The sequence below is a fragment of the Mesoplodon bidens genome (assembly GCF_964165515.1).
Source record: "Mesoplodon bidens genome assembly, chromosome: 1".
Taxonomy (NCBI): Eukaryota; Metazoa; Chordata; class Mammalia; order Artiodactyla; family Ziphiidae; genus Mesoplodon; species Mesoplodon bidens.
The window spans coordinates 124,902,995-124,975,083 of NC_138176.1; the positions used below are offsets into that span (position 1 = coordinate 124,902,995).

General features: G+C 36.3%; 2 protein-coding genes across 5 annotated transcripts in view; one reads left to right on the top strand and one right to left on the bottom strand.

The window, feature by feature from the left end:
- Nucleotides 1-3,902, top strand: part of LOC308627349 (UDP-glucuronosyltransferase 2B4-like) — a gene marked incomplete at its 3' end in the record, with an annotated part of 4,997 nt that extends 1,095 nt beyond the window's left edge. The window contains exons 2-3 of the mRNA XM_081253393.1: nt 387-535; nt 3,618-3,902. Coding sequence (XP_081109519.1) covers nt 387-535; nt 3,618-3,902 — 434 coding nt within the window. The remainder of the gene's footprint in view (nt 1-386; nt 536-3,617) is intronic.
- Nucleotides 3,903-16,531: 12,629 nt separating this feature from the next.
- On the bottom strand, nt 16,532-51,388 carry YTHDC1 (YTH N6-methyladenosine RNA binding protein C1). 4 transcript variants are annotated; one of them, XM_081241295.1, is made up of 17 exons: nt 50,983-51,388; nt 41,084-41,185; nt 40,388-40,716; nt 39,839-40,268; nt 35,392-35,481; nt 34,871-34,924; nt 34,207-34,301; nt 32,572-32,680; nt 32,373-32,490; nt 26,311-26,395; nt 25,162-25,328; nt 22,561-22,643; nt 21,284-21,320; nt 21,148-21,187; nt 20,977-21,039; nt 19,324-19,458; nt 16,532-17,530 (listed from the first exon to the last, which is right to left on the bottom strand). In XM_081241295.1, the coding sequence occupies exons 1-17, from the start codon at nt 51,008-51,010 to the stop codon at nt 17,306-17,308; spliced, it is 2,190 nt and encodes a 729-aa protein (XP_081097421.1). In that variant the 5' UTR covers nt 51,011-51,388; the 3' UTR covers nt 16,532-17,305. The 4 variants fall into 4 exon arrangements, with proteins under 4 accessions (XP_081097421.1, XP_081097420.1, XP_081097423.1 ...); XM_081241294.1 differs by having other exon boundaries at nt 21,148-21,211; XM_081241297.1 differs by lacking the exon at nt 34,871-34,924.
- Nucleotides 51,389-72,089: the final 20,701 nt, after the last annotated feature.

Sequence of the window (72,089 nt, forward strand, 5' to 3'; positions counted from 1 at the left end):
TCTTCTCCAAGCAATTATATATCCATATTACTAACTTCTTTTTTTAACTTAAAAACAATCTCTAGAAACCTCATTAGATGCCTTGATAAATGAAGACAGGTAGATTGAAGAGTTACACACATATTTGTAGCACAAGTATCTAGGCAGAATTTAGAAATTGTTTCTACTTGTGTAGCTCGGTTTCTGTATTATATGATATGATATGATATAATATGATACAATATGATGTACACTATACACATACATATATATTTGCGTTATTAGAGAACACTTTCACACATCTTTGGCTATATCATTCCAAGCTCCTTTCCAAAAACTACCTACTATATTCACATGGCAATACTATCATTTGATCTAACTCTTTTTGTTTTGGTTTATCCTTCCAGGAAGACCGACTACATTATTAAAGACAATGGGGAAAGCTGAAATGTGGCTCATTCGAACATACTGGGATTTTGAATTTCCTCTCCCACTGCTACCAAATTTTGAATTTGTTGGAGGCCTCCACTGCAAACCAGCCAACCCCCTGCCTAAGGTTACCTATTCCTATTTATTTTGTTTTGCTTACTTTGCATTTTCAATAGGAATAATCCTGTGTTCTTTATTTAGAATATTTAATTACAGTGAGAGAGATGTGGGATGCTAGATAAAGTGACTTGCCAATTAGAAACTCATGTATTTATTTCTATACCAATGCAAGTATCAGAATTTCATTATCAATGCCAATGCAGGGGACATGGGTTCAAGCCCCGGTCTGGGAAGATCCCACATGCCACGGAGCAGCTAAGCCCATGTGCCACAACTACTGAGTTTGTGCTCTAGAGCCTGTGAGCCACAAGTACTGAAGCCCACATGCCCAGAGCCCATGCTCCACAACAAGAGAAGCCACTGCAATGAGAAGTGCGCATGCTGCAAAGAGTAGCCCCTGCTCACCACAACTAGAGAAAGCCCATGCACAGCAAGGAAGAACCAATGCAGCCAAAAATAAATAAAAGAAGATGTGGTACATATATACAATGGAATATTACTCAGCCATAAAAAGAGAACAAAATAATGCCATTTGCACCAACAAAGGCTAAGATAAGTGAAAGTTCTATGCTATCTAACCCTAGTTTTTGAAAGATTTCACCGTTCTCATTGCAGGAAAGTGATAGTGTTAGTAAGAAGGGAGGTTAAGAGGAGAGAAATAAGGACAAAGAAAAGATGAATAGTAGGATAATGATAATAATTAGTAACAGTAGCTGTTGCTATTAAGTTGCAAAACAAGATTTAAATACGTCAATGATTGTGAAGATTTCATTATATAAAGAAACTATTCCTTCAAGCTACTAAATTTTCCATTCATTATTAGGTTCTCAGAAAATTTCTGTAATTTTTAAAGAATTAAGACATTTGTCAAAATGCTTCAAGAATCTTAAAAATGCTATAGCCTTTGACTTCATAATATACTCCTAAGAAACCATGCAGAGAAAATTAATCAAGATGTGCAAAAACAATATTTTGGGCAGTAATTCATAAAAGACAACACTGGAAGTAATGTAAATATTCAAAATTAAGCAATAATTAAATAAATTATCATGTGCACATCACACCATTACAATTGTTTTCTCAAATAATTTTTTTGTTACACTAAATCAACTATAGTATGAGGTTTAGTTGGAAAATAATAGCTATAATAAGATCACAATTTTCTTGTAGGATAAAAAAATATAAATTAGAATTACAATTTTCAAAATATATGTCACAATGTATATTTAGTTATAGGAGTAAATAAGATTGGAATGAAAGCACGAATTTTAGCATAATGCCATCAAAGTCCATTCATGTTGTCAAACAATGGCAAGATGTCCTTCTTTCTCATAGATGAATAACATTCAGTTCTGTGTGTGTGTGCATGTGTGTGTGTGTATTATATATATCACATCTTTATTATGTTGAAGTATGTTCCTTCTACACCCAATATGTTGAGGGTTTTTATCAGGAAAGGATGTTCTATCTTGCCAAATGTTATTCTACATTTATTGAGATGATCAAGTTATTTTAAATTTCATTCTATTAATGCAATGTATTACACTTACTGATTTGGGTACTTTGAACCATCCTTGCATCCCAGGGATAAATCCCATTTGGTCATGGTATATAATCCTTTTAATATGTTCTTGAATTTGACTTGCTGATATTTGGATGAGAATTTTTGCATCTATATTCATCCTGGATAATGACTTATATTCAAGGTAATACTGGCCTTGTAGAATGAGTTTGGAAGTGTTCCCTCTCTCCTCTTTAATTTTTTTGGAAGAGTTTTTGAAGAACTGGCATTAATTATTATTTAAATATTTCATAGAATATGTCAGTGAAGCCATCTGGTCCTAGGGTTTTCTGTTGAGAGGTTTTTGAAACTCATTCAATACCTTTACTTATTATAACTGTCCAGATTTTCTAATTCTTCCTGATTCAGTCTTGATAGATTGCGTGTTTCTAGGAATCTATTCATTCTTCTTGGTAATGTAATTTTTGGCATATAATTCTACACAGTAGTCTCTTACGAGCCTATGTATTTCTGTAGCATCAGTTATAATGTCTCCACTTTCATTTTTAATTTTATTTATGTCTTCTTCCTTCCTTAGTTAATCTAGCTAAAGATTGTCATTTTGTTATTTTTTTAAAAGACAGAGAAAGACAAATACTAGATAATATCCATTTTATGTGGAATATAAAAAAGTTAAACTTGTAAAAACAGAGAGTAATATGGTGATTACCAGGAGCTGAGGGGTAGGAGAATAGGAGAGATGTCTTTTAAGGGTACAGATCGGCATCTCATAGAAAAATAAGTCCTAGAGATCTGAGGTACAGTACAGTGAATATGGACAACCATATTATATTATAATCATCAAACTTGCTAAGAGACTACATCTTAATTATTCCAACCACAAAAAGAAATGATAATTATGTGACATGATAGAGGTGTGAACTACCATGGAAAATGACAATCCTATTACAATATACTGAATATAAATGTATCAAATCAATACATTATACAACTTAAATTACATAATGTTTTATGTCAAATATATTTCATCTTCAAAATGTACATATCTCAATTTAAAAACACCTTATTGGCAATAAATACTAATCATCTTGAGCCTTCAGTGAATCATAATCTTTTTGCAATAGTAACATCAAAGATCACTGATCAGAGGAAGATCAAATGGTGGTGGAGCAAGATGATTTGGAGCTCACCTCCCCCCACAAACACATCAAAAATACATCTGCATGTGGAACAATTCTCATGGAAAACTAACTGGAAAGTGGCAGAACTCCTACAAACCGAGGCTGTAAGTAAGATACACACATAATTGAGTAGGACAGGAAAAAAAGAACCGGTTTGGGACCAATACCCCTGGGAGGGTACTAAGAGGAAAAGAGAGATTGCACAGATGGATACTCACCCTGGGAAGTGAGTGGGTCAAGTCACAGACTGGGCATCCCAGTTCTAGGGTCCTACAGGAAGGAGACAAGTTCCCTTGGCTGCTTGGAGAGCTGCTGGGACAGATAGAAAGTCTGGAGAAGCCTAGACTCCACTTGTGTGGAATGCAAGGGTGCTGGCTTGCCAACAGACAGGGTGGAGAGAGGTCAGCCCTAGTGGCTGCTGCCTCACTGGGCTCCCCAGTCCAAGCCAAGCAAACACTCCTACCCCACCCACTCCACACCACAGCTTGGCCCTGGATCTAGGGAGATTCCCCACCAACTGGGAAAAGATTCAATCTTGGGATGCAGAGGTGACCTGTGGCCTGGGGTGTTTGCAGGTGGGATGGCGGAGGCCGTTGTTGGTGCTTACTAAGACAGCACCCCATAAGCAGCCCAGACTTCTGATGGCAGCACAGCTGCCTGAACTCCTGTGACCACAAGTACACAATCCCAGATGAGCAAATGCTCCAGCCTTGCCCACTTGATGCCACAACCTAGCACTAGATCTGGAGTGACCACAACAGGGGAAGAGATGTGAATGTGAGCTGTGTCTGAGGTAGCCACAGATGCCTACACAAGCAGTGCATCAGACCACTGTAAGAACAGGAGCCCCACTTGCTTCAGTACTCCCCTGCTTTGGGGAAAAGACCCCAGTGCAGGGAGGAGGAAAAACACACACTTAAATGGAACACACAACCAGCTCGAGCCAGATTCTCAACATTCTGCTCCAGCACCTTGGGAGCAGACTCCACCTGTGAAAGGGTAGAGATGGCCACTGAACAGAGTGGAAGTTCCACCTCACACCCTGCACAGGCTCAGGCTTCTCCATCACCAGCCACAACCCCTACACCAAGGTGATAGCTACCATACCGGCACACCCTAAGGAAATGTGTGACTGGAATCCACATCAAACACAGCCCTCCCACCAAAGGCACACAAGGTCTACATAAGGATGCTTCCACATAAGAACACCACTTCAGGACCACAAGAGGTAACTGTTTCACCTATATTCACAGAGACAGGGCAAGTAAAATGAAAAGGCAGAGAACTACTCTCAATTGAAAGAGCAAGACAAAGGCCCTGAAAAAAAAATAATGAACAGAGATAATCAGTCTACTAGACAATGAATTCAAACTGTTGATAATAAAAATGCTAACTGAATTAGGAAAGAGAATTCATCTAAGCACAGATCATTTTAACAGGGAACTAGAAAATATAAAGAAGACACAAACAAAAATAGATGATTCAATATCTGAGATAAAAAGCACTTTAGAAGCAATGAATAAAATACTAAATGATACAGAAGAATGCATAAGTAATTTAGAAAATAGAATGAAAATCACCCAATCAGAACATCAGAACAAAAGACAAATAAATAAAAATAAAGTAACATATGAGGTCTTTGGGATAACATAAAACATGCCAACATTTGCATTTTAGGGGTTCCAGAAGACGAAAGAGAGAGAAAAGTTATCGAGATGTATTTGAAGAAATTATGGCTGAAAAATTCCCAAATCTAAAGAAGGAAACAGACATCCAGGTATAGAAAGCACAGAGGATCTGAAACAACATGAACTCAGACAGACCCAGAATAAGACATATCATAATTAATGACAAGAGTTAAAAATAAAGAGAGAATTCTAAAGGCAGCAAGAGAAAGACAAAGAGTCATATACAAAAGAATCACTATAAGGTTATTATCTGAGTTCTCTGCAGAAACTTTCAGGCCAGAAGGGGGGCAGCATGATCTATTCAAATTCCTGAAAGGGAAAAATTTGCAACCTAGGATACTCTACCCAGCAAGACTGTCATTTAAAATAGGAGAGATAAAGAACTTCTCAAACAAGCAATAACTAAAAAAATTTGGCAATAATAAACCTACCCAAAAAGAAATGTTGATGGGTCTTCTGTAAATGAAAAAGAAGTAAGAATCTATAGGAAAGGGATAATCACAGTAGAAATGGCAAATATAAAGTAAGGATTGAAGATCACTTTTTTTCCTGAAGAGCACTTAAATAAGCCAGTACATAGATTAAAAGACAAAAAAATATTGCAAAAGCAACTATAACTACCATAAACAGTAAAGGGATAAACATGAAGATGTAAAATATAATATCAAAAATACAAAATATGAGGGAGAGGAATAAAAAATTAATCTCTTAGAATGTGTTTAAACTTAAATGACTATTAGTTTAAAGAAAGTAGATATAATTATGGGTTAACATATATGAACCCCACGATAACCACAAATCAAAAATGTACAATAGATACACAAAAATCAAAAAGATGGATCCCAAGCATACTATGAAATAAGATCGTCAAACCACAACAGAAAAATTAAAAGAAGAAATGAACAGAAACTACAAAACAACTGGAAAACAGTTTTAGAATGGCAATGTCATTAATAACTATCAAAAATTCCTTTACATGTCAATGGACTAAATGCTCCAACCAAAAGATATAGGGCAGCTGACTAGATAACAAAGAACAAGAGGGCTTCCCCAGTGGTGCAGTGGTTGAGAGTTCACCTGCCGATGCAAGGGACATGGGTTTGTGCCCTGGTCTGGGAAGATCCCACATGCCGCGGAGCGGCTGGGCCCATGAGCCATGGCCACTGAGCCTGTGAATCCGGAGCCTGTGCTCCACAACAGGAGAGGCCACAACAGTGAGAGGTCCGTGTACCACCAAAAAAAAAAAAAAAAAAAAAAAGAACAAGAGCCTTCAGTATGGTGCCTTACAAGAGACTCACTTCAGGGCAAAACACATACACAGACTGAAATTGAGGAGATAGGAAAAGATATTTTATGTAAATGAAAACAACAAGAAAGCAGAGGTAGCAATACTCATAACAGACAAAATAAACTTTGAAAGGCCATAATGAAAGACAAAGGAGGGCATTATAGAATAATAAAGGGAAAACAAAAAGAGGATATTACACTTGTTAACATATACACACCCAATACAGGAGCACCTAAATATATATATAGCAAATACTAACAGACACAAAACGAGGACTTGACAATAGTACTATAATAGCAGGAGATTTTAAACCCCCTCTGACATCAATGGGCCAATCATCCAGACAAATATCAATAAAGCAACAGCGGCCTTAAATGGCACAATAGACCAGTCGAATTTACTTGGTATCTACAGGACATTACTTCCAAAAAAAATAAGAAATACACATTCTTTTCCAGTGCACATGGAATGCTCTCCAATATAGATCACATACTAGGTCGCAAAACAAGCAGCAACAAACTTATGAGGATAGAAACTATACCAAGCAGTTTTCTGACCACAGTAGCATGAAACTAGAAATCAGCTAAAGAAAGAAAATCTGGAAAAGAACAAACATATGGAGATTAAACCGCATGTTACTACCAAAAATGTGGGTCAACAATGAAATCAAAGAGGAAAAAGGAAAACACCTCAAGACAAATAAAAATGGAAGCACAGCTTTCCAAAATCTAGGGGTTGCAACAAAAAGCAGTTCTAAGAGGGAAGTTCATAGTGATGCAGGCCTTCCTCAAGAAATAAGAAAAATCTCAAGCAACCTAATCTATCAACTAAAGGAATTAGAAGAAGAAAAAAGAAAGCTGAAAGTTGGAAGAAGGAAGGAAGTAGTAATGATCAGAAACAAATGAAATAGACATCAAAAAACAATAGAAAAATCAAACCAAGAACTGGTTTTTTGAAAAGATAAACAAAATTGATTAATCTTTAGCCAAGCCCACTAAGAAGAAAGAGAGGACCCGAAAAAACAAAAGAAGAAATAAAAGAGGAGAAATAACAACCAATTCCACAGAAATTCAAAAAATCATAAGAGAATACTATGAACAATTATATGCCAACAAATTGGACAACCTAGAAGAAATGGACAAGTTTCTAGGAGCATATAGCCTGCCAAGACTGAGTCAAAAAGAAACAGACAATTTGAACAGACTGATCACTAGAAGTGAAATTGAATTTGAAATTTAAAAAGATTCCCAGGAAACAGAAGTCCAGGACCAGATGGCTTCACTGGGGAATTCTACCAAACATATAAAAAAGAATTTATACTTATCCTTCTCAAACTATTTCAAAAAAGTGAAGAGAAGGGAACACTCCCAAATTCATTCTACAAGACCACAATTGCCCTGATACCAAAACCAGTCAAAGACAAAAAAAGAAAATTATAGGTGGATATCATTAATGAATATAGATGCAAAAATCCTTAAAAAATATTAGCTAATGAAAAATATTAGCAAACTGAATCCAACAATACATAAAAAGAATCACACACCATGATCAAATTGGATTCATTCCAGGGTCACAAGGATGATTCAACATATGCAAATCAATCAATGTGATATACCACATTAACAAAAGGAAAGATAAAAATCACATGAATATCTCAATAGATGCACAAAAACCAACTGATAAAATTCATCCATTCATGATAAAAACTTTCATCAAAGTGGGTATAGAGGGAACATATTTCAACATAATAAAGGCCATTTATGACAAACTCACAACAAATATATTACTCAACAGTGATCAGCTGAAAACCTTATCTCTAAATTCAGGAACAAGACAAGGATGCCACTCTCACTGCCTCTATTTAACATAGTATTTGAAGTCCTAACCACAGCAATCAGATACAAAAAGGAAACAAAAAGTATCCAAATTGGAAGGGAAGAGATAAAACTGTCACTATTTGCAGATGACATGATAGTCTATATAGAGAACACTAAAGTCTCCACACAAAAACTATTAGAATTAATAAATAATTTCAGCAAGGATGCAGGATACAAGATCAATACAAAGAAATCTGTTGCATTTCTATAAACTAATAATGAAATGTCAGAACAAGAAAGTAAGATAAAAATCCTGTTTAAAATCACATAAAAAATAATAAAATACCTAGGAATAGACTTAATCAAGGAGGGGAAAGACCTACAGGCTGAAAACTCTAAAACACTGATGAAAGTAATTGAAGATGATTCAAAGAAATGGAAAGATATCCTGTGCTCTTGGGTTGGAAGAATTAGTATTATTAAAACTCCCTTAGGACCCAAAGCTATCTACAGATTTAGTGCAGTTCTGATCAAAATACCCAGGACATTTTTCACAGAACTAGAACAAATAATACTAAAATTTATATGGAACCCCAAAAGACCCCAAATTGCCATAGCAGTACTGAGGATAAAGAACAAAGCTGGAGGTATAGTTCTTCCAGACTTCAGACTACATATACGACAAAGCTACAGTAATGAAAACAGTGTGGTATTGGCACAAAAACAAACACATAGATCAATGGAACAGAATAGAGAGCCTGGAAATAATCCCACACACCTATGGTCAATCAATCTCTGAGAAAGTCAGCAAGAATATGTAACAGAGAAAAGAGTCTCTTCAACAGGTGGTGCTGGGAAAACTGGACAGCCACATTAAAAACAATGAGATTAGACCATTCCTGTATGACATTATACAAAAATGAACTCAAAATGGTTTAAAGATTTAAATATAAGACCTGAAACTATAAAACTCCTAGAAGGGAACAAAGGCAGAACACTCTTTGACATAAATCACAGCAATATTTTCTTGGATCAGTCTCCTAAGGCAAAAGAAATAAAAGCAGCAATAAACAAATGACACCTAATTAACGTAAAACCTTTTGCACAGGAAAGGAAACCATCGGCAGAACAAAAATACAATCTACAGAATGGGAGAAAGTATTTGTAAATTATCTGACTAACAAGCGGTTAATATCCAAAACACACAAACAGCTCATACAATTCATTATCAAAGAAAACAAATAATACAATCAAAGAATGGGCACAAGTCTCAAATAGACATTTTTTCTAAAGAAGATGTACAGATGGCTAACAGGCATTCAAAAATATACTCAACATTGCTAACTATTAGATAAATGCAAATCAAAACTACAGTGAGGTATCACGTCACATCTGCCAGAATGGCTAGCATCAAAAAGTCTATGAATAACAAATGTTGGTGAGGATGTGGAGAAAAGGGAACACTTGTACATTGTTGGTGGGAATGTAAATTGGTGCAGCCACTATGGAAAACAGTATGGAGGTTCCTCAAAAAAACAAAAATATGATCCAGCAATTCCTCTCCTGGGTATATACCTGAAAAAAATAAGAACAGGCTTCCCTGGTGGTGCAGTGGTTGAGAGTCCGCCTGCTGATGCAGGGGACACGGGTTCGTGCCCCGGTCTGGGAGGATCCCACATGCCGCGGAGCGGCTGGGCCCGTGAGCCATGGCCGCTGAGCCTGCGTGTCCGGAGCCTGTGCTCTGCAACGGGAGAGGCCACAACAGTGAGAGGCCCGCATACCGCAAAAAAAAAAAAAAAAAAAAAAAAAACAAGTAAGACTACAAGCAACGTTGTTTTATTGCACTGCCCTTTAATGTGCTTTACTGATACTGCATGTTTTTTTTACAAATTGAAGGTTTGTGGCAACCTTGCATTGCTAGATGATGGTTACCATTTTTTAGCAATAAAGTGTTTTTTACCTAAGGTACATACATTTTTTTTAGATGTATTACTATTGCACACTTAATAGACTATAATATAGTGTAAACATAACTTAAATGCACCGGAAAACCAAAATATTCATGTGACTAGTTTTACTGAGATATTTGCTTTATTACAGTGGTCTGGAATTGAACCTGCAATTATCTCCATAGTATGCCTGTACATCAAACTAAAAAGCCTCTGCACAGCAAAGGAAATCATCAACAAAATGAAAAGGCAGCCTACAGAATGGGAGAAAATATTTGCAAATCATATATTTGATAAGGTGTTAATATCCAAAATATATTTAAAAACTCATACAACTCAATAGCAAAAAACACAAAACCCCAAAAAAAATCCAATTAAAAAATGGTAGATCTGAATAGCTATTTTCCAAAGAAGAGAAACAGATGGCCAACAGGTTCATGAAAAAGTGCTCACGATCACTAAAGCATCAGGAAAATGCAAATCAAAATATCACCTCACACCTGTTAGATTGGCTATTATCAAAAAGACAAGAAATAACAAGTGTTGGTGAGGATATGAAGAAAAGGGAACCCTCCTGTACCGTTGGTGAGATTGTAAACTGGTGCAACCACTATGAACAGTATGTAGGTTCCTCAAAAAACTAAAAAATAGAACTACCATACAATCCAGCAATTTCACTTCTGGGTACTTACCCAAAGAAAACGAAAGCACTAATTCAAGAAGATATATGCACGTCCATGTTCATTGCAAATTTACAATAGCCAAGATGCAGACATAACCTGAGTGTCCATTAATGTCTGAATAAAGAAAGTGTAGCATACATACTATGGAATATTATTCAGCCATTAAAAAAGAATGAAATCTTGCTATTTCTGACAACACAGATGGATCTTGAGGGCATTATGCCAAGTGAAACAAGTCAAAGATAAATACTGTACAATCTCACTTAAATGTGGATGGAATCTAAAAGAAAAATCTTTAAAATAAAAATTTTATAAAGCTCAAAAATTTTATACAGAAAATAGGTTGGTGGTTACCAAAGGTGGCGGGTGATGGAGGTGGGCAAAATGGCTGAAAGGGGTAAAAAGGTACAAACATCCCGTTATAAAATAAGCAAGTCATGGAGAGGTAATTTTAACAGCATGGTGACTATAGCTAACATCATATTGCATATGCAAAAACTGATGAGAGTAAATATTAAAAGTCCTCATCACAAGAAAAAAAATTACACGTGGTGATGGATGTTAACTAAATTTACTGTGGTGATAATTTCACAATATATAAATACCAAATCATGTTGTACACCTCAAACTAATATAATGTTACATTTCAATTATGCTTCAATTAAAGCACAAATTAAAATGAATTTAAAATTTTTAAATGTTTAAAAAAATATTTTGATATTTTTTTTCTTCATTCCAAATCAACATCATACCTCGACTCTTTTGCCAGATTGCACCAGGAAACACATCCCCAAACAGAGGAGAAATAAGCTCTTCCTTCCTCCTCTCAGAAGATTGTGGGCTACTGAGTTAAAACAATGTGGCTCAAAGCCTGACTTTATTGCATACTAGCAATAAAGTCTGAAGTGCCTACCAGAGAGAGATGATGTAAAAATTAAATGTAACATCATTAAATTTCTCCCTTTTCTCCCTTTACCAGATTTTTACTATAAACTCCAATGTGCTTTGAGCACCTTTTCCCCACATCAGCACTTGGGTCAGATGAGTTGAAGTGCAAAGCATAACCCTGTGTCACTTTTTTTTTTTTTTTTTTGCGGTACGTGGGCCTCTCACTGTTGTGACCTCTCCCACTGCGGAGCACAGGCTCCGGACGCACAGGCTTAGTGGCCATGGCTCACGGGCCCAGCCGCTCCGCGGCATGCAGGATCCTCCCAGACCGGGGCACGAACCCATGTCCCCTGCATCGGCAGGCGGATTCCCAACCACTGCACCACCAGGGAAGCCCCGTCTCACTTTTTCATGAGCTGAAATGTACTTTGTTTTACCAAGATGTTTGTCCATATTGATCCTGCACCCTCACTCACCCTCTGCTTTACTCAGATCTATGACCTCTTCCCAATGATTTTTCCTTATTTCTGTAAATCCTTGACTGTACTTACAGCATCTTTGGTTCAAGGCCTAGTGAAGTAGAAAAGTTCCTCAAAAATTACAGAAATTTCTACCCTATTCTATGATGCAAGACAGAATGGGTTGTCCTATTGTTTGTTGGATTTATCCTTAAACCAGTTCCCTGAAGGTGGTAAAATAGTTAAAACATTTCCACACTTCACATTCACATAATTTAGTCCCAGGAGGTGAAATAGTATCTATTTCAGTGACTCTCCGAAGAGCAGGCAAACCTTTCCCAGAAATTCTCAGAAAACCTCCCATGGCATTTAATTGGTCTAAGTATGGTAAACTGCCTAATTTTAAGCCAAGTCCTGGCAAAAGGAATGCCATGCCCTGATTCATGAGTTCCTAAAGGAATGGGATAACCCTGGCCAATCAAGTCCACTCTCTAAGGATGGGGCCAACTAATCCTGAATCACATGGGTTCTAGCAGGGTGGGATACTTGAGTGTAATTGAAGAACTGTTAGGATGGATAAAACAATGAATGAAGGCTATAAAAGAAATCAGTAACATTCACTATAACTATTATTTATAATTTATTAGAGTCAATGGATCTGTTCTCAAATTCTCTCTCAAGCTATATGACCTCACTGCAGTGATGAAAAACAGCTGCTATAGTACAGATAATGTACGTTTCTAAAGAGGTCTGCTTACAAAGCAGTTCTTGTACAAGTTTTTCTACAACAGAATGATTTTGAAACAAGAAATGACACAATTGGAGATTTAACCTTATCCAAAATCCTAAAAGTTTATATATAGTAACTATTTTATGTGCATTTAGTTTTGAAAACAATTTAAAAATTGAGTATTTTGAGCTTAAAATTAATCCCAATAGTATTCTATCTCCATAGACGTCAGTTAAAAACTCTCAGAAGGGGCTTCCCTGGTGGCGCAGTGGTTGAGAGTCCGCCTGCCAATGCAGGGGACGCGGGTTCATGCTCCGGTCCGGGAAGATCCCACAAGCTACAGAGCAGCTGGACCCGTGAGCCATGGCCGCTGAGCCTGCATGTCCAGAGCCTGTGCTCCACAACGGGAGAAGCCACAACAATGAGAGGCCCGCGACCGGAAGAAAAAAAAAAAAAAAAAACTCTCAGAAGTTAGAGGAAAAATACGATTACCCCCATGGTAAAAGAAACACCTTTAATCTAAATAGTATGTTCCCATAAAAACCACTTACATTTCCTAATTTTGTATCAAAATTCTCATCCACTTCTGAAAACCACTACAGATGAAGTGGGTAGTCGGAATTTTGCATTCTTATAAGTCAGTTGTTTGCCCATTGATATTCTGAATATTTCCAACCAAAAGTACTGAGCTCACATTCCAAAATCATTGAGTCCTTTGAAAACTATTTGAGGCTAACTGCAGCCTCCTGTCTTTTGCCACGTAATCTAAAAACAAAGTTCCTTTGCGTGAGTTCAGTGGATGCCAAGATCTGGAACAGTTTTCTGACCTGTTATACCCTGAATATCATTTGTAGGATTGAATAGTCTTTCAGATGTCACAGACAAGTTTAGGACATAAAGAAACTGAAAGGGAAACACAAAGACTTAAAAGCATGAAAAGGAGAAAAAACTTAGATGACCCATAATACAGAGGATAGAATACTATGAATTGTTTAAGTTCTAAGATACCTATTCCTACTACAAGGAACTTTAAGTCTAAAGGTTTGGATGAATAGTGTCACGTGCCTCAATGTTTAATATGTACATCAAATTACGTTTGGAATGTTTTCTATCCAAATCAAACAAAATCTTAAAAGTTGAGATAAAATGACCCATGTGTGAACAGTCACCCTTACCTTGCGGTCAGGGAACTCTAGCATAGTCAGTGAAATGCTGGCAACAACTCGTATTTCCTCATTATTACATACATCGATGCCTTAAGATCATAATTTTAGTGATATGACAAAGCAGGATCTATGTCCTTCAGGTGAGTGACCGAGGCATTCTACAGCAGGATGAAAAGAGACATCCAGGAACAGAAGGAAGCTATGCCTACGATGACAAAATATTCTGAGTGAAAAATCAGACATAGCGATGTTAGTTCTGTGAGAGAAAACGCATTTAACAGCTATCTACTTGTCCATGTCATTTGGCAACTGTCCTTCCTGATGTAATTCCAGTGGCACTGACATAATATGCCCAGCTTCTCTTGCCTCCAATGCTGGCTAGTCAAAGAACACCATTTCCCTGGACACACACATTGGATCAGAGCTGGCTCCATGAAACCAGCATGGCTATTCAGAGTTCTTTTGTGGAATTGATATGGAAACTTGTTGGAAAAATGGTCTCTCTCCTTCTGACACTGAGAACTATATGGATAACAGAAGCCTGGAGATGGTAATGGCCATTTTTGGAATACTTAAGACTATGCCGGAGAATAAAGTCATTACAGAGGAAAGCAAAGCCAAAAGAGAAGTGACATACCTGAATTACATTCCCCTCCCTTGAATTCTTACTCCACCTAATAAAAACCCTGTATTTCTAAACTCTGAATAGGGAATTCCCTGGTGTCCAGTGGTTAAGATTTGGTGCTTTCACTGCGGTGGCCAGGTTCAATCCCTGGTCAGAGAGCTAAGATCCCATGCTGCCAAAACAAACAAACAAGAAAACAAAAAGAAAACCACTCTGAATAACTGAATTTTGTTTCACTTGAACATGTTGCTGATGTATAGATTTTTACAGTCAATATTGTAGAATACATGGAAGAAACTATGCTTCTCACAATAAGGAAGGCTGTCATAAATGTCTTCAAATAGCTAATCAAAATTTCCATTTTACACTTCTATTATTTTGATTTCTTTGCACAGGAAAAAAATTATCATTCAATCTTTCACACCACGTTCCTCTGTCAGTTTTTTCATTCAAAAAACTCAGGAGAAAAAACAGTTATTGTGAGGAGTAAATCAGCTAACATTAAGTATACAGAATAATACGTGATAACATAGTAAGAAATCAATAAATGTTAGCTTTTTAGATTAACTGGATACTAAGCATCTTAACACCTAAAATACAAAGCACACGTTAACATGTGATTGGATACTTCTTTTAATAAGGAAGCTTGAAATATGTTTAACATCCTTAGTAGAACCCAGCACTATCATTTAAAATATTTATTATTTTTCTACTTTTTCCAAATGATGAGATGGCTTCTTCAAAAACACCAAACTGGATGAAATATATGGGTGGAATCTTGGCTCCATCAATTGCCACCTTTAAAATCTTGAGCAAATTATTAACCTCTTTGGGCCTGTCTCTCCATGTATAAAAATAGAGATGCTATATGAAGATGAAGTCAGTACATGAAAGCACAAAGTGACTTTAAATACAAAGTGCTCAACATGATGTATATTTATTACTATGATTATTTCAGAAAGATGACTTTAATATTACCTACTTATCTCATAAAGTAACATTTTTGGTGATTCCTCTACATTTTAGAAATTCTTCAGAGTTTAAGAACTTGAAAAGAAAACCTTAGATATCAACTTGTAAAACATACTGATGAATACAAACAAAATGTCAGTGAAATGACTTACCATATATTACCAACTGGTTTAATCAAAGGCAATGCTGAAACTAGAACCCAGGTTTCCTAATACAGTTAATACAGTTCTTTTCTTCTCTACCACACTGCACAGATTTAAAATAAATCCTTATGCTTTATTTTTGAAATAGGTAAATATACCTACTAATTGTAAGTGAATGGAAAAATATTCTAAATATCAGTGAGCATATGAAAGCAGTAAACAGACAGTTTTAAATATCCTTCAACAGTGAAGTTCCTGTGTTCTTAAGACTAATATAAAGTAAATATAAAACTGTAATCATAATCTGGTACAGAACACAATTATGACAATGTATGAAAACAAAAAAAATGTGGTCAAATATTCAAATATCCCAAATATTTAATATTCAAAGGCCAAAACTATAGGTATAACTCAAAATAAAGTATAAAAAAAATCTCTCATAAACTGTATTTTATACAGCTTGTTACTACTGAGAGGGATTGATGATTAACTTAACTTAAAATAAGTAACTATAAGAGGGTTAAAATTTAAAAGTGTATTCTAAAAGTAAAATAGAAAATACCTAAAGTAGCTAACTTATCAAAGTTACACACAAACCAACACAAAACCTGAAAAAAGAAAACAATCCTATAACCAGAGTAGATCCAAAAATGTCAGCAGATGAACACTTAACCAAAATACTAAGGAAACTCCATTGTGTACCATTAGTTCTTATATTAGAAATAGAAGTAAGCTTTTAATATAATTGACCTAAGTTAATCATTTCTGATAAAACATGCAAAAAAAGACAAATGGGGTTCCCACAATTCCTGAACACAAAGCATTCTTTTATGTCCACTAATATGTAAGGAAACAAACTTGCATCCAGACAAGAAAGAAATACAAGACATAAGTGTCAATCTTTACCAATTTATTTTATACAAAACAGTAGCAATGTAGAATATGGGAATTATCTTCTGCTGCCACACACGCAAAGTTGTGAACATTCCAAGCCAATGTATACAGTTTGGAGGGGAAGGCTAAACAATAGCATCAACCATGCTACTGAACATAGGAATTTTTTATCTAAAAAGACTAAAAATTAGATAGCAATGCCTTCTTAATATTGCTCTCATCATTGAAGATGGAAGAAACATAAAAAGTGACTTTTTTTTTAAGATTAAAAAAAAGGAAAAACCAAGAGGCTGCTACAACACTGCCATACAGTCAAACCATCTTATTTCAATATTTGCATAATTGATAGCAGCATTATTTTTACTGAACCGTGTGCACCTACATTTAGAAATACATCAAAGCAAAATATTGTGGCAGTCATCCATCAAGATCCAAAAGAAAGAAAACAAACAAAAAATAACTCTAGGATGAACATACTATATGTAGATGAACATGTATGGAGACTGAATCAATATCTACATTCTTGGACTGTTCCATTCTGCCCCAAATAAAAGTCTCAACTCAAATTGTCAACGGTGCATTTTTTGGAGGATTTGAGTTTTTCCAGTTCTTATTATACTGCATGCTTGGAACAAAGAAGGTCATAATAAATCCTTCTACACAATGAACTTTAAGTAGACAGTTGAAAATAAATTTACTACTTGTAAACACACACAAAAAGAAAAATACAAGATTCTTTTTATTTTTAAACAATCAGTGCTTCCAAAAGCACATTATCTTCTGTATCGACCTCTCTCCCCTCGGTCTCTGTCCCGATCACATAATCGCTCTCTTTCTCTTTCTCTATCACGTCCTCTATCTCGTTCTCTGTCTCTTCTGTTATCTCTAGGGCGGTCTCGCTCTCGCTCCCGATCTCTTTCACGAGGTCTACTTCTCCGACCACTGACAACAGCTTGTGTTCGACGAAGGAAATCATCCACCCTCATATCATAATCATGCTAGAAAAGGTAAGAAATGGGTACGGTATGTCAAAAATCAAACAGAATTTATGTGTCCCTTCATTGTAGAGAAAGAATCTAAATAAATGCCCTATTCATTAATTCACAGAATGTAATCCTGGCATTGTTTAGAAAAAGGATTTTGATGTCTTACTAATTAGACACCTACAACAGACGACTATTCAAATGTCATTAAAAAATCACTTCATGCAGTTTTCTATTTAACTTTAATGATTTCTCCATCCAATCCCTTTAGTAAGATTTATGCCAGGGCTTCCCTGGTGGCGTGGTGGTTGAGAGTCTGCCTGCCGATGCAGGGGACACGGGTTCGTGCCCCGGTCCGGGAAGATCCCACACGCCGCGGAGCGGCTGGGCCCGTGAGCCAGGGCCGCTGGGCCTGCGCATCCGAAACCTGTGCTCCGCGTGACCTCTCCGGGAGAGGCCACAACAGTGAGAGGCTCGCATACCACAGAAAAAAAAAAAAAAGATTTATGCCAAAATAATCACCTAATGATGACCATCAACCACATGATCAATACATGATCAATACATCAATACATGCTGTCAACTACGCTAAGTGTCATCAATGTTTTTCTGCAACTGGTGAGCTCTACTTATTTTTCCTCCTTTGAGTCCACAAACTAAACCAAACCAACTCTGCCCTCTAAAGGTGAAATTAAGAATTCTTCCATTCCTGATTTTTTTTCAAACTAAATCACTGTTAATGACAATTTATGGAATTTGACAGAATTTTAAGAAAATATGTACTGCAGTAAGATTGTAGTCTATTCCACACAGAGCTAATAATACACAAAAGGTTGAGGAGGACGCGAAGGGTAAGATATGCAACTGAGGTGCAAGGTTGTTACCGTGGATATTTCTAAACTTGACCCCTGCTCTAGATTTCTACTCTTAGTTCTCAATTCTTCTTTACTTACTGAACTTGGTCTCTTCAAGAGTCAGCTTAAATATATAGAATATAAGGTTCAAAAACAATTCCACACTACCTTTCACATATAATAAATATGTGAATATTACCTAATTATGAAATATATACATAAATACTAACAAAAAATCTACAATAGAAATGTAACTTGTTTAAAAGTACATTTTGATAAAAGAATCTCAGAAAAACTTCCTTTTTTGAAAATGTGATCATTTACAAAAGGCATTTTTAAAAACACAACCCAGCTAGTCAACTAAGATTTCATCATACATAGGCTGTATATTTCTTCTTCTGTGACTGAAAAACCAAACAAAAAAAACCACTACTAAATTAAAGTCTATTAGTCAATTAGTCTTCTCAAATTGTTTAACCGAACATTAAAGATCCTAGTATGACTTTATTTTGAAGGATTAGTATCTTTGAGGATAAGGAAATAAATGACAAATGAAAGTATCTCAAAGGTAGGCTAGGAAACCACTGCTCTGACTAGTCCTCTCAGATATGCATGCTCTTTATCATGTGGGAAGATAAAAGGATGTTTATGTGGCCCAGCACAGAGAGAGAGAGAGAGAGAGAGTGTGTGAGTGTGTGTGTGTGTAACATTTAATAAACTCAGCCCAACTACTATACTGAAGACCCAGAAATCTCAAACTCAAATATAGTCTGCTTAAATAATCAAAGGGGCTAGCCATTTTTAATAAAAACAAGTTGTGAATTACTTCAAAAACAGCCTTCAATAAGAATATGAAACCGTCTACCACTCAACATAGTCTGGTATCCCTCACATTCAAATTATCTACAGAATTCTAAGCAGTTCCCTCATACTTCTGCCTTCTCATTCACTTACTACTCGTTTATCTCTGTATCTTGCTTCATGTGGTACTGGGTGATGTCCTGAGTACGGGGGATGAGCTTGAGGAGGTGGAGCATGGTGCTGATAGTAAGGATGGTGTGGAGGTTGTTCCATTCCAGGATAAGGAGTCTAAAAAAAGAAAACCACTTCCATAAGCATCTACCAAACAATCTTGTAAACAAACCATTCTTAGAATTCCCCTATCCAAACCACCAATCCCAAACAAGTAATTTACTCTGTACAAGCCATTTACTTTGATGGCATTAGGATTCTTCAAAATACCCTCTTTATTTGCTTGTTGAAAATGTGTGTAATAAACTCTCTAATTACATATCTTCCAAAATTTAACATTTATACTTTTATACATACAATTTACCTACTAATAAAAACAGCGAGCCCTCACTACACAGTGATTACTATGGACCAGGCACTGTCCTAAGCACTTTACATGGCTCATTTAATTCTCACAGCAACCCTACAGATAGGTACTATTTCATAATCCTAGTTTACAAAAGGGAAACTGAGGCACCAAATGGTTAAGTAACCTGCTTAAGATCACACTGCTAGTAAAGGGGTGGAAGTTAGACACAGTATCAGGCATTCTGGCTCTAGAATCAATCATCTTAACCACTATGCACAACTGTATTCTTAAAAAAAAAACAAAAACTCAGGGGCTAATGAACTTTTATATGCCATTATAAAATAATGGAAAATCAAAGGTACTTCTCCCCCTAATTAGTGCCAAGATAATATTATTAAATATTTTAATTTCATAGAATCTAAAGGAAAGAAACCTCATAATTCATCTATCTGTACAGAGTAACTAAGTGAAACAAAAGTCAGATGGAAATGCCACATTACAGGCAGCATTTAAGATAAAAAAGGTAAGAAACAATCAGAACTACTTAAACTTCCAAGTTTTTTATTTTTTAGGGATTAATGCTTCAGTTATCCTCAATACCTTAAGATATATTCTAAGAAGAATATCCAGTTTTCTTAAAGAAAGGAAAAAACATTAAAGTTCAGGAACAGGGTTTAATTAACCTTATTTAATATAGAGAATTTACTGAATATTAGGGTCAGGCACTATGCTAAACTTAACTTGTATTTTGTATATTTAGCTTCTTGACAATCCTGAGGTTGACATTAAATGACATTAATGACTACTCCATTAAATTTTAAGCCTTTAAAGGATAGACATAATGTTCAATTTATTCACCAACATACACCCAGGGCAAGCACAGTGCCTGCAACGAGTAGGTACTAAGTATTAGTTTGATGAGCCAAAGAATGAATGGATGCTTATCGAGTTTCACAGATAAGGAAAACTATAAGGAAAAAATACATTATGAAACGTGTCCAAGGTCAGAGTTGAGAAGGGAAGGTATTTGAACCCCGAAGAGTTTGCACTACTAGCCACTACAATAATAAATCATAATACTCATCAATTAAGCGGGTACTATTAATATAAATCAAATCATTCATTAGCCTTTAGTTTTAAAAACAGCATGCAAGTATATATCACCAAAGATACGTATTTTAAGTCTCCTAATGGGTAACTGTAACAATCATATTCCAAGTAAGTACTCAAAATGTATGGAACTGCAAATGAAGTTAAATAACTTGCAAAAACAGAATAATACAAACCATTCCTTGCCAAGGTGGTGGTGGTCCCATGTTATGAAATTCCCTCACATAATCATTGTAGGACTAAAATGAAAGATGATAATGTTAATAAATAAATAAAAAGCCCAGAAGTTACAAAATAAAACAGATACAGATTTTATGTACATTAAATTTAAAAAGTGAGATGCTTACCCCATTTAAAAACACATCTCGGCGAACTCCTGAAAACCGTCTGTTGGGAATAAGATTTGTGAAACTAAATTCAGGTAATTCATAAACTAGTTCCAAGAATGTAATTCAAAACTAAGCAAGAGTGAACCCAACTTACCTATCTACTTCCTGGTATCGTGGATCCTTTAAATACCCTGTTTAAACATCAAGCATTTTAGTATATCAAATATATGTTTTTTATTATGGCATTATAATTAAACCTTCCTTACCACTCAATTCAATTCTTCCCATGAAATAATAATGATGCTATTATTGTATTATTCCACTTTCAGATTTTCTTCTCAGATTACATGATAGAAGTAACTAAATAACTTACTGATATCACAGAATTATAAACTGCTAGAGAGATTTTCATATGGATCTTCTAAATTCACACCCCAATTCTTGCTAGACAGAAACTTCTTCATGCTGCACCGTAAGGAAGGTAATGGCAGAGGAATTATCTTGAGGACACCGTAATAGGTCTTCCTTAAAACAAATGTTTACCTCTACCTTGAGTATACACAAGCCTTGCTAAGTCAACCATAGTTTTAAAAAATGCAAACGTACAGGGAGAAAAGCAAAATTAACAAAAGTTGCAAAAATGAAGATATATACATTTTATCAATAAGTGAAAGAACCATGGTAATAAGAGAAATATTCTACCTCCTTCTTTTCATAAGTACCCAGTAAATTAAAAATGTAAAAAAATCTGAGTGGCCAAGTTACTGGGGAAAAATTTTATTTTATTCTCTGGAATATCCCATTTTGGAGAAGAATGAGGCTTATCAAGCCACTTGTCACATACAGTGCTTTAATGCTAACACCAACTTCCAAATTGCCTAATTTTTATACGTGTATCACTGACTGTTTTAAATATCTTCTCTTAAATACACTTTGCCTTTTTCAGTTCCAGTAAGGGAAAGACTAACTGAAAAGCAGCTGCTTTTAGATTAAACCAAGCATTCCCCATTCCTCTCTAAAAAAATGATGTCAAAGGTATTTTTATTTAGAAAATATAGCATAATTTCCGTTTCCATTTAAAGCTGTATACACATGAAATACTAAGTATCAAAGGGAATCAAAAGCTTAATAGAGTGTAAGATCACTGCTTTCCCTAACTACATTTAATCTTAAAAGCACAAGTGCAGTTTCCATTTGTGCAATGATAATTAGTAATTTCAGATAATTAACATTATGATAATGAGTCACACTAGAATAAACAACCTGAACAAAGTAGAGGAATTACTACGTGATTAATAATTTCCTAAGGTTTAAGTAGTCACATCCTAAAATTTTCTCACTTTTAAAACTATAGGGTCATGATAGAAGTTTGTGTTGTTGTTGTTTTTAATAATTTCAAGTCAAATATCTGCAGGATTATAAAATATTAACCTGGTCTCTGATGAAACTCAGGGGCATAGTCAATCCTTGGTTTCTTTCTGCTGTTATGAATATCATAATCTTCTGGTCGACGCCTACACAAATTAGACACATTAGAAATTAAACCAAAAACTGCTGGGAGAACAAACAGCAAAGCAAGTGTTTCTGACAGAAATAAGCATACAAAAAAGCTCATTATTTCCTTTAAAATAACACCCTCATTTTTGGTGAGCAAATATCTTAAAATTTCTAAATTCTAACTCCTCAAAGTAATTACTATACACCAATCCTTAGATGAAGCGCTGGAATAGATATTCTGTGTAATCCTCATGCTATGACGAGGCACTTGCAAAGAGTAATCTGCTCAAAATACGTAAATCACATTTTAGTAATCTAAACAAAAGTAAGTGAGCTGCCCTCAAACTAATATAAATATCCAGTTTAACAATTAAAACACTTTCCCAAATAAAGTCTCCATTCAGGTAAAAGAAAGGGGGGAAAAAAACTATCATCATTACATAACAGGTAACTCTAAAATCTATATATTTATACGTATTAATGTCATTTTAGGCTAAGTCTAAAGAAAATTAAGAATTTCTTAAATATTTTTCTTCTGCTTTGCACAAAATTACACTTTTCACATGATCATACAGAAAATTTGATACTTATTAAACGTGACTTTACAGAAAAGGTTTGAAAATCTTAATACTTTGAAAAACCAATTTCTAAAGTTAATAACATTTAGGAATTATGGGAATGTTTTCCAGAGACAATGCCTTAAAATAAAACTGGCACGTAATGGGGCAGAGTTTTAACAGAGTTCATAAAACGAGTTCAAAGTGTATTCTTTAGAAGGTGACAACTTTACTATCTGAAGAGGGCTGCTCTTCACTATCTTCCATAAATCTCAATGGTTAATGTAAATACATCATTACACTTCATTTTACTTAGTATTTAATAAAGAGCTACACAAAAGAAAAACAAAAATCCAAGTTTTTAAGGTAATAATAAATACACCTTTTTACCCTTAATGTAAAAAATTCCATAATAACCTGGTATCACTAGTTTTCCAGCTATTTCTCTGCATATCAACTGCTATCATTAACTTTTGCAACACAAGTTCACTCAAACTACGAAGCTGCAATAAACCCAAGCCCCCCCAACAGAATAAAAACAGTTGCATCTACAATAAATAAGACTAAGAAAATTAAAAGCTGGTTTAAAAAAATAAACATACCGCTTTCTTGTAGTTTGGGGAGTGCATTTACGACCGGTATAAAACATGATAGTAACAGTTCATAAAGTAGTCCAACTACTGACTTTAAGCTGTAAGCCACATACAAATATGGAGGCCCTGGCAGGCTTGAGAGAAGGTGTAGTGTAAGTATAGTTTACAGTCCATTGCAAAACTGAGGTAAAAACTTCACTTGCATGTACTGCATTGCACTGGAAACCTCTTAGCTTAAAACTTCAAAAGACATCTTGGTGCTCAGTCCTTTTAGGCCAAAAATAAGGGGGCTCTGCCAGGTTTCCTCCTACCTACTTGACAGTGTCCTTCTTAAGCTCAAAGAAATGGGGACTCTTGTTGGATTATCTGTACCTACCACAGGATGTTTCCACCAAAAGGAAACTTAACCAAAGGTTTCATCCCATCAACCACACATCCAACAGTCTTTAGCAGAATATTTTAGATTTAGCTGTATGCAAATCTATACAGGGGAAGGTGTTGGGTAGAAGGGCATAAATCAGTCCTTTGCAAAGACTTCTCCAATTCTGTAACAAGTTAAACCCCCTTTTCCTGGAAAATGCTGTTTAGTTCATAAGTAGTGATCAATAACCATGGCGATCCTCTAAAAAACACTTTTAAGTCCACAGGTACTGCCAGCATCTGGAAAAGCTGTAAACAGACACAGCAACAGCCCTTCTTTTTGGTTTGTTGCCGGGTCTCCCAGGGCCACTTGATCCCCTTTGGAAAGAACCTATTGTGTTCAGAAGCTCAGCAAGATGTGTGAATTCACTGGGTACAAGTTAGACAATATTTGACAATGGGGTTAACACATCACGATGGTAAAATCTGAAACAGTCCCAATAATGCTCCTCTTGAATATCAAAATAACTTAAAATATTTTATCCTCTAAATGAGGCGTCATCTTCTGAAAAAATATTAGTGATCCTTTATAAAAGTCCCATATCTGATAAGGCTTATCCAGAGACACACCTGAAAGAAAAGGCTTTTTACAAAATATTAACAATTTTTGCAAATAAAGACTTCCTCCTCTTCCTCCTTTCTAGCCTGTTCTTAGCAACAAAGGCCTACCTCATTTCAATGGTATACATTGTATTATCAGATTATTATCTAATCTAAACTGGTTATCACTCTTTAGCAGATAATTTTTTCTGCATAAGGAAAAATCCCCATTTTCCTCTTGAAAAATGACTGAGACCAAGGTGACCATGTGAAATCCTCAATGAAGCCACAAACTAGTCCATGCAGCTTGATTTGAGGATTTTCTCTTTCTTCTTTACCGCAGGACAAACTTTTGACGAATCACATTCCTCCATCATGTTATTCTGATACATGTGCCTATTATCAGTCCAAAGAACGTTTCTAACCTTCCCACATCCCGGACTGGTTCTCGACGGGATGGACGTCCTCTTGACCGGGGCTGAGAATGCATTCTTCTCTTGTGACGCATTTTATGAATGACCTGATACAAGTCAATACTTTCATCAGGGGGAAATAGAAGACAAAGCTGGGTTCCACATTCAAGTTCAATTTCCTAGAATAGGAAAGTAGTAATTTACAAGATGAAAAAAAAGAAGAAACTTTCAATAGACTTGTATTTTCCTGATGTACAAGAACAAAAACAGATTGACTTGGAGGCTTCCTTCCCAAGGCTGATGATCGTATGAGATTCCGATAAATTTCCTTGAAAGGTTTTAAAAAAACCTTTTAAAAGTGTTTCACGTATTTATATAAGGGGAAAAATTAAAAGTGTAGAATCTCCAAAGTTAACTACACAAAAAACTCTTTGACAATCACCCTCTGCAACAAAGGAATATTTCTTTGTGCAAAACACAGAAGTATCAGGACAAAGTCATCCATCTCAATACAGTGGAGGAAAAACATATGTTAGTGTGTCAACAATTTTCATAATCATAAATTGCTAAATGCACTTAAATACATTATATTAACTAGAAAAACAGACTAATCTACAGACTTTTTAAAATTAAGTTTTATTTTCAATTACCAATATTTTCACTTATGAGCAATGAAAACCTGGTTCAAAATTACATGTAGAAACCGTAAGGTTCACAGGTTTGGGTTTAAGTCACAGCACACTTTTAATTTCACTTGCAGACTTGAAAACCTGACTACACATACTTATCTCCTTTTCATAAAGCTTCCTTCTCCTCAGAAAACTTCAGCAAAGACATTAAATGGCATTTGTAAAATATACAAAGTTCAGAATCTGTTAAACAGTAGTAACATAATGAAAAAGCATGTAAAAATCATGTCAACTCTCTTTGAAAACTTTTCCTTCAATTGTATTAATGAAGTACCATATAAAGCTATCTTTCAACATTAACGGAGGTCAGATCAATCAAAATCACAGTAATCACAAACTCCAAATAAGAATATTTTCCCTTAATCTTTCCCACAAATTCAATCAAAAATGGTTTTAAAATACCCTTCAATAAAGATCTCTAAAAGGGTTGATTAAATGTATGTTTTTTAAAGAATCAATTAAAACAACAAACCTGTCCATCACGTCCGATCTTTACTGGCTTATGTTCATTCCAAGGATTGGTGAGATGAGCCGACTTAGTGAAAGGTAATTCACGCCTAAATACAAAGTAATATTAATTATATTACTTTGCAGAATCCTTATACTACTTTAGTAGTGAATTCCTATGTTAATCATGATTTAAATATGACTAAAATTTAAGATTGATAGAGCTTATTCCCCAGAAAGGGAGCCCCCTTCAGAGACACACTCTTTCTACATTCTCACGTGTTCTCAAAATTTAAAAAACCTAAATAATACGCTTAAGATAATGAGCTTGAAACCAAGACAGTTTGGAGTTTAATCCCAGCTCTCTCTCAGCTTCTCTGAGCCTGAGTTTCTTCATCTTATAAACAAGGATATCACCACCTTCTTCATACTTGTTTTAAGCAGTTTGCATATGAAATAACATATCAAGTGTTTAGCATATTTCTTGCTTCTGTGTACTAAAAATCTTGTATTTTTTTTAAATAAATTATTTATTTTTGGCTGCGCTGGGTCTTTGTTGCTGCGCACGGGTTTTTCTCTAGTTGTGGTGAGTGGGGGCTACTGTTCGTTGCTGTGAACGGGCTTCTCATTGCGGTGGCCTCTCTTGTTGTGGAGCACAGGCTCTAGGCATGCTGGCTTCAGTAGTTGTAGCGCACACGCTTAGTTGCTCCGCGGCATGTGGGATCTTCCTGGTCCAGGGCTCGAACCCGTGTCCCCTGCATCGGCAGGTGGATTCTCAACCACTGCGCAACCAGGGAAGCCCCTAAAAATCTTGTATTTTTAAATAACTGATCAACAAAGAGATGAAGCTTAACCAGGCAGTTAATACCAAATGAAAATACACGCCTCCTATCCTTGGTTCAGGGCTGCTTTCCCAGATTCAAATGTCCTCCCTCCTTTTGATAAGGCAATATTCCCCACCACATATGGAATGGCTCTTGACAACACGTTTTTATTCATAAATTCCTATATTTGCATGTATTAATTATGCCCTCCACTTACACTACAGTGCTATACCTAAATAATTTAAACAAACTCTGGCTCTAAGTTGAGCCATAGGGCAACATGGTCTCACCAAGTTAAAAAAAGATACCCTGTATTTTTATAGTTCTTTATCAACCCAGCACAACACTGAACACAAACATGACACACAATAAGTACTTGTCAAAAAAAATAATCGAAAATTAATATCATTCAATAAAGTTTCATCTATTTGTGCATAAGGTAATACCAAATTAAATAAATGCTTTAATTAAAGATTATATATATACATACAATACAAATGAAACTGCTCAAAGGACATACAAAGATGAATAAAATAAAGAGCTTGAATTCCTAACCTTTCTTCCACAGCTTTTATCCGAGAGTAAACAAGCACACACAATTATTTTGTAAAAGAATGGGTACCATAAATAGAGTATAAAAGTTTTGTTTTTAATGTGCATAGTCATATCTATTTTGGAAAGAAAGAAAAAACAATCAGAAAATGCTTCCTGGAAAAGGTGGCATATGGGATAAGCCTGAAAGAAAAGTGACTCAGGAAAAGCCGTATGTAGAGAGGTAAGGCAGGGTTACATTTGAAGCAATGAAAAGGACCTGAGCAAAGATATAATGGAGAAGAAAAAATACAAGCAAATAACCTGGTCCAGTGGACAAGCTATATAACCATTTATTCTAACCTTACGTGAATTTTCTTAAAGATGAATATTAAACGACCAAATTTTACACAACTATTTTTAAACCTCAGAAAATATTTCAACATTTACAGGAAAAGAGAAGTATATATCTAAAATTAAAGTATCAAGGTGGCATGATCTGTGGTGGTGGTGATGTGAATGTATGGGAGAAGTGGGCAGAGTGTGACAGAAATGCCTACTAGGTACTACTACTGGATTCCTCATCTAAAAGACATCTTACCTCACACATCGAGAGTGGTTCAAGAGTGTATGTACATACATAAAAATATGTGTGTATGTACACACACACACACACACACACACACACTCTCTCTCTCTCTCTCTCTCTCTCTCTCTCTCTCTCTCTCTCTCTTACCCGTTACAGGGAAGGCAGGGGGGAAGAGACTAGCATTAAGCTAGAGTAAGTCCATACCAAAGGCCTAGAATATCCAGATGCAGATCTATAGTTAAAACTGTACTTTAATGGCTTCTCAGATTTTTCCTCAGTTGCCAGTTAAAAAAAGGTTACAGAAAGGAATCAATAACCTACAACTACGAAAGTGCAGGACGGTTACAAGTTATTACTGCACAGAGTTACCACTGTTATTTAAACATTAGCAATGGAATACCCTAGGTCCAAAAAAAGGCATATGTTGAGCTGTTTGAGTCACTTAGGGTTAAAATTCTTTGGTGGCACTGATTCTAACTAGATTCTAGGGACCTCTGCCCACTGTTTTGACAAACTAGTTAATCCCAGACTGAAAAGCACAGAGAACTGTAAGGCCTTAGGAAAAACAGGGCTTAGATTAAGACTAAGAGAAACTGCACATCTGTGGTCATCACAATTATAGAGCAGGGATCCTAAAAATGAGCTTTTGAGCAGACATGTAATGAAAAAGCCTACAGATGATTATCTTTACTGTGAGTACCCTAGGTAACATGGCAGTGATTCTCTGACTTAAGGAGCTTAGAAAATGGGGCATATTTAACAAAAGAACATGAAACTCTTCAGAGGCTCTTATGTACCGACAACTGTTTTGGTCATTAAAACTAAAAGGAATAATATCGAGAAACCATGAAAGAAAAGAGAAATGGGTTATCTGGAATGGACAAGAAAGGGGTGAGATTAAAATACAATACAGTCAGTAGATTTAATTCTGGTTGAATGACATTCTATAGATTTTAGCCTTATTTTGATCTAACTCCCAGCGGCAACTTAAGTCACTTTTTAATGCTTCCTTTCATATCTGCTACCATGCACCATCTAGTTTTAAACTCCAGTGTGCCTACAGGTTTGAGGTGCATGTAAGGATTCTGCATTTTAATAATCAGATACTACTGATGCAGGTGATCCAGGGGCCACACCTCAAAAAACTTAAGGCTAGCTATTATTAAATCCAAAAGGTACTTAAATAAAACTCTAATAACTATCATATCTGAAAAGAAAATATATTAATAGCAGTTACTATTACTGATAGCAAAGCCTTCAGGGTTTATATTAAAGTTTAATCCTTTTAACACTGAAGGTCAAATGTAATTCTCATTTCACACAGAAAACTTAGAGTTCAAGTGACTTACTCAAAGAAATGTCAATGTAATAAGAACACGTGCCCCCTCAGAACTCTGAAGTATTTTAATATTACTCTTTAACGCACTTATGAGTATTTTAAAAAAAGTTACTTTTTTTAATTAAGAATATTCTTTCCAGGTAAACCTAAAACTTACTTAACAGTAATAAAAAACATTACTACCCAAAATTTTACACGAAATCTTAGCAGAATGGACTATTTGGGTTTGTACCTCTTCTGATGCTAGCTATATATATTTCAAATGCGTTAGTAAAAGAGCCAGTAAGTCAATGAAGAAGAAAATGAAGATGATAATCTGTGAATAAACTCATCTTCTAAAATTAAGAAACACACTTCCTTATCAATAATCTGAAATGAAGGTTCATAAAACAAGTAACATTCTAAAATTTGCTACCACCAATCTAAAACTGGGTAATTATTTTCCTCCTAAGAAAGCATCACCTCCAAATATTTTCCAGTGACACCAATAATGTTTCTAGTCATAAAACCATAGACTTAACAAATCTCTCCTTTGGCCTTTACAGTTATCCATCCAAAAAAATAAGTAAAAATGTCTATCTCTGCTAAGAAATAATTGGCACCTTGTCTTCACTATAAACTGCCACCAGATTTTTAAATTTTATAATTTTGATTATGATTTAACTTTAGAAATTAAGAACTATAAATCTATATTTAAAAACCCTGGGTACAGGGGAGTATGGGAATATCATCTATAGTCTCACCACCCTGACAATGCATTCCAACATTATAATTATGTATTATCCTTTCATTTGTTGTATCTTTCCATGTTATTACATGGACAATTATTTTTGTGTATTACATTTAAGTGACAAACCATAATTTACTTAACCAATTTCCTATGAGAGAATTTAGATTGCTTCTAACTTTTCCCTATAGAAAGTAATGACAGGGGGCTTCCCTAGTGGCACAGTGGTTGAGAGTCCCCCTGCCAATGCAGGGGACATGGGTTCGAACCCTGGTCTGGGAAGATCCCACATGCCGCAGAGAAACTGAGCCCATGCGCCACAACTACTAAGCTTGTGCTCTAGAGCCTGCAAGCCACAACTACTGAGCCCACATGCCACATCTATTGAAGTCTGCGCGCCTAGAACTCATGCTCCGCGACAAGAGAAACCACCGCAATGAGGAGCCCGCGCACCACAACAAAGAGTAGCCCCTGCTAGCCGCAACAAGAGAAAGCCCGCATGCAGCAATGAAGACCCAACACAGCCAAAAATAAAAATAAATAAAATAAATTTATTAAAAAAAAGTAATGACGGGATGAATAATGGTGATATATTTATACGCACATATAGCTTTTTGCTACTCTATTAAACATCAACCTAATACACTATCTCTGCTGCATCACTGCCCATTTTCATAGTTCCTCACTGTCCCACAGCAAAGGTTTATTAACTCCTTAGACTGGCCCGCATTACTACCCATCTTTGCCTTTTGTTCTTCTCTTTACTGACTATCTGCTTTATTAAAAAGGTGGTTCCCTATCCCATCCACAGACCCCACTCACACCCCCCACCCCATGGTTTCTGATTTCATGTCTCTTCTTTGTGCTACTTTGCCTCCTGAATATGAACAGCATTTTTCTTTCTTATCCAATTCCTCTATCCTCATCAAAAATCCACCTAAGCCGACTTAATGATACAAAAAAATCCATATGGTCCCTTTCAGGTAATTCTTATTTAGCTAAAGTTAATTTTACAGGTAGTAGATTTGTGCATACCATATAAAGTTCACTTAAATAATTAGCTTTTCATATTGTTGAAATAGCTTTCTAAGTCCAAGATGGAGCCACTCCTGCCCAAGGTGCTAAGCCAGCAAACTGAAACTTAGATATCTAACTTTCACGTCCCTGTAAATGCTCCACTTGACCAGAAATGCAATATATCCAGTCAGTCAATCCCCAAACGCCAAGCCAACTCTGGGCTTCCTCATCCCAAACAAGGTTGACTGTGTGGCCCCATCCAATCAGGTATTTTCTTATTTGTCTGTTTCTTATTCTTTACTATTTATCCTATAAAAGTTTTCTGCCTTCTGCCCCATTTTGCAGTTCTCGACAAGAGATTATCCACTTGCTGAAGTGTTAAGTCTCTCTGTATCATCTAAATTGACTTCTTTAATCATTTTTTTAAACAATATACAATCGTTCAGTAAGGACAAAAAAAGTGGTAAATAACTCGGATTCAAAGTAAGTCTACTTTTCTAACAAACATTTAAATCTTAACTACTGCAGTTTCAAAAGGTCACAATGCCAACTAACATGATTTGCTAACTTCCTTAAAAAACACTAGTTATTCACAACTAAATTAGTCACCTCCAAAATGTTATATTAGCCAAGTCAAAGGGTGACTATTTTCCCACTCCACAGTAATAAAATGGCATGTTAAGTCACTAAACATAAACGTGTGCTAAATAACATAAGCAACTGTCTGATTTGTAAATTTACTGCCATAATACTAATGCAGAGAACAAATGAAATACATAAAACTCTTGACTAAATAAATCTTTGCCCCATGCATTCTATATTAATTATAAAGGTGGTGAACAATACAATCTAAGCATATTAATGTTACTTTTACTTTTTTTAACATTGTTAAATAAACTCTATAGATCCCAATCAGCCTAGGAATGACACCAAAAAAAGGGGGACAATAATTAGAATAAATTAAAACTAAATAACTGTGGAGCTTTAACATTATTCTCAACTGGTAGCCCATTCAAAACAAGAGCAACTTTAATTATCTACACTGAAGTGTGTAATTTACCTGCAAATCCAGTCAATTTTAAAGACACCTCCGAGCATTTTAGCATTCATTCCTGCTGGAAGTACCCAATGTATAGGAGATCCTCCATGGTGTGATTCTGAAGAAAGTCTTGCAAATCCTAGGGGAATAAATCACAACATAATATATAGATGCAAATATAATTAATGTTTTTACATATCCAAATTATTTTTACTCTTACCTTGAAATTTTCCACTCTCTCTCACAGAAAATATTAAGATAACACTCCTTGCCGATCTGAATGCAGCATTTAATTTCTTCTCATTTACTGGCAGTGTAGACCATACACCCTATATAAATGATGTAAAGATCAAAGATTGAAATTAATGTAAATATTTTATGTTTCCAATTACATTTGCAGGAAACCAAGGTTACCAATAAGCTATAATGAATAAATGTCCTATTTATTCGTAGGACGTTTATGAATAATGTCGTATGTCAAAATAATGGAATAATCTATTAAAAACTTGGGCAAAATGTGGAGAAAATTACCAACCTTAACAAAATCATTAAAACAATTAGTAAACAAACACATGGGGGCAGGGGGCAATCAAATCATATGGGCTAGAATTTTAGATAATAAAAACAATCACCTACAATTTAAAATCAGAACCATTTACTGTGGTAAAAACATTCTGTTTGAAGGTGAATCACAATGTGTACATTTTTTTCTTTAAAAACTGTGACTAACCAAATAATTAAAAATGATCATGTTAGTAAATCCGTAAGTGAAGAATTTCTGTCAAGTTTCTAGCATTTCTCTCTTCTTTCTATTTAAGTTCAAATTTTCATGTATCAATAGTTTGACTGAAGAGACCTGTGTTTTATGTAGAGCTGGAACATAGTTATTATTTCCAAAGCATTTTAAACAATTCTTTCGTCATGAAAGATTCAGAGGCAGGAATGCTAATGTAAACCAGAACCTCTAATTCAGTTTAATCTGCTGATACATACTAGACCTCATTCTCACTAGGTGCTTAACTACTTCTGCCTAAATCCACTCCAGCTAAAGAACAGAATAAACTTCCACTATTTAGTGTACTATTCCTTCCATCTGTAAAATTTAGTGGGTAACCCTCAACTTAAGTTAGAAATATAGGATTATTAATATTGACAGAAATACAGTTTAAAAAATGCTTAACTTTAGTTTTAACTTTCTCAACGTCAGTAGAAACTCTCTTAAAACCAAAATACAAAAATATTAGAATAGTTGGTATAAAAAGTAGATGCATTTTTGTAACAAAAACATTTTTTAAAAAATTAACCTTACGACATCCTATAGCAACTGGGCATATCCCTTTTGTAAAGCCCAGGGTGGGGCTTTAAACTAAAATTAACTCTTCCCTTTTCTTCTAAATCCAAGTGATCTTACTTCTAAAAGTAAAAGAAACTCTCCGTAAAAGAATGATTTCTTTTCAAGAAAATCTCAAGGTGTAAAACAAGCAGCAATATAAAACAAAACTGGTTAACTAAAAGAACTTTATAAAATGTATTAGTATAATAAACTAGCAATTGAGTATAGAAACACAAAAATCCAAAGAAACACGGCTTTTGTTGTACAACGTATAATTATATATTCTTCAAATATTGAACATTTTTATTTCTAAACTCATCTTCAAAAGATTTAAAAGAAAACTCAAATTACTACTAGGTTGCCTAACCAGTCAAAAAAGCAGACCCTACATGTCAACTGGACTATGGATCTCTAAAGCTTTAACGAAAATTACAGTATGTCATGTACTCAAGTGATACTCAAGTCTACCTTCACATTTAAATTTTCAAGATTAGGATATTTCAACAGAACTGATGCTAATACCTTAGCTTTGGCAAGGGACACATTCTCATGGTTGTTACTCTTTATGAGAAAAAATCTCGCATCCTGTAGGACATATTTGAGTTTACTGGTTTGATCTGAAAAAAAGAAATCCAAATTGATTAAACAGAAGCCATTATCACACAGAGGGAAATAAGTTGTACTAACTGAAATTAGCCCTCCAAAACCCAGCTAAACTTTTAAAATTCATAATCACCCATTCAACCTAGAAAGCTAAGCCACAACACATAATAAAGCAAAGCTAAGAAAGACACCAGCATTTTGCAAGAAGGCAAACCTAATATAGTAATGTTCTAATATATCAGATCCATATTTTTTAAGTGTGAAAATGGCTATAAATTTTATAGATCTTTATCACATTAACCATTTAAAATTTGCTAATAGACCATTATGCTACTAAAATAAATATAACATCCACTCTGTCCAAAAACTGTTAAGATGTCCTAAAATGTCTGCTACTGTTCTAAAAGATACCCAGTAAGAAGTGAACATGGAGCTCTGTGTAAGAATACATTATTTTTTTCCCTTAATGTAATATATCAGAACATTACTACATTAAAACCAACTATTAATGGAGAACCAATAAGGCAAAATAATGACTTTTAAGGAAGCATGCAATGAAAACAATTTCAAATTTAAATGATACCTTTTCGGACAGCACGAACGGAAGATGATAATTTCTCATGCTTCTTTTCTGAACCTGTATTTAGCCAAAGTACATTTGTTCAGATTGAGCTTTAATAGAGATAAGACAAAATTTCTACAGTCTTGTCACATAAAGTTCTCATTCAAGACAAATTATTCTTCCTGGCGCACCCACACACACAAAAAAAAATACTTCTCAATGTGTACGAGTGTTTTGCTTTTTGGGTTGTTTGGATGTTTTTAAAAATATTTGAACAGTTTCTCACTCAGAAAACTAGTCACTGAATCATCATCTTCCAAGAAAAAAAAAAAGTGAAATTCCACTTAAGCAGTAACAGAACAAGATTAAAATAATAAGAAAAAGCTTAGTTTCCTCTAGATTTATTACACTGAACATGCCAGAAATCAATACTAATGAATATTAACAAGTTCACGCTAAACTACAGCCTCCACACACTTTTTACAGCAGATTACATTAGAATCAGTCAGATATGATCACAAATAAAAGTAAAATGAGAATACCTGCATATGACTCTGATGCAGAGCTTCCACTTCTATCAAAAACAATAGGAGATATTCCTCTAGCTCTCTTTCTTTCCTTCTTTTTCTCATCTAAAAAAGAATTCAGACAAGATTTTTAAAAACATTACAATATAGGTACAGTTAATCAAATAAGAATGTATCATCATGCATCTGGATTTTGCATAATTCCTAAGTATTATTCATTATTAATCCTTCCTGACCCCCTCAATTTCCTAACATGTTCCAATTCAGACAGTGTTCAAAAACTAAGGACATTTTGTTATTTCTCCCACCAATTTTAATCAAATAAAAATACACAGCTATAATTAAGAACTACTTATCCTATATATAAAAGGTCTTAAAGTTTTAAAAGGGAAAAAAATTCTGCAAAGCAAACACAACTTTTCTTTCAATTAAATTTACGGTGTTCCCTTCTACGAACCAAGTACCACTGTTTTAAGTCCTCTTTTTAAAAAGTATACTATCATTCTTCATCACAATTCCAGCTCTATCTTAGATGTCTGATGAACCGCAGAACCCAAAGCCTTTCAATTTTTTTTTTTTTTAAATTGCACTATAGTAAATTAGCGACTCCCTTCTGGTTGCCACTGCTTGCTTTTATATCTTCAATTCCATTCTTCCTGACCACTTCCTTCCTGAATTACTGCTTATTTTCAAATTCAATTTAAAATTTATCTCTAAAATCTCAGCGACAGTCTATGTATTCTATTAAAAAGCTGGGAATCTTCAGTAGACAGAAGAGGTTTGCATTACCTATAAGAACCATTTCAGGCTTAATTTGGAAGCATATAAATGAGGGCCTAAAATGGAATTAGACTCTCCTATTTCTATTGGTATTTTAATTACACCAATATAAGCACCTTTACTTTTCAGCTAGAAAAAGGAATATGATGGGAGAAAATGCATATACTTATTTTTATAAAAGTTAACAGAATGTTGAAAAATAATAATCAATGATCTTTCATACAAACTCCTATTTTAAAAGCTTTAAATAAATTATTTCCCTTAATCCTCATAACAAACTCATGAAATACATAATACCCATTATTCTCATTTATAGAAAAGGAAACCTCAACTTAGTGGTGTGGTTAGGCAACTTGGCTAGGGTCCCACAGTTCCTGAGTGGCAGAACCTAGTTTCTAACTTGAAAGTACAAGCCATGAGCAAGAGAATAGAAAAGATATTTTACTTCTATTCTTGAAAGGGGATTCTAGGTTTAAACTAGCTTAAAGATGGAAAACTCCAAGGACAAAAGTTCCTTTTCTTTTAGTTTAAGCATTTTTCCCTTTGTAATTGACTACTAATTCCTTCTCCAAATAGATGTTAACAAGAAGCTTGTAAATGATGCTTATTTTCCTAACTTAAGGCAACAAGGAAGGGCAAAGCAGTACATATTGGCACAACTACAAAGCCAGGCCCATTTAAAGCTAGCAGCTTGGGAACATAATGAAATTTATATAACTAGCTATAAAGAAAAGCATTTATTTACAGGTTTGTTGGCTTTGAATGATACCTGACCTTTAAGTTTTAAAATCCTCTCCCTCAGAGTAAACTGTAAGACTTCAAGAGAATAGACTGAAGCCTTTTAGTGTAAAATGAGTGAGAATCTCGCCCAAACAGATAACAGGAGTTTTTGTCATATCCCAAATCTCTTTCTCATCTATGTCTGTTTTGTTCACTGACTACACATTCTTATATAGTGTTTGGCACACAGAAGGAACTGAATTCATTGGATCAATGAGTATGGCATGTACATGAAAGAGATTAGAAAAATAGAACTGTTAAAAAAATTTTTTACATTATTTCTTTCAAAAATTCTAGCATGTTTCTTTTATTCTTTTCCTCTTTGAAAAGTTAGGGATCTAAGCATTATAAATTGATCACAAAGGTAATACATCTCTTGCTGCTGTTTAAAAATAATACTTTATGGTTCTAAGTACTAAAAGAATCTCTCAACAAGATGATGCAGGGACTTCCCTGGTGGTGGAGTGGTTAATAATCCACCTGCCAGTGTAGGGGACACAGGTTCGAGCCCTGGTCCGGGAAGATCCCACATGCCGCGGAGCAACTAAGCCCATGCGCCACAACCACTGAGGCTGCGCTCTAGAGCCCATGCGCCACAACTACCGAGCTCACTCGCCTAGAGCCTGTGCCCCACAAAAGGAGAAGCCAGCACAACGAGAAGCGCATGCACCACAATGAAGAGTAGTCCCTGCTCACAGCAACTAGAGAAAGCCCGCACGCAGCAATGAAGACCCAACACAGCCAAAAATAAATAAATAAATTTATTTAAAAAAAAAAAAGGATGATGCAGGAAATATAATAGAAGCAGAAGTAAGATCTCGCCCAACAATTTTTATGTAATGTTAAATATAGCATTATCATGAAAAATCTCCAAGGATTTTTTATCTTTTTTGTATAAATAACTCTCACTGCTCTTAAGTTTATGATCTCCTCTCCTGACTATTATTCTCAGGTCAAAATAACAATTGAAAGTTATCTAACAAATAAACCTTTAACAACCACCAAGTGTGTCACTTTTATAAGGAAATTACTGAAATTTTAAGAAAAAATAAGGTAAAATAAACTGGAATCTAGAAAGTTCATGACACAGAAACTAAACTGTGATCCCTTGTATTTAAAACTCTTTAAAAACATTTTTTTACCTCTGGTGGAGTTCCAGATCCACCCCATTTTTCTCTCACACATTATTATAAAGAGAAACCATTCCAAAATAAAAATAATAATGTCCTGCATACTAAATACAGTCTTTAAAAAATGTTCCACATAAGAACTCTTCCAAAGAAAAGCCACAGATTTTCCTTTAATATGGAAAGTAAGAGTTTCAGGCAGGTATCTCTTTTATAACAGTAAGTCTCTTAACAGTTTTAATATCCAAGTTTTATAAAACTATTGGCTACCATTCAATCTGAAATGTCTAATCCACAAAAAACATGAAGTATGAATAAGTATCTTGCTAAGTATCAGCATCTAGGAACTTACTAAAAATATACATTATTACAGGCCCTATGTATTTATATAAGTCTCCCTCGTTTGACTTAAACAGGATAAACGTTCAAGTCTAAGAAATATCGTTCTTAACATGGACACCAAAAAGAAGATTCCTATAATAAAATGTTCCCTACTTTTACAGGTTTCACACATTCTCCACAATAAATGAACATTCATTCATATTGCCAATGCAATTTTTGTTCTTTATCCATTATCATAAATTATAAAATGTATATCCCATCAGTTTGCAAAAAGTATGATGGGATAGTAGAATTAAAGATTCCACAAGTTTTTTTTTTTATATCAAACCCAACTACTCATCTATTCAGTTTAACTCTTTAGCCCCCTGTCAAAACCTGTCTAAACTCCCAAACCTAGAACTCTAGTGAGCAAAAGGCTAGAAGCACTTCAGCTGACAATTAGAAAATACCTGGTCATTTGCTCTTATCATTTACACTATATCAAAAATATGATTTACTAACAATGTACTACATTAAATGATAAAATTCTATAATAATGACATTTAACTATCATATACATCAAAAGAATAGAATTTTTCTTGTATTCCAATATTTAGTACATTTGGCCTATGTAGGAGATCTGGCTGCATCTTTACATAAGACAGCCATGAGAGTATAATCATCAGAGTGGCCAGCAGTCTCTAAGTACCCTGGCCTCTCGTTGCTCTACCCTCTGAATTTCCCCCCAAAAGAGGGCTCCCTCAGCCTAATGACTGCAACTATCTACCATTCTCAAATTCAAGTCTCATGGGTCAGATAAAGTGGCAGGGCATGAAGTATTGAAGGAATGACCCAAGATGCCTCTTACCCAGTCTCTCCACAATAATTTTATACTCTGATTTTCCATCTGGTACCTTTACACCCAGCCCTCTGGAGACCCTGCCCATCAGTCAACCCACAGGTACAAAAATGAAAGAAAAGTTGGTGCTCCCAAGAGAAAAAGAAAGTTATTTTGGTTTCTGTTGCCACATGATGGAAATCTAGAGGCATTTAACATGAAAATATTGTAATACCTAGCAGACAGGTTCCATATGAATATACTTCAAGTACATCAGTGTTTAAATAAGCTGTTGTTGACTAGTATGGAAATCTAAAAATTTATAACATTAAAACCTCAAATACATTTCCTTATAGAGAAACAATCAGACTAGTGTATTTATAATACACTCAATTTGTAGCTGGGAAATGCCTTTACTAAGATATGTAAATCTTATTCAAGTGCATTTATAATACTCAAAAGCACACTATAAAAAAAAAATCACAGGACAGTCGTACTAACATCCCCCCCATTGCCTCAAAAATTTTATAATTCAATTTAAACATGTTCAAGAAAAAAATATATCAGGTCAATTAAAAAAAAAAAAAGACAAACCTTTACATATAAAAATTAGTACCTGATCCATCTGTTCCTGAACCAGATCTGACAGACCCATCCGTGAAGGAAACAGATTCAGAATCAGAGTCGCTAGCCTCACTCCTGGTGTCATAATCATTTCCCTCTTCCTTCTGGTCTCTCTCATCCTGCTCATATTCTTCTTCTTCTTCCTCCTCCTCTTCCTCCTCCTCCTCTTCCTCTTCTTCTTCCTCCTCTTCCTCCTCTCCTTCGTCATCCACCTCTTCATCTTCCTCTGCATCTTCTTCTACTTCTTCATCTTCCTCCACATCTTCCACCCCTTCCTCCTCATTCTCAGTATTGTTGCCTTGCTCATCAGAAGAACCACTGCTGCCAGTCTCATGGTCAGAGCCATATTCTTCAGAGTTCACTTCCTCCTTAGAAGACTGGCTGGATCTGCTTGCACGTCTATCCACTTCAAGCCCAATTCTCTGATGTTTAAAGAAAAAGGGAATCAGCAGTCATATAACAGACAAGGTCAGAGTGAATAAACAGTTCTAGCCTCAAAAAGAACTGCCTTCTGTATTATATCTGCAATAATATTTACTACCTCAGAACCATCTGGTGTAGGGGATTTGACCCTCCTTTCAGGATCCCTTTTCCGCAGACATGTTTTCTCAGGTTGACTCTTATAAGCTTCTCTGGAGGCACTACTTGACAAACGAATCTTCCGATCAGCTTCTAGACGTTTGTTTCTTTCAGATCTTTGATATTCCTCATTTTTATACTCTGTGACTGACTTTCCTTTTGCACTAACCATTCTTTTGTTATTGCTAACTGATGAGCTCAGTGGCTTAGAAATCAGTTGTCTTGAATGAACAGAAGGCTTTTGTCGCTTTGTGTCAGTAGATTCCATTCGGTCACTTTTTCTTTTTGAACCTTAAAAATACAATGAAAAAAATATATATAAGAATTTGGGTATTAGATTTATTTCACCAAAGTTTAACAGGTAAATATATCAGAGAATAAAAGCCCCATTTCTTTAAAATGTCTTCTGAAATACCTTTACTCCAAAGTTAATCATAAAGAAAACACAGCTTTCAAACACTGGAATAAATACATGAGACATTTCACACGTTTGGAAAAAAATATATTACTCTCATTCATATGGAATTGGGTACCACTGCTTCTTATGATTGTGCTTTTGGTGGTAAGTGCCTCAAGGAACAAGTACAAAAGCAAAGACTCTTTCTTAAGAAATTGATCTCTACTTTGCTATTTTAACAAAAATAGAAATCTTACATACCCTTTTTCTCATTTTTATCTTGTTCACTCTCTGGATTATAGAGTTCATCATCTTGTTCTGGTACTTCAGTCAAAATATCATCTAGAACATTAAGTTCTCCATCTGGAAGCAAAAGATTAAAAAGTAACAGGGAAAAATCATTAACATTAAGCATTTATTTTTGAGTACTTACTGTGTTGAGGTTACGGAAGTATGAGAACATAACCTTCAAGGAGCTTTTATTTCAGGATCAAGACACAAGAATAATTCCTATAAAACGATATAAAGTAAAGGATACGATGCACAGCTCTGGTCTACAAAGTCAGGAGTATATATCCCATAGTGTATGAAAGGATATACTGGGGTACAAAAAGAAAAAGTGAGACCTTCTGTATTTGTAGCTCATCCTTTAATGTCTAATTTTTGTAACTGCTTTAAAATGTGCACAACAATAAAAATACATGTGTATAATTTTTAAATAAACATACATTTATCAAATATTGTGTACTCCGGGCAGAATACTTATTACCATTTTACAGTCGAGAAATCTGGCAGACTCCAGCTTAACCAAGTAATCAAGGTTAACATCACTAGCAGTGGGTCAAATCAACAACATGGACCCCCTGGAATGATGCACTATGAATAGAAAAATTCTGTGATATTCCTATGCAAAACCTAAACCTATACATGAGTAAACAAACATCAAACCAATCCAAATTTAGAGGCATCCAAAAATGTCACAGTTCATTCATGAAATACAAACACTAAGGAAATACTTCAGATTAAAGGAGACTAAAAGATACAATAACTGACACAGCACATGATCTGAGACAACTGAAAAACTAGTGAAATCTAAACAAGGTCTGTAGATTACAAGTATCAATGTCAATTTCCTGATTTTGATAGTACTACAGTTAAGTAAAAGAGAATTCTACTTTTTAGGAAATACATACTTAACTATTTAGGGGCAAAGAAGCATCATGTCTATAACTGACAAAAGAGGGAGAAAGAATGAATTAGAAAGACAAATGTGGTAAAAATGTTGACATTTGTGGAACGTGGCTGAAAAGCAAAAGAATTCTTTGTACTATCCTTACAGCTATCCTGTTTGTCTGAAACAATGTCCAAGTTAAGTTAAAAGAAGAAAATTACTGACGGGGTACACAATCAAAAACATTTGAGGCTGCTGGCATGGACTATAAAAGTATAACTTGTTCAGACAACTATTGACTGTAATTGATACAGTCAATGATCGTGAAAATTTAGAACTCAGTTTTATCACCCCATCACCTTCCCTACACCCAACCCTGTCCAACTGGACAAAATAAGTCTTAGAAATACATGCAACTATATATTTACTACTTTAAACTGATTTTTTTTCAAATAAGGCACTAAAGCTAATGGTAAATGTTTTGAACACTAAATATCCTGGCATCAAAAAATATCTTTCCAAATCTAAGGTTCCGTAAAGAGAGGTATAAAGTCATAAAAACTGATGAGGTAGGACAATTGTATCACGGCTCCGGCCAAAAAGCAAAGCCCACTAAAGTATAGCAAGGATTATTAACCTGAGGTCTATGAATAGATTAGATGGAGTTCAAACATCCCCCAAGAGGGACAGAAATCAGTGACTCAAGAGAACTAAAACTGATAATATAGGCATAATAAGAAGGAAAGCAAGGTTACACAGGATATGGAAAAGGTAACAATGCATCTTCCTCTGTGCTTGGAGTCACTGCTGCTACTTAATAACACTGACACATACACACTACTATGTATAAAATAGATAACTAATAAGGACCTACTATATAGCACAGGGAACTCTACTCAACACTCTGTAATGGCCTATATGGGAAAAGAATCTAAAAAAGAGTGGATATATGTATTTGTATAACAGATTCACTTTGCTGTACACCTGAAACTAACAAAACATTGTAAATCAATTATACCCCAATAAAAATTAAAAAAAAAAAACACTGAAAATTACCTGTGCTTGGAATAGCATCGTAACTGATTTCTTTGAGTGGTAAGAATGCTTTTCTGTACTTTACCATTTTTCTAAAATGAATATATACTATACAGACTGTTAACATTTTTGTTTACTTATTTTTTTAAATGGTACTGAAAATCAAGATACGCCAACCAGAAAGGCTTCTCTCATCCTCTGGGTTCATGTTTTCACTGAGGAAATTCCCTCAAGACCTGAATGGTGGCAAACACAATTTCTGGATGCTATATTGTAAATAAAAAATAAAAACATACAATTTGATTTTTTAAAAACCCAAGCTTTATCAGATATTCAATGATTTTTAGGTCAAAGCTCTCTAGTCAGTAAAAAAGTGGGTCCAACAGATCTTGAAGAATAAGAGATCTGTAGAAGCAAAAGAAAAAAAATAGAACTAGGACAGCAAAATAGGCAATTAAGTAAATACAGCGTTACACAAATCTTTTCATGAAATCTCTAGTTCCTGATTCGAAATATCCACTTCAAAAGCCTGATCATTCACATGAACTTTTATACATGCTAAATCTAGACATGCTAAACACAGAATGAAATAACTGTGCAGGTTAATTAATCAATTTAAATTTCAGACATGCCTAAATCATGGTTTCCCTATAAAAAGGGTATTACTGTCTTTTAAAAAGCTTTAACAAATAATTTTATTAGTCAAATTCAAAGATTGGTTGCAGTTTTAGAAAGCATCTACAGAATTTTAAAATAATCAATACTTGCTTTTCTAACATTTTATCACTTTCACACATATCATACATGACACACACAAGGTATGTTTTAGATCCAATACTCTGCAGATAAAGAAACAGAAGCTCAGAAATTCAAGTTGAGCAAATTCACTCGTCTAGAGTTCAGGCTTTCTAAATTTACGGTTAAATTAGATGGGGGACATTAAAAGCACCTTTTTTTTTTTAAACATCTTTATTGAGGTATAATTGCTTTACATTTTGTGTTAGTTGCTACTGTATAACAAAGTGAATAAGCTATACATATACATATATCCCCATATCCCCTCCCTCTTGGGTCTCCCTCCCACCCTCCCTATCCCACCCTTCTAGGTGGTCACAAAGCAGAAGCTGATCTCCCTGTGCTATGGGGCTGCTTCCCACTAGCTATCTATTTTACGTTTGGTAGTGTATATATGTCCATGCCACTCTCTCACTTTGTCTCAGCTTACCCTTTTCCCCTCCCCGTATCCTCAAGTCCATTCTCTATGTCTGCGTCTTTATTCCTGTCTTGCCCCTAGGTTCATCAGAACCCTTTTTTTCCTTTAGATTCCATATATATATGTGTTAGCATACAGTATTTGTTTTTCTCTTTCTGACTGACTTCACTCTGTATGACAGACTTTAGGTCCATCCACCTCACTACAAATAACTCAATTTCATTTCTTTTTATGGCTGAGTAATATTCCATTGTATATACATGCCACATCTTTACCCATTTATCTGTCGATGGACACTTAGGTTGCTTCCATGTCCTGGCTATTATAAAATAAGCATCTTTAAACAAAATATAAGAAAACAAAACTACAAAGTATCACTGAAAGGTCATGTGCACTAGTAGATTAATTCCAAATTAGTGCACCAGAGAGCTCCATATTACCAACATTATAGCACCTTAAATTTACTTTAAGATCAACCATAACATCCTCACTTGATGGTCTACAAATTTTTATCCATATTATAGTCTATGACATCAAAAACCTAACTGTGATTTTATCACAATATTAGCCAACTAATAAGACCTGCAGGATAAATTCAGCCCATGGCCTATTTTTGACTGGCAAAATATGAATGGTTTCTGCATTTTCAAGGTTGTGTTTTTAAAAAAAAAGGAAAGAATATATGATGAAGACCTTATGTGGCCCACAAAGCCTAAAATATTATTTTCTATCTGACCCCCTGATATAAAAGATCACATTTTAATTTACTTCCCTCCACCACTGAAATCGCTTATATATTTGCTGAAATATGATACATAGGAGCAAGAGATTTGTATTTGGAAGCAAGAAAATCCAGGTCATCATTTAAGAGCTAGGTATCTTTAGGAAAGTCCCAGTCTGAGCTCCAGTTTCTTCACCTCTGAAAAGAGGCATTTAGAATAAAAAGATCAGTGTTTGGGGAAGGGAAGGGGGTGGACGAGGCAGTTATTTGATGCTCTTGAACCTTTTGTTAATGACTAGGGTACATGATACACAAAATCTGGTCCAGCACATAAAATAAAATCCTCTTTTCTCAATAAGACAAATGCATAAATGTTCCTACTATCTACTGCCGTAAGTTTAACATGCTACCCCAAAAACTTGGTGACTTAAAACAATACAGTAATTTACTATTATTGCTTATGGTTCTGAGGCTCAACTTAGGGTCTCTCACGTGGCTGCAGTTAAGGGTTAGCTAGAATCATCTGAAGGCTTGCTTATTCACATGCCTTGGCTGGGAAGACTCAAAACAGCTGGGGTTCCTACGGCACTCCTTTCTATGGTCACTCTCCCCCATGACAGCTTCAGCATAGGCCAACCTCTTTCATGGTGGTTTAGAGCTTCCATGGTGGTTTAGGCAGAAGCTCAGCAACACTGCCACAGTATTTTATTCAGAGACAATCACAGAAGTCTACTCAGGTTCAAAGAGAGGAGCCATGGACTCCACCTATTGTTGGTTGAAATGTTAAATACTTGATAGATGTTTTCAAAACTACCACCACCTGCTTAGTTTTGCTTAAACTTAAGGATTTTAATTATAAATGTAAGGAGTACTCTTAAAAACCAAAATCTGGTTTAAAAAGGTGAGAGAGTTCATAGTATTGGGTTATAGAGCTAACAAGCTGCTTCCTCTGACCACTTCCTTCATTGGCTAGAGAAAGGAGTTTGTATATTTTTTAATTCATGTTTTCAATTTAAAATAAATTAGTTATAAAGAAAGATTATTTTAGTAGTCTCAGAAGCTACTACTACTAAAGACTAATCTATCACTGGCATATCCTTTTCAGAAAGAAATAACTATGTCCTTAAGAGATAAAGTAACATCCACCGGTTCTCTAGGGTGACTCTCTTTAAACTACTTTAATGTTTTAAATCACTCACTTGATCCTGAAATTTAGCATTATTATTCTGTATAGTGATATGTACATATACAATTTCTTCACAGTAGTTTGACAGCAGCACCTTAAGAATATTAGCAATAAAATGAACAAAGGTTAGCAAATGCCAGGTTAAGAATTCTATATAAAAAATAATTCAAATGCATTATTTCCACAGTTAAAGCACTTCATTTTTTTGAGAAGTCTAGATAAAGAACTATACAGTCTTTTTTAAAAAATCCTTTTAAAACCCTGAAAATTGTGTTTTAGATGCCACAACAAAATGAATTTTTCCACAATATGTCAGTGCAACAAATTAACTCAAATGAAACACAAATAAACAGTATTTCCATTTACAGCTAAAGTTCAAATCCATTTAAAGTTATACACTAACAGCCTGTAGGATGAATCTAACTCTTGGATGCTTTGTTTTTGAAAGAGCCAAGGATTTAATATAAAAATCCAGACCCTACATTTGTAAAAAAAAGACTATTTGATCACTAGGGGCCCAGACTCCCATCTGAAAAAAACCAGGTGGAGCAGTCCTGATAGTCTTCTGTTAAGACACAGAGAAGGCAACTTATGTCAAAGTTTTGCATGAGACAATCTGGGTTTATGCCCCATACATCAGTGTATTTACTAATATTGCCTGAACATATACCATGCTTACTCCTTTATTCTCTATAACCTAACACTCACCATTACCTACTGTACTAAGTAAGTACTTTATCTGCCTGACCCTAGAATGCATATAAACCCACAACTCCTGAACAACACTGATGTTAAATAACTGCAAAAAAATTTAAGGTTCAAGACACTGAGGCACAGGGACACCAAACTTCAGTTTTAGTATATATGATACTTTGTGGAAGAGTAGGAATGCTAAAGTGAAAAAGCCTACTCAACTCCAGTGGATTAACTGCCTTGACAGAATGCAAGTGCCATGTCAGATCTTACAAATTTTCAAGAGGATTCCCAAATTCAGATTTTTATTTGAAATTATCTGACTTTTAAATGCTGCCTCAATTAAAAACAAAACAAAGCAGGCTGCTGCTTGATTCGTCTATGGAAATGCAATAATCTGTGAATGTTTTGCATTCACAACATATGATGTTTTTATATGGACTTCATTATCATCACTTGTTAAGCAAGCATAATCTTAGTTATCATCACAAACTATCAATATTATTAACAAACTGAGTTTTGGGAAAGAGGTACAGATCCATGGGTATAGGAAGCAAAACAAGGAAATAAAAAATATCCCAAATGAAGCCCAAAGAATTAAAGTACTGTGACTTAAATCTCACAGTTCTGAATCCAAATTTAATGCTCTTTCCACTCACTCTACCAGAATTACACCTCAACCTTGAAATTCCTGGCCCAGGAAGGCCACAAACCTTAACTCCAGGGCTATCAGTGTAGAAAATTAACCTTTATCTGAGATGCAGTTCATTTTTTTGACCCTGGAAGCTTCTGGGTCAGGAGATACAAAGTACTATTTATTTCAGGATCCAGCATCAGACTAAGTCCTGAAATATTTAAAGAAAAAAAACAAAACAAAAAAAAAACTGGGTACTTAAATATACTACTTATTTTGTTTTCCAATACAGGGCACCATAACACATTACAGTTTTTATTTTAATTCACTTAATATAGTTTTAGTCAGGTTTGGCAAGGTAGCAAGATTTCCTGGAGGCTCCCCTTCTGTTGTGTTTTACATTAGACCAGTCTCAGTTACCTTTTTGTCATTCAAAACTGTCATTCTTCAAGAAGTGTAGAGACTTGGATTTCCTATCCCATCCAAATTCCCTGTCTTCCAAAATGCATACAATTGAAGTCTAAGGAGGGCATTTGTAATTTTTTGTCCTACTTCTATTATGGGTAAAACAAATATATCGGAATATCAAATACATACTCTATGCTTTACAAAGCCCTAACTAAAGTGGATCAAGTCAATCTAACCCTAAGGACTTAATATAGTGAGGGCTACAGTGTGTATATACATATATGTGTGTATATTTAACCATGCATACATATTTATATGTATTTGCCTGCATGAGTGTGTGTACGTATATAATTTAAACTGGGAAACTCTTAACTTTGGACATCAATAGCAAATATCACATAACTAGTCATAACTAGTCAGTCATTAATGAAGTCCAACCTTGAGCTAATGATTTACAATCTTCTAAATCATTTATTCGAGGCACTGAGACATAATTACTGTACACCTGGTAAACAAGACAGACATACTCCTGGCCTTCATGGAGCTTTCAGTCTGGTAATGCAGAAAACATGTTACTTTCGAAAGTGGTACCTCATTATCCACATTTTAGATACATTAAACTTGTATAATTGTTCTTCAGAGAGAACTTTTTAAGAGCTTAAGAAATAAAATATAAACCAGGTGTTTATAATAGAAAACATAGAAAAATGGCAATTAACACTAGTTAATACCACCAACATTCCAACATCTTCCACATCCACTTTTGGACAATCACCACAGGAATCAGGAAGCTGGCAAATTCTCCAGTTATAGGCTTCACTTTCTAGGTATGGGTATTACAGAAGCATTTATAGAAGGTAATGTCTGCTTATTACACAGCTAATGTGCAAAGCCCGATAATCCAAGGACTTTATGACTGAAAGTTTTGTAACTGCTCTGTGATTTATAGCAAATTTCTGCAACTTAAACTCATTTCTTATCAAGATCTTACACAACTTACGGAATCTTTCAAGAAAGGACTTAAGGTTTGTGACATGTCTAAAATTTGTGACAGGGCTTACCTTTATAATTTCCTAGTGTTTCATATAACATAACTGATGACAATAAGTACTTAGCTTCCCATTTTTCCTTGTTCAACATGATAAGAAAGAGTCAAGCATTAATTCTAATTCTGGCTATTATTCTAGCTGTTTGACAAAGATCAAGAAAGCGAGACACCCTAGGCCTCAGTTTCCATACATGCAAAGTGGGTTATTCTAGAAATCTGCTCATTCCAAAATTAAATAAGCAATTCCAGTAGGTATGTATCTGCTAGCTTTCCCAGTAAACGAGAGACAATCTTAAACTATAAGTACTTACATCATAAATTCTGAAATTAAGCTGAATTATGAAAATTAATTTTTAAAAAACTACACAAATGTGAGGCCTTTCAGAAGCTGGACAATTTAGCTGGACAATTTATCCTAAGTACTGCTAATAGGTGGCATTACTACTTCCCAATAATAGTTACAAAGTTTATGCATTTAGACGTTTTCATCACTAAATCCATTTCTAAAACAAAATTTTTAAAACATCACCTACTTTTTTTCCTCCGTGTACAGTATTGTGTCTACTCCATAACTGACTTACAAATATGTTCACCTTAACAGACACTGAACTCTTGAGAAGTACTGAGCTTTTACTCATTTTTTATCTAGTTCATCTCACCCACCACAACCACCACCCACTCCCATACACACAGATCATAGATTACACTCTGAAACAATCAAATGTTGACTGAATTAATTCTTCCTGATTAAAATCATCTACTTAATACTACTTTACTACTAATTAAAAGCAGTTTCTTTTATTCACTAACACCATGCAATCCTATGAGCACATTCCTTCTGGACTTCTCAAAAGGAAGGGAGAGGATTTTTAGGATTCGTTTAAGGAAGGAAAATTAAACTACTAAAACCTAATCACCGAGCTGCTTTGAGATAGGAGCCATATCTTAAACATATTCCCACCCACTCTGTTTCCCAAACTTGTCCCTATTATTGAGCAGTTCGCTGATTCATGAAGACTCTACTTTTAAGGAGAAAAATTAGAGGTCACAAGTCTAATGGAACTTGACTCTACAGCCCACTTAACAAATCCCCCCTCCCCCAAATCAATTAGCCACACAAAAGAGTAGATCCGTAAAATACAGGACAGCAGCTGGCCAGATTTTTATCAACTATAACCTTTCCAAATCTATCATGGTAATCTTAGGGTTGTAAAAAACCTTAACGTACCATCCAATCTAGACCACTCTCCAGACTTGTACTGATTCAGGATCTACATTAACATTTCCAGGGTTTGGAAGGTCGGTATTTAAAAAGACATGACATTTCATTCTGGCAACATCAGTTCTTCCCATATTTCAAAGTAACCGTAGCCCTCCGACTCTCTACAAATTATATCCATTTGTTCCTGGTTGTACCGTCTAGGAACTACGCACAACGTGTGACTGTCACAGTAGTGGCCAGGATTTTTCCTGCCTGGCCTAAATCACATAATCATCTTTTCAAACATCAAGTTTTCCAAAATAAGTATCTGAAGAACCAAACAGGCCATTCTTGCCACTTTGCCTATTTAACAGAACAGCCAGAAGTTTACTCGTAGACATTTCGCGAGATTATCTACCTATACCACTTCTTAAATATGCTTACTTAGTAGATTACCAGCTTTAAGGGTATTAAGGGTTTTCGAAATTCAGCCTAACAGAAAAGGCTGTTCTGAAGATACGCATTACATCAGCATACCACTACCAGGAAATAAACCTAAGGGCCTGCAACTCAGAACAGGCCTTCTCTCAGCCGCGCCCAGGACAGATAAACGTTAAGTGAAGAAGGGAATTAGGATCAAAGAAAAATCCAAGGCTAGATGAAGTGTTAGGTTATAAGAAGACCGAGGACGAAAGGGCAGGCCTGGTCTTTTCCAATGAGTCCAAGCGTCTCGATGGGGAGACCGGCTCCGCGCGGAGCAAGCTAACCTCCCCTACCCACAACGACGACCACGGCTCCGTCGACCCACTCCCGAGCCCCGCCTCCGCCCATCACCTTTCTCCGCACTAACCTTTCTCCTCTCGGCTGTCGGCCGCCATTGCTCCCCTCTTGTTTCCGCTGCTGCCGCCGCAGCCGCCACCGCCGCTTCGACGCGACTCGCGCGGGCGCCGCAGCCGCGGCAGCAGAAGCACAGGGGCGTCCGTCAGTCCGTCCGCTGGGCTTGCGCGCTTCGCACGTTAGCCTCTACCACTCACCCTTCCCGACTCACCCTTTCTCCCCACTTCTTCCCTTTCTCCCTTTTCCCCTTTCCTCCTTTCACTCCAGACTCCCCCACCCTAGGCCCAGCCTTCCCGCTGGGGCTTAGGGACGGGAGGCGGTAACGGGGAGGGAAGGGAAACAGATGGCGACAGCGGGCGGCGCTAAGATGGAGCCTGCTTCCTGCGTGAAACAATCCCGCTCCCAAAATGCCCTGCGCTGTTTACGCTTCGTTCCTCCCCGAGAACGTCCCAGTGCGGAGAGGGCGGGGTCGCAAGTCAGGCAAGAACGTGACGTAACGTCAGCACGTCGCCCCGCCCCCCGCAGCCCGGAAGTCCCTGGAATGAGTTTTGTTTCTAGTGATAAAGGTCTCCCAAGTTTGCAGGGATCCTGCCGCGCTGGGTATTCCCAGGTGGCTCAGGTTTTTCACCTGAAGCACCTATTAACGGAGCTTCCAGCCTCAAGGCAAAGATGCTTTCTGTCGCTCCGCGGAACACCTGATTCAGTTCTGGAAATTGGAGACTTATTTAGGACAAGTCTGGGCCAGTCCCTTTGCAGCCACCACTTTCTACTCTAGGTACCGGATGTACTTTCTTATTTGGTACTACAGGCTTACCCAAAGGCAGCACAGGACACAACCAGCTCACTTGTCACAAAAGCCTACTAGTTTCGTTTTTAACTGGGGAAGGGAATTATATTGTATTTTAAAATGGATTTGTAATTCACGTAAATTTTATTGAAACATTTATCGAGGTCCTGGGGTACACAGTTGATTTAAACAGACTATTGAGAAATTAAAACTACAGAAGTGACGAAAAATTATTTTACATGATATGGTAAGAGATATCTAAGAGGAAACTTGCTTAAAGTTCATTGTCCAACGAATGAAAATGTAATTTTGCTTCACTGCTCCATAACTGAGTTTATAAGGGGGAAAAAATTTGAAGAACAAAAAAACAAAAAAAAGTAACAGTGTTAGACATAAAAACAAACTACAAACTTATGGCAAGTTTAGAGAAGGGCAGATCTATGGTGTCTTGGTCTTTGATTGCCCTTTTAACATAGAGACCAAACTGAAGGCAGTGGGAAGATTTTAAGTAGTGGGAAAACACGAATAGAGATTCGTTTGGAGCCATCAGGAGGGCTTGAAGGGAGAAGAGAGAAGGAAATCAATTCAGTAAATATAAAACCCAGCTTTGTATCAGATGCTTAGGAATCAAGAGTGAATAGGACAGTATTTCTGCCTTTCAGGAATTTTCAGTATGTATAAGGAAGAGACAAGTTAACAGGAAGTTACTTTGTAAAAATAATAGCTAAAAATTGTGTGTTCTTACTGTGTGACAGGAACTGTTCTGAGCACTTGACCTACACGATCTGATTTCATCTTCCAAAAACACAATTAGATTAGTATATTACTAGCTCTATTTTACATAAAAAGGAAGTGAAGTAATATGAAATTAAAGTGCCCAAAGTTATGAGTAGTAGTAAGTAACATGGCTCAAATTCAGGCAATTTGGATCCAGCCACCACCTAACACTGCCTTATGTGGAGTAAGCTCAGAATGTTATTGGAACTTCTAGGGGTATTTCACTCAGACTGCTGGAGGGTACAGAGTAGAGTAAAGGAAAGCTTTCTGGAGAAGGGAAAATAAAGCCTAGTTGAGATCTAAAAGCCTGCTAGCCTAGGTAAAGGGGAGAAAAGACAAGGGTGGTGGGCAGAAAAATGGTTTTCATGTTAAAAAAAAAAAAGAAAAGGTCCTAGGTGGCAAAATTGCCCATGGTTCAATTCAGGTTGATACTCAATGGTTATGTAAGAAGAAGCTGAATCAAGAAAAGCATTATATATGTTCTACTCACTTATTATTTCAGTCAACTAGTATTTATTAAATTCCTATCCTGCCCCAAATGTTGTAATAGGCTCCAGAGTTAAAAAATATACATGGTATAGAATCTGGTTTCTCTTTTCAAAGAGTTCAAGTTTATGTTCTAGTGAGGGAGACAAAGAAAAGTAAACAAATAAAAAGTCATGACGAATTCTATGGAAGAAACAAGAGGCTAATATGGCAAAGGGTGGGGGGAACGGGTGGAGGCTTTTTATATAGAAAAACTAGTAAAGTCCTCTCTGAGGAGGTGAAGTTGAGACTGATACCCAGGAAAAGGTGGAGATAAGGGTCTTCCAGGCAGAGGACAGCACACCCAAAGGCTCTGAGGGAGAAAGAGGCCTTGGTGTGGTCAAGGGTCTAAGGAGAACACCAATGAGCTGCCACCCAGATAATGAGTGAGAGAGCAAGTGGCTGAGATAATGCTTGAGGGACTGGCCACACCTTAGGAGAGTAAGGGCCTAATCAGGACCCAACCCTAAACAAAAGCAGTATAAGGTCTACAGAGAAACAGAATTTCAAAGGTGAGCCCACTGGAGCGTGAGGAAGCAAAACACCTTTGGCTTTCTACAGATCCACACCTGTAAAATGTGAAAATAAGCCAACACAAGTTCAAGATGATCAGCACTCCTCAGAGGAAGACAACAAAATCTAAAATCTCTGAAACATATTTTTCACAATATTTAATATCACATCAGGCTAGGGCCAGTTTATATAGCACAGGTTGCAAACTGGTGCCTGCTGACCTAAGACTTTCCTTGAACCATCAGTGTTTATGTGCTTTTATTGAAGCTTAATGCCTTTAATCAGGGCATGCACTTTCCAATAAGATTTCCTCCACCATCCCTCTCAATTGCCCTACCTTTGACCAGTATTACTGATTGAAGTATGTATCAATGAAGTGTGTGGATTCAGAAAAAAAAAAAAATTGATAGCTGTGTTCTGTCGCCCCGGGAAGGTTATGTAGAGTGAACAGTAAAGGAGACTCAGTCCAGACTCAGAGAATGTCAATGAAGAGAATATGCAATATGAACCTAGAACATCTTCTCATATTAGAAAGTAGTAATCAGAGAATGCCAGAGACCTATCAAACTATGGAGCATTTTGAGCAGCTGTAAAGATAAAATTGCATTGGACTGAAACATATCAAATATGTTTAAATCCTTGAATTCATAATAGTTCAGAAAAATTCATCATTCCCCTTTGGGTGATGTTAGGGAACCAGTTCATTATTTTGAAAACTGGTAAAGAGAAATCATCATTTAACCTGTCTTTCCAATTAGAACTGTATCTCAGGGTTACCAAACAAATAGTTGATGAAGGGAAGTTTCTCTTTAGGGAAGTATTCCAGCTACTATGTGGCCAGGGCAAAGCAATGATAGAAGTAGAACATCACCATTTTATAACCATTAATGAAATAAACAGATCAAGACAATGGTTATTAATGGCTGCTAACTTGTATAACAGAAAGACAATCAGATGTTATGTGCCCCCTGATGGAAGTACCTAATTCTGTCTATGAAGCAATCTTGCCAAAAAACTAAACCTGGATCTCATCAAGACTTCTGTCAGTGGTTCTGTCAGTGGTTCTCTAGCGGGGGGGGGGGGGGGGTGATTCTGCCCCCAGGGGACATTTGGCAGTATTTGGAGAACTATGTGGTTGCCCCAACAGAGAGCGTGCTGCTAGAATATAATCAATGGAGGCCAGGGATGGTTTTAAGCATCCTGTAAGGCACAGGAAAGCCTCCCACTTTAACAAAGAACTATCTGACCCAAATGCCAACAGTGCTTGTGCTGAGAAATCGTGCTCTGGGACACAAACAAAGCACAGGTGATTGTGTTAAGCTATCCCCCACAAATACTACTAGCAAAATCCAGACAGTAGGAAACTCTACAGGACAAACAAGCAGATGTCTTCAAAAATAAATTGCAATGAAAAAGGAAAGAAATAGAGAGGAGTAAGTAATCTATACACTAAAATAAACTTACAAGAAATATAAAAAATGTAAACCAGTTGTAGTACGTGGACGTTATGGGTTGAATTGTGTTCCCCCAATTAATATGTTGGAGACATAACCTGAAGTACCTCAGACTGCAACCTTATTTGGATATAGGCTTGTTTCCTATGTAACTAATTAAGATACGGGTATACTGGAGTAGGGTGGGCCCTTAATCCAATGACTGGTGTCCTTATAAGAGAGAAAAAGAGACACAGACAGAAGTACACACGGAAAATTTGGCCATGTGACAAATGGAGGCAGAGGTTGGAGTGACGCAGCTAAAGAATCCCAAGGGCTACAGGCAAAAACCAAAAACTAAGAGAAGCAAATACTCTCCCCTGCATATTTCTGAGGGAGTATGGCCCTAGTGACATCTTGATTTCAGACTTCTAGCCTCCAGAACTGTGAGACAATAAATTTCTGTTGTTTTAAGCCACCCAGTTTCTGGTACTTTGTTACAGCAGCCCAGGAAACTAATGCCATGGATCTTATTTAGATACTGATTTGAATACGTGAATACACTTGCATACACACACACACACACACACACAGACACAGAGTCATACACATATACATATCAGCAAACTTGAGTGAATGATGATTTTGAAAGAATTGCTATTAATATTTTTAGTTTAATAAGTTATGTTTAAAAAATAGTTCTCGGGGCTTCCCTGGTGGCGTAGTGGTTGAGAATCTGCCTGCTAATGCAGGGGACACGGGTTCGAGCCCTGGTCTGGGAAGATGCCACATGCTGCAGAATAACTAAGCCCGTGAGCCACAACTACTGAGCCTGCGCGTCTGGAGTCTGTGCTCCGCAACAAGAGAGGCCGCGATATTGAGAGGCCCGTGCACCACGATGAAGAGTGGCTGCCGCTTGCCACAACTAGAGAAAGCCCTCGCACAGAAACGAAGACCCAACACAGCAAAAGTAAATAAATTAATTAATAAACTCCTACCCCAACATCTTCTTTAAAAAAATAAATAAATAAATAAAAATAAAAAATAGTTCTCATAATTTCATGATATATACTAAAATATCTGTAGATGAAATGACATTTATCTGAGATTTATTTCAAAATAAATGTATAGGGCAAGGGGATTTGGGTGGCATCATACAAGTCAGCTCATGAGCTGCAGATCTGTATATATTCGTAGAAAAACATACTCTCCTCTCTACCTTTTTTTTTAATATTTTAGATTTTCTTTAATAATTTTAAAGAAAGGCAGAGCAAGAGAAACCAACCAAGAAAGTTAAGGTGATATCAAAATGCCATTTTCCCTAATCCATATTTATCCTATCAGAACTAAGAAGTAATTGAAAGTAATCTTTAATGTAATTAGAATTCTATATTTAAATATTTGCTGTTAAAATAAGGTTATGTGATCAATGACAACAAGGACCTACTGTATGGCACAGGGAACTCTGCTCAATACTCTGTAATAACCTAAATGGGAAAAGAATTTTAAAAAGAATAGATACATGTATGTGTATAGCTGAGTCATTTTGCTTTACACCTGAAACTAACACAACATTGTTAATCAACTACACAATACAAAATAAAAATTTTTTAAATAAAAAAAATTTTTTTAAATAAGTTTATGTGAGAACAAGGGTACAACTGTTTAAAAAATGAAGTTTTCATTTCAGTCATGTTAAAAAAAAAGGAAAAGTTATAGGGGTTATAAAGGACTGAACTCTAGATTTGTTGAACATTCAAGTAAACTATTGTGTACTTATTAAAAGCACAGATTTTGCAGTCATAATAAGCTGATACAAATTCTGGCTCTGCCATTCACTATCATGCGATCTAGGAGAAATTAACCTCTAATCTTTAGTGTCTTTATGAATGAAAACTTAGAAATCATTTTCAGAGTTGCTATAAGGTTTAAAATGGTTAGAAAAGGGCAGTTGAATGTTCAATAAGCTGGAACTACTGTTATTTTTATCATTTCTGTAGTTCAGGGATGATGGATTGTTTTATCAATTGTTGTTGGTGAACTTAATCAGAAAATGTAGCACCAAATGACTCTAAATAGATTTTTGGCTTAGCTGTCTATGTATACATATGATTTCCTGAGTAAAGATCAGTAAATTAAAAACATACAGCCAAAACTTCTCTTTAGATCTCAGGGATCATCAAAATATTATTTAAAAAATACAATACAGCTTCTAAAGGGGGAAGTTCCTTTTAAACTGATGGTAATGAATTGTGAATTGAAATTAACAGAATTTAGATAGCAATAAAGTGCCCAGAGCTATACATATGGAGAGAAGAACCATGATAGGACTGATTACCAGATTTCAGTTACTATTGGGTTAATATCAGAGCAGAGATACTAGGGGACAAGCAAAGCTGGAGGAGCAGTGGCAGGGACCTTTGGAGATCTAGCCCTTCTGGGGTAGAAATCTCATTCATACCTCCTAATACCCCAGGTATCCACCTGAGATACCAGAAAGGCCACACCATAAGAATAAGGACTTTAGCCTAAAGTAAAGTCTAATCATGACCTACTCAGACAAAGACTAAAACCAAGGCCCAGGGAGACCCACAGGGGAAACAAAATGTGGAAGTTGCATCTTGCATATTAGAAAGGATTTAAAAACTTGGATTGTTCCTATAAAGCATAAACATACAATATACACAAGTTCAAGGTGATTAGCCTTCATATGACTGCAGCTTTAATCTGACCTCAACTTCATGAGCCAGAACTGCCCAGCTGAGTGGTTCTGAAATACCTGACCCACAGAAATGGCAAAAGGTAATAAAGGTTATTTTTAAGCCACTAAACTTGGGAGTGTGCTGTTTCATGGCACTAGATAAGTAATACACAATGTCATATGTAAAAATCAATTATATTTCTAAATATAGCAACAAACAATTGGAAAATGAAATTTAAAAACATTTACAATAGCATTAAAAACATAAAATACTTAGCAATACTGAAAACTATAAAACAGTGTTGACAGGAATTAAAGAAGACCTAAATAAATGAAAAAATACTCATCATGCATTGAAGGACTCAGTATTGATGTCACTTCTCCCTAAATTGATCTATAGACACAAAGCAATCTCATTCAAAATCCCAATGGCTTTTCTCAAAAGAAATTGGCAAGGTGAATTTAAGTTTGTAGGGAAATGAAAAGGACCTAGTATAGTCAAAACAATTTTGGAAAACAACAATTTTGGAGCATCAGCATTACCTGATTTCAAGACTTATCATAAAGCCATAGTAATCAAGACAGTGTGGTACTTATTAAACTAAGACAGATAGATCAATAAATCAATAAAGTATGATATAATCATAGCTAGGCATGGAATACAGAATTAAATGTAGAGATAATCTGTTATATTCAAATACAGTTACATAATATAGCATTAAAAATGAACAAGAGCTACATGTACCAACATGGTTAGATTTCAAACACATAATGTTAAGTGAAAAAGGAACTTTCAGATTTCTATGGTAATATTGTTTAAATGTTAAACACACACACAAAAAAATACTATATATTCTTTTATAGAAATAGATATATGTATGAAAAATACAAAATTATAGACCAGAAGTAATCTTCAAAACAGTGTTTATTTCTAGGAAGGGAGGAAGGAATAGAACTCAGAAGGGGTACAAAGAGGATTAAATGCTCATCAGATATGCTTTATTTATTTAAAGACAAGAAAGACCTGAAATACCTGGCAAAGCAATAACACTAGTGAGCACATGAGGATTACATTACTGTCGTCAGTGTCTGAAATATTTCATTTAAAAAAATTACACGAGAATTTCAGGCAAATTTTTAAATGGAACTTGTTGCATTATGCAATTGTGTTTAAAATAGTTGCTCAAAGCTGTAGAGAAACTGAGCCTCCTTTGTCTCTTGGCCTTCTCCACTAGAGTCCTTGTTTCTGCTCATTCTAGCTTGATGCAGACTTGACAACATTTCCTATTCCTAACCAAGTATGTGTAGGTGAGAGGAGAGCACAAGATAGGACTCGTATCCTTTACTGAAATGGTTATCTGGATCTCCAGATGCATAAAGTCTAGCTTGCCTTCACAGCCCAGCCCCTCTTCTATTTACTGCCTGCCTGAGTGCCTCTGTAAGCTGCTATGTGAGCTAATGTGCTAGGGCCTGATTTGCTGCTCCTGACACTATATTTTCCCATCTTCACCCATGCCTTGTAAGGATGAGGTGTTTTTATAAAATAGCACATCAAGAAGTTTAACATAATAATGGAATACATTATTAAGAGAGCTACAAACTGTCAGCTTTAAGATGACTAAATTCTAGGATCTAACGTACAGCATGGTGACTATAGTTAACAGTACTGTATTGTATACATGCTTGCCATTGCTCAGAGAGTAGATCTGAAGGGTTCTCACCACACCAAAGGAAAAAAAAAAGGTAATTATAACTATGTGAAGTGACGGATGTGTATATTAACTTGATTGTAGGAATCATTTCACAAATTACGTGTACTTTGTACATGTACAAATACAAATACTTTGTACTTCTAAAGTACATTTTAGATCTTAAACATATACAATTTTTACTTGTCCATGATACCTCAATAGAGCTGGGAAAAAAATAAAGTAGAAAAAAAAAAAGGAGAGGAGTTGTTTGTACTGTAGCTGCTCCACTTTGAAAAAAAACATTCGTGAAGGACCTAGGCCTTTTAAGGGCAAGTGGGTCTCTCTGGGCTGACAGGAGAAAAAGAGGCCAAAGCGCTCAAAATCCTGAGGAGGAGAGCAGAAGGCTAGAAAAGAGAGTCTGAAGGAAAGCCTTAAAGAAAGGAACTTCCTGAACCCACTTGAAATAGGTTTATAGAGACTTAAAGATACCCCGATAGGAATCATTTAAAATATTTAAATATGTATTCTGTACCACCTTCTGGAATCTGACTGAATTCATGTTTGGCTCCTAGTAAGGACTTGGTCCTTTCTGGTATTGGACTTGCCTGAAGCTCTTCCAGAACTTCCCAAACATGAGGAAAGGTTACATTAAATATACCACAGTAAACATTGCTGAACTATTGAGTATAATGCAGCAGAGTCCTTGATATAGCACTGAACTGCTGCCTGCACAATTTAGTATATTATGTAGTCTTAAAATAACTAACATTTGACTAGCATATTTACTGAGAACTTCTTTTTCACATATCTTATCCCATTTAAACTTCACAACCAGCTTCTGAGTTAGATTCAATAAACATTTATCCTAACAGCAATTATATTTTTAATTTAAAAAATCAATAAAAATAGGCCTGTTTAAATATTACAGGGTATTTTAAAATTTGGAAATGTATTAATCTTTTGATTTGAAACCAGGTACCTGAAACTGTTCTTCTACACTAAGATGTTAATGTCAAGTTTTCATTTAGTTTTTACATGTACCACAGTAGGCAGCCTTGCATTCTTTAACAGAAATTCTATTGGTTTAAGCCTTTTAATAGGAAATAAATGTTCAAAATATAAGTACTCCCAAAAAAGAATAGAATTTTGCTCAGCTTTTTCAAAAAGTATCTAATTCTGGGATATTTAAAGAATTCTGGAATTTCAAAGTTGTTCTGCTTCCTTTTTAACAACGTTGATAGCTGACATTTACTGAGCACTGACTATTATGGAGTCTGTTCTGAACTCTGCCTCTGTTTTACTTCCCTTAATCCATCTAACACCCCCATGAGACCTTATTGTTATATTTATTTTACTGAGGACATAAATTTCTTTTGAGTAAACACTTAAGCTTTCAGGGTTTTCCTTCTTTTCCTCTTCTCTTTCCTTGGTAGCACCTTGGCACAGGGGTGTGCTGGATCTCTGTGGCTGCCCTGATCCATTTTTCATACACTCTATCCTGCTCTGTACCTTAGAAAGCTGATCCATAGAGACTGGCCAATTGGCTCCCTTCCTTGGTTTTGTTTGAGTGCAGTCAACGGAAGGCACAAACAGAAGACCTGAGAGTAGAGTTGAAACATTTATTTTCGTGACTACCTCCATGCAGGGTTACCAGAGGTTGGCTCTGTCCTTTTATCCATGGATCCAGTTCCTAGCAGTCAACACTATCTGTACAGTTATCCTAACTGGGCTCTAGTAATTCCAACCTTCATTTGCTCATCCTGGCTTAGGGTAGTACTCTGGACTGAATTGTGTCTCCCCAGGACCCTTATGTTGAAGCCCAAACTCCCAATGTGACTGTATTTGGAGATAGATCCTGTAGAACCCAGGGACAGCCCCTGAATACCAAGACAGATTTGTTCCAGTGTCACTCTTAGTCTTCTGCTCTTTTGGTGGGGACTGTAATGGGAATCCAGGCCGACAGACCTGGAGCAAGTTGAGGAGGATTCTGGGAGCTCTACAAAATCAGTAGCAAGTGCTGTGAAAGGCACAAGCCAAAAAGGTAAAGGGAACCTGAGGCACTGAGTTCCTCTCTGACCTGCTTAGGGCTAGCCCAGTGAAGAACAAAAACTTAGAAACTTAGAAACTCATGTTTACAGAGTTAAATCTGTCAAGCAGGAAGAACCCGGGGTTTGAAACCAGCTCAGTCCTTCAGGTCTGAGAAGTCCAATGCGCCTGACAGTGCTCTACTTTCTGGTTCTTTAAAGAATGCTGTTTTTGTTCCCTTCTCCCTGTTTGAATGGGTACAAACTTAGTTCTCTTCAGCAGCTGGAAGACATTCCTCCTACGCTTTTCCCTTCTTGGCCCAAGAAAGTACCCACAAGACAGTACCACCTGGTTTCTCCGGTGCTGAGGACAGTCAGATCACTGCTTGGACTCTGCTTTGAGTAGGGGTGGTAAATATCCTGCCTGAGTGGCTTTCCCCTTCCTTCTCCCCTCCTGTTCCCATGGTGAACTGCTCTGGTTATCACAGAGTTTTATTGAACCCAGCTGCAGCTGCCTGGCCATCTGGATGCTGTCTGCTGCATAGCCATAAGATACACTGGAGATTGGAGCCTGTTCGCCTCCCCTCTACAGGATGTTGTGGAAATCAGGGAAGAGAAGATGGTGAGCCTACCCTTATTTCTCTCTCCACTCCCTCTCTTCAATAATACATTCCCCATCTGTGTCTCTTCGGTTCAAAAGGAGAGGAAGCAGCATTAACGGATGGAGGAGACTATGTGTTACTTATCCACTTCTGAATAAATATTTGTTACTCCTAAAAAAAGGGTGAAAAGGATATACGGTGTTGGGAAAACTGGATATCCACATACAAAAGAATGAAACTGGATCCCTATCTCACATAATACACAAAAATCAACTCAAAATAGATTGAAGTCTTGAACATAAGACCTGAACCATAAAGCTCCTAGCAGAAAACATAGGGGCTAAGCTTCTTGACATTGGTCCTGGCAATGATTTTTTGGATTTGGCAACTAAAGCAAAAATAAACAAATGGGACTACATCAAACAACAAAGGAGGGCTTCCCTGGTGGCGCAGTGGCTAAGAATCCACCTGCTAATGCAGGGGACACGGGTTCGAGCCCTGGTCCGGGAAGATCCCACATGCCACAGAGCAACTAAGCCCATGAGCCACGACTACTGAGCCTGTGTGCCACAACTACTGAGCCTGCGCGCCTAGAGCACGTGCTCCACAACAAGAGAGGCCACTGCAATGAGAAGCCCGTGCACCGCAACGAAGAGTAGCCCCCGCTCTCTGCCCATGCCCAGCAACGAAGACCCAATGCAGCCAAAAATAAAAAAATAAAATAAATTAATTTAAAAAAAAACAGCAAAGGAAACCATCAACAAATGAAAAGGTAACCTATGGAATGAGACAATCATATATCTGATAAGGGGGTAATATTCAAAATATATTTTACAAACTCACAAAAGTCAATAGCAAAAAAACTCAAACGATTCAATTAAAAATAAAGGAAATGAATAGACATTTTTCCAAAAGAGGATGTACAAAGGGCCAATAGGTATATGAAAAATACTCAACATCACTAATCATCAAGGGAAAACAAGTCAAAACCACAATGAGATACCTCAAATCTGTTAGAGTAACTATTATCAGAAATACAAGAAACAGCATGTGTTAGAGAGGATGCAGTGAAAAGGGAACCCTGGTGCACTGTTGGTGGAAATGTAAATTGGTGCAATCATTATGGAAAAGAGAAGAGTAGGGAGGGGCCTCAAAAAAATAAAAACAGAACTACCATATAATCCAGCAATTCCACTTCTGGGTATTTATCCAAAGGAAACAAAAAACACTATCTTGAAAAGATATCTGCACCCCCATGTTCATTGCAGCATTATTTACAATAGCCAAAACACGGAAACAACTGGAGCGTCCATCAGTGGGTGAATGGATAAAGAAAATGTGGTATAAAAAAAAGAAGGAAGGGCTTCCCTGGTGGCACAGTGGTTGAGAGTCCTCCTGCCGTTGCAGGGGATACAGGTTCGTGCCCCGGTCCAGGAAGATCCCACATGCCATGAAACGGCTAGACCTGTGAGCCGTGGCCACAGAGCCTGCACGTCCGGAGCCTGTGCTCCACAACAGGAGAGGCCACAACAGTGAGAGGCCCGCATACGGCAAAAAAAAAACAAAAAAGAAGGAAATTTTGCCATTGGCAAAAATATGTAGGGACCTTGAGAGCATTATGCTAAGTGAAATAAGTCAGACAGAGAAAGACAAATACAATAAGATCTCACTTATATGTGGAATCTAAAAAAAAAAACAAAAACAAAACCCCAAAACCCAGAACCAAAACCAAAGAAACTGAGGTCACAGATATGAGGTAGGGAGGGGGGTATGGATGGAGTGGGCAAAATGGGTGAAGGGGGTCAAAAAGTACAAACTTCCAGTTGTAAAAAGAGTAAGTCATGGGGATGTAATGTACAGCATAGTGACTATTGTTAATAATACTGTACTGTATATTTGAAAGTTGCTAAGAAAGCTAAGTTTAAAAGTTTTCATCACAAGAAAAAAAATTTGTAACTATATGTGGTGATAGATGTTAACTAAACTTAATGTGACAATTGTTTCACAATACATACATACATCAAATCATAATGTTGTACACCTAATACTGATACAATGTTATATGTCAATTATGTCTCAATTAAAAAAAACAACAACAACAATAGCAAGGTAGGCAGAAGTGGAGAGAAACAGGAAGAGAAGCCAGAAGTCATGAATTTTTAAAATCCATAGGGTCAAGAGCAGAAGACTACAGTATGCTGTTAGTGGCATAAAGGGCAAAAATGAATCAAAGCTAACTCACTGTAATGATGGACTGATTGCAGGAGAAGGAAATAAGAAATTCCCACTTCTGAGATGTATTTATTAGTATTGTTATTAGATCAGTATAACTTGTGAAACAATTAGAGCTATTTTTGTATCATAAATTATCTTCCAGTTGTTTATTTTTGGTGGCACTTGCCTAAAAGGCTGTGAATTGGGAAAATGGCTACTCCCTACAAGGGGTCCAACGTACTTCCCAAATGTAACATTTTCTTTCTACTTTCCTTTAATAGAATTTAATTTTAATCAATGTTCTATAAGTGTGTACACCTTGTATAAAGGAAAGCTATGTATTTATTTGTATATTTCTTTTTTTTTTTTGAGATATCATCCAGCCTCAGTTAACCATTCCCTGCTCTGTAGTCCCATGACACTTGTTGTTCTCACTGTGGTTACTTGTGAACATGGCTATCCAAACTGCTATGTAGCTATCCAAACTCACAGTCATCTCTTAGCAGTAACTTATCCTTAAAACTGCCATCCTATATTTTGAACCAACTATACTTCAATTTTAAAAATAATTTAAAAAATTGTAGAAGAAGCAACTGTATTGTTATTGTGTTATAGCTAGTTTAAAGGAACCTATCTTCTAGTACAGTAGAAGTAATAGATAGTAGAGAAGAGGGTATTTTGACTCCTTTAATTGATAGTGAGATGATAGATATTTAACAACCAGCACTCCAGAAGGAAAAACCATCTTTGTAGCGTTTGACAATTCCTATGGTATAAGTACTTCCATATTATCATGACCTATTTCAAGCTACCAATATGACACCATATCACTGAACAAAGTTAAGAAGTGTGCAGTAACACAAAATTATATAGTATTTTCACCACACAGATGCAATAGATGTAAACGTAAATAACCTCAAGAACATAAATAATATTGGATTGGCTCAAGATGGCGGAGTAGAAGTATGTGCACTCACTCCCTCTTGTGAGCACACTGGAATCACTACTAACTGCTGAACAATCAATGACAGGAAGACACTGGAACTCGCCAAAAAAATATCCCACATCCAAAGACAAAGGGGAAGCTGCAATGAGACGGTATGAGGGACACAATCACAATAAAATCAAATCCCATAACCACTGGGTGGGTGACTCACAAACTGGAGAAAAATTATACCACACAAGTCCACCCACTGGACTGAAGGTTCTGAGCCGCAGGTCAGGCTTCCCAACCCGGGGGTCCGGCAACAGGTGGAGGAAATCCCAGAGAATCAAACTTTGAAGGCTAGTGGGATTTGATTGCGGGACTTTGACAGGACTGGAGGAAACAGAGATTCCACTCTTAGAGGGCACACACAAAGAAGTGTGCTTGTGAGGACCCACAGGGAAGGAGCAATGACCCCAAAGGAGACTAAGCCAGACCTACCTGCTAGTGTTGGAGGGGCTCCTGCAGAGGCGATGGGTGGCTGTGGCTCACTACAGGGAAAAGGACACTGGCAGCAGAAATTATGGGAAGTACTCCTTTGTGTGGGCCCTCCTGGAGTCGGCCATTAGCCCCACCAAAGGCCCTGTAGGCTCCAGGGCTGGGTCAACTCAGGCCAAACAACCAACAGGGAGGGAATTCAGCCACACCCATCAGGAGACAAGAGGATTAAAGTTTTACAGAGCTCTGCCAACCAGACCAACACCCAGCTCTACCCACCACCAGTCCCTCCCATCAGGAAGCCTAAGCCTTTTAGATAGCCTCACCCACCAGAGGGCAGACAGCAGAAGCAAGAAGAACTGCAATCCTGCAGCCTGTGGAACAAAAACCACATTCACAGAAAGAAAAACAAAATGAAAAGGCAGTGGACTATATACCAGATGAAGGAAGAAGATAACATGCCAAAAAAGCAACTAAATGAAGTGGAGATAAGCAACCTTCCAGAAAAAGAATTCAGAATAATGATAGTGAAGATGATGCAGGACCTCCGAAAAAGAATGGAGGCAAAGATAGAGAAGATGAAAGAAATGTTCAACAAAGACCTAGAAGAATTAACGAACAAACACAGATGAACAATACAATAACAGAAATGAAAAATACACTACAAGGAGTCAATAGCAGAATAACTGAGGCAGAAGAATGGATAAATGACCAGGAAGACAGAATGGTGGAATTCACTGCCACGGAAATGAATAAAGAAAAAAGAATGAAAAGAAATGAAGACAGCCTATGAGACCTCTGGGACAACATTAAACTCACCAACATTCGCATTATAGGGGTCCCAGAAGGAGAAGAGAGAGAGAAAGGACCTGAGAAAATATTTGAAGAGATTACAGTCGAAAACTTCCCTAACATGGGAAAGGAAATAGCCACCCAAATCTAGGAAATGCAGAGTGTTTCAGGCAGGATAAACCCAAGGAGAAACATGCCAAGACACGTAGTAATCAAATTGACAAAAATTAAAGACAAAGAAAAATTATTACAAGCAACAAAGGAAAAACAACAAATAATATAAAAGGGAACTCCCATAAGGTTAACGGCTGATTTCTCAGCAGAAACTCTACAAGCCAGAAAGGAGTGGCACGATATATTTAAAGTGATGAAAAGGAAGAACCTACAACCAAGGATACTATACCCAGCAAGGATCTCATTCAGTTTTAACAGAGAAATCAAAAGTTTCACAGACAAGCAAAAGCTAAGAGAATTCAGCGCCACCAAAACCATCTCTACAACAAATGCTAAAGAAACTTCTCTAAGTGGAAAATACAAGAGAAGAAAAGGACCTACAAAAACAAACCCAAAACAATTGAGAAAATGGTAATAGGAACATACATATCAATAATTACCTTAAACATGAATGGATTAAAGGCTCCAACCAAAAGACACAGGCTGGCTGAATGGATACAAAACAAGACCCATATATATGCTGTCTATAAGAGACCCACATCAGACGTAGAGACACATACAGCCTGAAAGTGAGGGGATGGAAAAAGATATTGCCTGCAAATGGAAATCAAAAGAAAGTGGAGTAGCAATACTCATATCAGATAAAATAGACTTTAAAATAAAGGATATTACAAGAGATAAGGAAGGGCAATACATAATGATCAAGGGATTATACCAAGAAGATATAACAATTACAAATATATATGCACCCCAAATAGGAGCACCACAATACATAAGGCAACTGTTAACAGCTCTAAAAGAAGAAATCGACAGTGACACAATAATAGTGGGGGACTTTAACACCTCACTTACACCAATGGACAGATCATCCAAAATGAAAATTAATAAGGAAACACAAGCTTTAAAAGACAAAAGAGACCAGATAGATTTAATTGATATTTATAGGACATTCCATCCGAAAACAGCAGATTACACTTTCTTCTCAAGTGCACATGGAACATTCTTCAGGATAGATCACATCTTGGGTCACAAATTAAGCTTTGATAAATTTAAGAAAATTGAAATCATATCAAGCACCTTTTCTGATAATAACGCTATGAGATTAGAAAAAAATTACAGGGAAGAAAAGCAAAAAACACAAACACATAGAGGCTAAAAATACATTACTAAATAACCAAGAGATCACTGAAGAAATCAAAGAGGAAATCAAAAAATACCTAGAAACAAATGACAACAAAAACACGATGATCCAAAACCTATGGGATGTAGCAAAAGCAGTTTTAAGAGGGAAGTTTATAGCAATACAATCCTACCTCAAGAAACAAGAAAAATCTCAAATAAATTATCTAACCTTACACGTAAAGGAACTAGATAAAAAAAAAACAAACAAAACCCAAAGTTAGTAGAAAGTAAGAAATCATAAAGATCAGAGCATAAATAAATGAAATAGAAACAAACAAAAAAAATAATAGCGGGCTTCCCTGGTGGCACAGTGGTTGAGAGTCCACCTGCCGATGCACAGGACACGGGTTCATGTCCTGGTCCGGGAAGATCCCACATGCCGTGGAGCGGCTGGGCCCGTGAGCCATGGCCGCTGAGCCTATGCGTCCGTAGCCTGTGCTCCACAATGGGAGAGGCCACAACAGTGAGAGGCCCGCGTAACACACACACACACACACACACACACACACACACACACACACACACAAACAATAGCAAAGATCAATAAAACTAAAAGCTGGTTCTTTGAGAAGATAAAAAAAAATGATAAACCATTAGCCAGACTCATCAAGAAAAAGAGGGAGAGGACTCAAATCAATAAAATTAGAAATGAAAAAGAAGAAGTCACAATGGACACCACAGAAATACAAAGCATCCTAAGAGACTACTACAAGCAACTCTATGCCAATAAAAGGGACAACTTGGAAGAAATGGACAAATTCTTAGAAAGGTATAAACTTCCAAAGTTGAACCAGGAAGAAATAGAAAATATGAACAGACAAATCACAAGAAATGAAATTGAAACTGTGATCAAAAATTGTCCAACAAACAAAAGTCCAGGACCAGATGGCTTCACAGGCGAAGTCAATCAAACATTTAGAGAAAAGCCAACACCCATCCTTCTCAAACTCTTCCAAAAAATTGCAGAAGAAGGAACCCTCCCAAATTCATTCTACAAGGCCACCATCACCCTGATACCAAAACCAGACAAAGATACTATGAAAAAAGAAAACTATAGACCAATATCACTGATGAATATAGATGCAAAAATTCTCAACAAAATACTAGCAAACAGAATTCAACAACACATTAAAAGGATCATACACCATGATCAAGTGGGATTTATCCCAGGGATGCAAGGTTTCTTCAATATATGCAAATCAATCAATGTGGTACACCATAATAACAAACTGAAGAATAAAAACCATATGATCATCTCAATAGATGCAGAAAAAGCTTCTGACAACATTCAACACCCATCTATGACAAAAACTCTCCAGAAAGTGGGTATAGAGGGAAGCTACCTCAACATAATAAGGGCCATATACGACAAACCCACAGCATACATCATTCTCAATGGTGAAAAACTGAAAGCATTTCCTCTAAGATCAGGAACAAGACAAAGATGTCCACTCTCACCACTATTATTCAACATAGTTTTGGAAGTCCTAGCCACAGCAATCAGAGAAGAAAAAGAAATAAAAGGAATACAAATTGGAAAAGAAGAAGTAAAACTGTCACTGTTTGCAGATGACATGATACTATACAAAGAGAATCCTAAAGATGCCACCAGAAAACTACTAGAGCTAATCAATGAATTTGGTAAAGTAGCAGGATACAAAATTACTGCACAGAAATCTCTTGCATTCCTATACAATAGCAATGAAATATCAGAAAGAGAAATTAAGGAAACACTCCCATTCACCACTGCAACAAAAAGAATAAAATACCTAGGAATAAACCTACATAAGGAAGTAAAAAACCTGTATGCAGATAACTATAAGACACTGATGAAAGAAATCAAAGATGACACAAACAGATGGAGAGATATAACATGTTCTTGGATTGGAAGAATCAGTGTTGTGAAAATGACTATTCTACCCAAAGCAATCTACAGTTTCAATGCAATCCCTATCAAATTTCCAATGGCAGTTTCTACAGAACTAGAACAAAAAAATCTTAAAATTTATATGGAGACACAAAAGATCCTGAATAGCCAAAGCAATCTTGAGGGAAAAAAACAGAGCCAGAGGAAGTAGACTCCCTGACTTCAGACCATACTACAAAGCTGCAGTAATCAAGACAATATGGTACTGGCACAAAAACAGAAATATAGATCAATGGAACAGAATAGAAAGCCCAGAGATAAACCAACGCACCTATGATCAGCTAATCTATGACAAAGGAGGCAAGGGTATACAATGAACAAAAGACAGTCTCTTCAATAAGTGGTGCTGGGAAAACTGGAAAGCTGCATGTAAAAGAATGAAATTAGAACACTCCCAACACCATACACAAAAATAACCTCAAAACAGATTAAAAACCTAAATGTAAGACCAGACACTATAAAACTCTTAGAGGAAAGCATAGGAAGAACACTCTTTGATATAAATTGCAGCAAGATCTTTTTTGATCCACCTTGTAGAGAAATGGAAATAAAAACAAAAATAAACAAATGGGACCGAATGAAACTTAAAAGCTTTTGCACAGCAAAGGAAACTATAAACAGACAAAAAGACAACCCTCTGAATAGGAGAGAATATTTGCAAATGAATCAACAGACAAAGGATTAATCTTCATAATATATAAACAGCTCTTGCAGCTCAATATCAAAAAAAAAACAAACAACCCAGTCAAAAAATGGGCAGAAGATCTAAATAGACATTTCTCCAAAAAAGACATGCAGATGGCCAAGAAGCACATGAAAAGCTGCTCAACATCATTAATTATTAGAGAAATGCAAATCAAACCTACAATGAGGTATCACCTCACACCAATTTGAATAGGCATCATCAGAAAATCTACAAACAGGGCTTCCCTGGTGGTGCAGTGGTTGAGAGTCTGCCTGCCGATGCAGGGGACACGGGTTTGTGCTCCAGTCTGGGAAGATCCCACATGCCACGGAGCGGCTGGGCCCGTGAGCCATGGCCGCTGAGGCTGTGCGTCCGGAGCCTGTGCTCCGCAACAGGAGAGGCCACAGCAGTGAGAGGCCTGCGTACCGCAAAAAAAAAAAAAGAGAAAATCTACAAACAACAAATGCTGGAGAGGGTGTGGAGAAAAGGGGACCCTCTTGCACTTTTGGTGGGAATGTAAATTGATACAGCCACTATGGAGAACAGTATGGAGGTACCTTAAAAAACTAAAAATAGAAGTACCATATTACCCAGCAATCCCACTACTGGACATATACTCAGAGAAAATCATAATTCAAAAAGACAAATGCACCCCAATGTTCATTGCAGCACTATTTATAATAGCCAGGTCATGGAAGCAACCTAAGTGCCCACTGACAGACGAATGGATAAAGAAGATTTGGTACATATATAAATGGAATATTACTCAGCCATATAAAGGAACAAAATTGGGTCATTTGTAGAGATGGGGATGGGCTTATAGACTGTCATACAGAGTGAATTAAGTCAGAAAAACAAATATATACTAAGGCATATATGTGGAATCTAGAAAAATGGTACAGATGAACTGATTTGCAAGGCAGAAATAGAGACACAGAAGTAGAGAACAAACATATTGATACCAAGGGGGAAAAGCCGGGGGCAGAGGGTGGTGGTGGTGGTGGGATGAATTGGGAGATTGTCATTGACATATATACACTAATATGTATAAAACAGATAACTAATAAGAACCTGCTGTTGGGACTTCCCTGGTGGCGCAGTGGTTAAGAATCCACCTGCCAAAACAGGGTTCTTGGGTTCAATCCCTGATCCGGAAAGATCCCACATGGCATGGAGCAACTAAGCCTGTGTGCCACAACTACTGAAACCCGTGCACTTAGAGCCTGTGCTCTGCAATGAAGAGTAGCCCCAGCTCACCACAGCTAGAGGAAGCCCAAGCACAGCAACAATGACCCAACACAGTCAAAAATAAATTAACTAAATAAATAAATAAATTTATTTTAAAAAGAACCTGCTGTATAAATAAATTAATTAAATTACATTTAAAAAATAACATAGATAATATTAAATTTTAGTTGAAAGAATTAGAAAGTGTTGAGTTTTTTTTTTTTTTTTTTTTTTTTTTTTTTTTTTTTTTGCCGTACGCGGGCCTCTCACTGCTGTGGCCTCTCCCGTTGCGGAGCACAGGCTCCGGATACACAGGCTCCGCGGCCATGGCTCGCGGGCCCAGCCGCTCCGCGGCATGTGGGATCTTCCGGGATAGGGGCACGAACCCGTGTCCCCTGCATCGGCAGGCGGACTCTCAACCACTGCGCCACCAGGGAAGCCCA

Excerpts from the sequence above, each read along its gene's own strand:
- YTHDC1 (XM_081241294.1), bottom strand. The coding sequence starts at position 51,010 with ATGGCGGCCGACAGCCGAGAGGAGAAAG. Across the intron at positions 40,269-40,387 it reads CTACACCAGATGGTTCTGAG|AGAATTGGGCTTGAAGTGGA; the intron begins GTAGTAAATATT and ends TTTAAACATCAG. Across the intron at positions 22,644-25,161 it reads CCAGTCCGGGATGTGGGAAG|GCGTCGACCAGAAGATTATG; the intron begins GTTAGAAACGTT and ends TAATTTGTGTAG.